Source organism: Punica granatum, chromosome 1 (genome assembly GCF_007655135.1).
Source record: "Punica granatum isolate Tunisia-2019 chromosome 1, ASM765513v2, whole genome shotgun sequence".
Classification (NCBI taxonomy): domain Eukaryota; kingdom Viridiplantae; phylum Streptophyta; class Magnoliopsida; order Myrtales; family Lythraceae; genus Punica; species Punica granatum.
Genome location: NC_045127.1, coordinates 34,456,254 through 34,527,768, shown reverse-complemented (window position 1 = coordinate 34,527,768; position 71,515 = coordinate 34,456,254). Strand labels below are relative to the sequence as shown.

The 71,515-nt window shown below is 42.2% G+C and overlaps 1 protein-coding gene across 1 annotated transcript; it reads right to left on the bottom strand.

Annotated features, from left to right (window-relative positions):
* Positions 1-42,806: 42,806 nt before the first annotated feature.
* LOC116211047 (low-temperature-induced cysteine proteinase-like) lies at positions 42,807-48,082 on the bottom strand. Its single transcript, XM_031545243.1, is given in 7 exon segments — positions 42,807-43,124; positions 43,337-43,533; positions 43,536-43,575; positions 43,578-43,835; positions 43,910-44,050; positions 44,727-44,968; positions 47,458-48,082. Coding segments are annotated over 7 exon segments (1,638 nt in total). The 5' UTR covers positions 48,077-48,082; the 3' UTR covers positions 42,807-42,983.
* Between the last annotated feature and the right edge of the window lie 23,433 nt (positions 48,083-71,515).

The window sequence follows — 71,515 nt, the reverse complement described above, 5'->3', positions numbered from 1 at the left end:
AAGAGGGAAGAAAGGAAGGAATAAGAGAAAAAAAATGGGGGGAGGAGAGGACAAAGATCAGGAGTTTACCGTGGCCTTTTTTTAAAAAAATAAAATGGGCAACGGTCGGTCAGACCGGCTCTGACCCCTTTGTCCTTTTTATTTTAGAAATTCCTAAATTCAAATTTAACGGGCGTAGAGATTACAATTCTCATCTTTGCAATTGGATGTCAAAAAAATGATCCGGGGACGATGTGGGAAAAAAAAAGAGAAAGAGCTGTGAGCTGTTGCTGATGTTTTTTTCGAGGGTATGTTGCGGTGATGAGGGAGGTGTGGGGAGCGTCGAGCTGAGGGATCAAGTGGAGTGGCAGCTAGGGTTTTTTCGTGAAGAGGAGAGGTCTGGCGGCCGAGAAGAAGGGGTCTAGGTGTTAGGGTTTTTCGTTTTTTCGATTTTAAGGAGTGCCACCGCCGAGAAGAGAGCTCTGGGTGTGTGTGTAGCTACCGGAAAAAAATGGATAATGTGTGATAGCAGAGTCAGAGTCAGCTAGGGTTAGAGTTTTTAAGAGGGCGCCATCAGATTCTTTTTTCAGTTGTGCGGAAGAAGAAAGGAGAAAATGAGAGCGGCTAAGGTTTCGGCAGCGAAGGGGAATGGAGATGCCGAGAGGTGAGGGAGCTGTGTGGTGTCCGTGAGCTTAGGGTCGAAAGGGAGAGGCAGCTAGGGTTTTTTTCGAGGAAATGTTGCGGTCATCAGGTGAAGGAGAGGAGGTGGGTGTCAGCTTAGGGTTTTCTTCTTCGGGTTTTTCTTTTTTTTTTCGGTTGTTTTCGGCTGTGCCGAGGAGAAAGGAAGAAGAAGAGAAGAGGGAAGAAAGGAAGGAATAAGAGAAAAAAATGGGGGGAGGAGAGGACAACGATCAGGAGTTTACCGTTGCCATTTTTAAAAAAAATAAAATGGGCAACGGTCGGTCAGACCGGCTCTGACCCCATTGTCCTTTTTATTTTAGAAATTCCTAAATTCAAATTTAACGGGCGTAGAGATTACAATTCTCATCTTTGCAATTGGATGTCAAAAAAATGATCCGGGGACGATGTGGGAAAAAAAAAAGAGAAAGAGCTGTGAGCTGTTGCTGATGTTTTTTTCGAGGGTATGTTGCGGTGATGAGGGAGGTGTGGGGAGCGTCGAGCTGAGGGATCAAGTGGAGTGGCAGCTAGGGTTTTTTCGTGAAGAGGAGAGGTCTGGCGGCCGAGAAGAAGGGGTCTAGGTGTTAGGGTTTTTCGTTTTTTCGATTTTAAGGAGTGCCACCGCCGAGAAGAGAGCTCTGGGTGTGTGTGTAGCTACCGGAAAAAAATGGATAATGTGTGAGCGAGAGAGAGACAGAGTCAGCTAGGGTTAGAGTTTTTAAGAGGGCGCCATCAGATTCTTTTTTCAGTTGTGCGGAAGAAGAAAGGAGAAAATGAGAGCGGCTAAGGTTTCGGCAGCGAAGGGGAATGGAGATGCCGAGAGGTGAGGGAGCTGTGTGGTGTCCGTGAGCTTAGGGTCGAAAGGGAGAGGCAGCTAGGGTTTTTTTCGAGGAAATGTTGCGGTCATCAGGTGAAGGAGAGGAGGTGGGTGTCAGCTTAGGGTTTTCTTCTTCGGGTTTTTCTTTTTTTTTTCGGTTGTTTTCGGCTGTGCCGAGGAGAAAGGAAGAAGAAGAGAAGAGGGAAGAGAGGAAGGAATAAGAGAAAAAAATGGGGGGAGGAGAGGACAACGATCAGGAGTTTACCGTGGCCTTTTTTTTAAAAAATAAAATGGGCAACGGTCGGTCAGACCGGCTCTGACCCCTTTGTCCTTTTTATTTTAGAAATTCCTAAATTCAAATTTAACGGGCGTAGAGATTACAATTCTCATCTTTGCAATTGGATGTCAAAAAAATGATCCGGGGACGATGTGGGAAAAAAAAGAGAAAGAGCTGTGAGCTGTTGCTGATGTTTTTTTCGAGGGTATGTTGCGGTGATGAGGGAGGTGTGGGGAGCGTCGAGCTGAGGGATCAAGTGGAGTGGCAGCTAGGGTTTTTTCGTGAAGAGGAGAGGTCTGGCGGCCGAGAAGAAGGGGTCTAGGTGTTAGGGTTTTTCGTTTTTTCGATTTTAAGGAGTGCCACCGCCGAGAAGAGAGCTCTGGGTGTGTGTGTAGCTACCGGAAAAAAATGGATAATGTGTGAGCGAGAGAGAGACAGAGTCAGCTAGGGTTAGAGTTTTTAAGAGGGCGCCATCAGATTCTTTTTTCAGTTGTGCGGAAGAAGAAAGGAGAAAATGAGAGCGGCTAAGGTTTCGGCAGCGAAGGGGAATGGAGATGCCGAGAGGTGAGGGAGCTGTGTGGTGTCCGTGAGCTTAGGGTCGAAAGGGAGAGGCAGCTAGGGTTTTTTTCGAGGAAATGTTGCGGTCATCAGGTGAAGGAGAGGAGGTGGGTGTCAGCTTAGGGTTTTCTTCTTCGGGTTTTTCTTTTTTTTTCGGTTGTTTTCGGCTGTGCCGAGGAGAAAGGAAGAAGAAGAGAAGAGGGAAGAAAGGAAGGAATAAGAGAAAAAAATGGGGGGAGGAGAGGACAACGATCAGGAGTTTACCGTGGCCTTTTTTTTAAAAAATAAAATGGGCAACGGTCGGTCAGACCGGTTCTGACCCCTTTGTCCTTTTTATTTTAGAAATCCCAAAATTCAAATTTAACGGGCGTAGAGATTACAATTCTCATCTTTGCAATTGGATGTCAAAAAAATGATCCGGGGACGATGTGGGAAAAAAAAGAGAAAGAGCTGTGAGCTGTTGCTGATGTTTTTTTCGAGGGTATGTTGCGGTGATGAGGGAGGTGTGGGGAGCGTCGAGCTGAGGGATCAAGTGGAGTGGCAGCTAGGGTTTTTTCGTGAAGAGGAGAGGTCTGGCGGCCGAGAAGAAGGGGTCTAGGTGTTAGGGTTTTTCGTTTTTTCGATTTTAAGGAGTGCCACCGCCGAGAAGAGAGCTCTGGGTGTGTGTGTAGCTACCGGAAAAAAATGGATAATGTGTGAGCGAGAGAGAGACAGAGTCAGCTAGGGTTAGAGTTTTTAAGAGGGCGCCATCAGATTCTTTTTTCAGTTGTGCGGAAGAAGAAAGGAGAAAATGAGAGCGGCTAAGGTTTCGGCAGCGAAGGGGAATGGAGATGCCGAGAGGTGAGGGAGCTGTGTGGTGTCCGTGAGCTTAGGGTCGAAAGGGAGAGGCAGCTAGGGTTTTTTTCGAGGAAATGTTGCGGTCATCAGGTGAAGGAGAGGAGGTGCGTGTCAGCTTAGGGTTTTCATCTTCGGGTTTTTCTTTTTTTTTTCGGTTGTTTTCGGCTGTGCCGAGGAGAAAGGAAGAAGAAGAGAAGAGGGAAGAGAGGAAGGAATAAGAGAAAAAAATGGGGGGAGAAGAGGACAACGATCAGGAGTTTACCGTGGCCTTTTTTTAAAAAAATAAAATGGGCAACGGTCGGTCAGACCGGCTCTTACCCCTTTGTCCTTTTTATTTTAGAAATTCCTAAATTCAAATTTAACGGGCGTAGAGATTACAATTCTCATCTTTGCAGTTGGATGTCAAAAAAATGATCCGGGGACGATGTGGGAAAAAAAAGAGAAAGAGCTGTGAGATGTTGCTGATGTTTTTTTCGAGGGTATGTTGCGGTGATGAGGGAGGTGTGGGGAGCGTCGAGCTGAGGGATCAAGTGGAGTGGCAGCTAGGGTTTTTTCGTGAAGAGGAGAGGTCTGGCGGCCGAGAAGAAGGGGTCTAGGTGTTAGGGTTTTTCGTTTTTTCGATTTTAAGGAGTGCCAACGCCGAGAAGAGAGCTCTGGGTGTGTGTGTAGCTACCGGAAAAAAATGGATAATGTGTGAGCGAGAGAGAGACAGAGTCAGCTAGGGTTAGAGTTTTTAAGAGGGCGCCATCAGATTCTTTTTTCAGTTGTGCGGAAGAAGAAAGGAGAAAATGAGAGCGGCTAAGGTTTCGGCAGCGAAGGGGAATGGAGATGCCGAGAGGTGAGGGAGCTGTGTGGTGTCCGTGAGCTTAGGGTCGAAAGGGAGAGGCAGCTAGGGTTTTTTTCGAGGAAATGTTGCGGTCATCAGGTGAAGGAGAGGAGGTGGGTGTCAGCTTAGGGTTTTCATCTTCGGGTTTTTCTTTTTTTTTTTCGGTTGTTTTCGGCTGTGCCGAGGAGAAAGGAAGAAGAAGAGAAGAGGGAAGAGAGGAAGGAATAAGAGAAAAAAATGGGGGGAGGAGAGGACAACGATCAGGAGTTTACCGTGGCCTTTTTTTTAAAAAATAAAATGGGCAACGGTAGGTCAGACCGGCTCTGACCCCTTTGTCCTTTTTATTTTAGAAATTCCTAAATTCAAATTTAACGGGCGTAGAGATTACAATTCTCATCTTTGCAATTGGATGTCAAAAAAATGATCCGGGGACGATGTGGGAAAAAAAAAGAGAAAGAGCTGTGAGCTGTTGCTGATGTTTTTTTCGAGGGTATGTTGCGGTGATGAGGGAGGTGTGGGGAGCGTCGAGCTGAGGGATCAAGTGGAGTGGCAGCTAGGGTTTTTTCGTGAAGAGGAGAGGTCTGGCGGCCGAGAAGAAGGGGTCTAGGTGTTAGGGTTTTTCGTTTTTTCGATTTTAAGGAGTGCCACCGCCGAGAAGAGAGCTCTGGGTGTGTGTGTAGCTACCGGAAAAAAATGGATAATGTGTGAGCGAGAGAGAGACAGAGTCAGCTAGGGTTAGAGTTTTTAAGAGGGCGCCATCAGATTCTTTTTTCAGTTGTGCGGAAGAAGAAAGGAGAAAATGAGAGCGGCTAAGGTTTCGGCAGCGAAGGGGAATGGAGATGCCGAGAGGTGAGGGAGCTGTGTGGTGTCCGTGAGCTTAGGGTCGAAAGGGAGAGGCAGCTAGGGTTTTTTTCGAGGAAATGTTGCGGTCATCAGGTGAAGGAGAGGAGGTGGGTGTCAGCTTAGGGTTTTCTTCTTCGGGTTTTTCTTTTTTTTTTCGGTTGTTTTCGGCTGTGCCGAGGAGAAAGGAAGAAGAAGAGAAGAGGGAAGAGAGGAAGGAATAAGAGAAAAAAATGGGGGGAGGAGAGGACAACGATCAGGAGTTTACCGTGGCCTTTTTTTAAAAAATAAAATGGGCAACGGTCGGTCAGACCGGCTCTGACCCCTTTGTCCTTTTTATTTTAGAAATTCCTAAATTCAAATTTAACGGGCGTAGAGATTACAATTCTCATCTTTGCAATTGGATGTCAAAAAAATGATCCGGGGACGATGTGGGAAAAAAAAAGAGAAAGAGCTGTGAGCTGTTGCTGATGTTTTTTTCGAGGGTATGTTGCGGTGATGAGGGAGGTGTGGGGAGCGTCGAGCTGAGGGATCAAGTGGAGTGGCAGCTAGGGTTTTTTCGTGAAGAGGAGAGGTCTGGCGGCCGAGAAGAAGGGGTCTAGGTGTTAGGGTTTTTCGTTTTTTCGATTTTAAGGAGTGCCACCGCCGAGAAGAGAGCTCTGGGTGTGTGTGTAGCTACCGGAAAAAAATGGATAATGTGTGAGCGAGAGAGAGACAGAGTCAGCTAGGGTTAGAGTTTTTAAGAGGGCGCCATCAGATTCTTTTTTCAGTTGTGCGGAAGAAGAAAGGAGAAAATGAGAGCGGCTAAGGTTTCGGCAGCGAAGGGGAATGGAGATGCCGAGAGGTGAGGGAGCTGTGTGGTGTCCGTGAGCTTAGGGTCGAAAGGGAGAGGCAGCTAGGGTTTTTTTCGAGGAAATGTTGCGGTCATCAGGTGAAGGAGAGGAGGTGGGTGTCAGCTTAGGGTTTTCTTCTTCGGGTTTTTCTTTTTTTTTTCGGTTGTTTTCGGCTGTGCCGAGGAGAAAGGAAGAAGAAGAGAAGAGGGAAGAGAGGAAGGAATAAGAGAAAAAAATGGGGGGAGGAGAGGACAACGATCAGGAGTTTACCGTGGCCTTTTTTTAAAAAAATAAAATGGGCAACGGTCGGTCAGACCGGCTCTGACCCCTTTGTCCTTTTTATTTTAGAAATTCCTAAATTCAAATTTAACGGGCGTAGAGATTACAATTCTCATCTTTGCAATTGGATGTCAAAAAAATGATCCGGGGACGATGTGGGAAAAAAAAAGAGAAAGAGCTGTGAGCTGTTGCTGATGTTTTTTTCGAGGGTATGTTGCGGTGATGAGGGAGGTGTGGGGAGCGTCGAGCTGAGGGATCAAGTGGAGTGGCAGCTAGGGTTTTTTCGTGAAGAGGAGAGGTCTGGCGGCCGAGAAGAAGGGGTCTAGGTGTTAGGGTTTTTCGTTTTTTCGATTTTAAGGAGTGCCACCGCCGAGAAGAGAGCTCTGGGTGTGTGTGTAGCTACCGGAAAAAAATGGATAATGTGTGAGCGAGAGAGAGACAGAGTCAGCTAGGGTTAGAGTTTTTAAGAGGGCGCCATCAGATTCTTTTTTCAGTTGTGCGGAAGAAGAAAGGAGAAAATGAGAGCGGCTAAGGTTTCGGCAGCGAAGGGGAATGGAGATGCCGAGAGGTGAGGGAGCTGTGTGGTGTCCGTGAGCTTAGGGTCGAAAGGGAGAGGCAGCTAGGGTTTTTTTCGAGGAAATGTTGCGGTCATCAGGTGAAGGAGAGGAGGTGGGTGTCAGCTTAGGGTTTTCTTCTTCGGGTTTTTCTTTTTTTTTTCGGTTGTTTTCGGCTGTGCCGAGGAGAAAGGAAGAAGAAGAGAAGAGGGAAGAGAGGAAGGAATAAGAGAAAAAAATGGGGGGAGGAGAGGACAACGATCAGGAGTTTACCGTGGCCTTTTTTTAAAAAATAAAATGGGCAACGGTCGGTCAGACCGGCTCTGACCCCTTTGTCCTTTTTATTTTAGAAATTCCTAAATTCAAATTTAACGGGCGTAGAGATTACAATTCTCATCTTTGCAATTGGATGTCAAAAAAATGATCCGGGGACGATGTGGGAAAAAAAAAGAGAAAGAGCTGTGAGCTGTTGCTGATGTTTTTTTCGAGGGTATGTTGCGGTGATGAGGGAGGTGTGGGGAGCGTCGAGCTGAGGGATCAAGTGGAGTGGCAGCTAGGGTTTTTTCGTGAAGAGGAGAGGTCTGGCGGCCGAGAAGAAGGGGTCTAGGTGTTAGGGTTTTTCGTTTTTTCGATTTTAAGGAGTGCCACCGCCGAGAAGAGAGCTCTGGGTGTGTGTGTAGCTACCGGAAAAAAATGGATAATGTGTGAGCGAGAGAGAGACAGAGTCAGCTAGGGTTAGAGTTTTTAAGAGGGCGCCATCAGATTCTTTTTTCAGTTGTGCGGAAGAAGAAAGGAGAAAATGAGAGCGGCTAAGGTTTCGGCAGCGAAGGGGAATGGAGATGCCGAGAGGTGAGGGAGCTGTGTGGTGTCCGTGAGCTTAGGGTCGAAAGGGAGAGGCAGCTAGGGTTTTTTTCGAGGAAATGTTGCGGTCATCAGGTGAAGGAGAGGAGGTGGGTGTCAGCTTAGGGTTTTCTTCTTCGGGTTTTTCTTTTTTTTTTCGGTTGTTTTCGGCTGTGCCGAGGAGAAAGGAAGAAGAAGAGAAGAGGGAAGAGAGGAAGGAATAAGAGAAAAAAATGGGGGGAGGAGAGGACAACGATCAGGAGTTTACCGTGGCCTTTTTTTTAAAAAATAAAATGGGCAACGGTCGGTCAGACCGGCTCTGACCCCTTTGTCCTTTTTATTTTAGAAATTCCTAAATTCAAATTTAACGGGCGTAGAGATTACAATTCTCATCTTTGCAATTGGATGTCAAAAAAATGATCCGGGGACGATGTGGGAAAAAAAAAAGAGAAAGAGCTGTGAGCTGTTGCTGATGTTTTTTTCGAGGGTATGTTGCGGTGATGAGGGAGGTGTGGGGAGCGTCGAGCTGAGGGATCAAGTGGAGTGGCAGCTAGGGTTTTTTCGTGAGGAGGAGAGGTCTGGCGGCCGAGAAGAAGGGGTCTAGGTGTTAGGGTTTTTCGTTTTTTCGATTTTAAGGAGTGCCACCGCCGAGAAGAGAGCTCTGGGTGTGTGTGTAGCTACCGGAAAAAATGGATAATGTGGTAGCGAGAGAAAGACAGAGTCAGCTAGGGTTAGGGTTTTTAAGAGGGCGCCATCAGATTCTTTTTTCAGTTGTGCGGAAGAAGAAAGGAGAAAATGAGAGCGGCTAAGGTTTCGGCAGCGAAGGGGAATGGAGATGCCGAGAGGTGAGGGAGCTGTGTGGTGTCCGTGAGCTTAGGGTCGAAAGGGAGAGGCAGCTAGGGTTTTTTTCGAGGAAATGTTGCGGTCATCAGGTGAAGGAGAGGAGGTGGGTGTCAGCTTAGGGTTTTCTTCTTCGGGTTTTTCTTTTTTTTTTCGGTTGTTTTCGGCTGTGCCGAGGAGAAAGGAAGAAGAAGAGAAGAGGGAAGAGAGGAAGGAATAAGAGAAAAAAATGGGGGGAGGAGAGGACAACGATCAGGAGTTTACCGTGGCCTTTTTTTAAAAAATAAAATGGGCAACGGTCGGTCAGACCGGCTCTGACCCCTTTGTCCTTTTTATTTTAGAAATTCCTAAATTCAAATTTAACGGGCGTAGAGATTACAATTCTCATCTTTGCAATTGGATGTCAAAAAAATGATCCGGGGACGATGTGGGAAAAAAAAAGAGAAAGAGCTGTGAGCTGTTGCTGATGTTTTTTTCGAGGGTATGTTGCGGTGATGAGGGAGGTGTGGGGAGCGTCGAGCTGAGGGATCAAGTGGAGTGGCAGCTAGGGTTTTTTCGTGAAGAGGAGAGGTCTGGCGGCCGAGAAGAAGGGGTCTAGGTGTTAGGGTTTTTCGTTTTTTCGATTTTAAGGAGTGCCACCGCCGAGAAGAGAGCTCTGGGTGTGTGTGTAGCTACCGGAAAAAAATGGATAATGTGTGAGCGAGAGAGAGACAGAGTCAGCTAGGGTTAGAGTTTTTAAGAGGGCGCCATCAGATTCTTTTTTCAGTTGTGCGGAAGAAGAAAGGAGAAAATGAGAGCGGCTAAGGTTTCGGCAGCGAAGGGGAATGGAGATGCCGAGAGGTGAGGGAGCTGTGTGGTGTCCGTGAGCTTAGGGTCGAAAGGGAGAGGCAGCTAGGGTTTTTTTCGAGGAAATGTTGCGGTCATCAGGTGAAGGAGAGGAGGTGGGTGTCAGCTTAGGGTTTTCTTCTTCGGGTTTTTCTTTTTTTTTTCGGTTGTTTTCGGCTGTGCCGAGGAGAAAGGAAGAAGAAGAGAAGAGGGAAGAGAGGAAGGAATAAGAGAAAAAAATGGGGGGAGGAGAGGACAACGATCAGGAGTTTACCGTGGCCTTTTTTTAAAAAAATAAAATGGGCAACGGTCGGTCAGACCGGCTCTGACCCCTTTGTCCTTTTTATTTTAGAAATTCCTAAATTCAAATTTAACGGGCGTAGAGATTACAATTCTCATCTTTGCAATTGGATGTCAAAAAAATGATCCGGGGACGATGTGGGAAAAAAAAAGAGAAAGAGCTGTGAGCTGTTGCTGATGTTTTTTTCGAGGGTATGTTGCGGTGATGAGGGAGGTGTGGGGAGCGTCGAGCTGAGGGATCAAGTGGAGTGGCAGCTAGGGTTTTTTCGTGAAGAGGAGAGGTCTGGCGGCCGAGAAGAAGGGGTCTAGGTGTTAGGGTTTTTCGTTTTTTCGATTTTAAGGAGTGCCACCGCCGAGAAGAGAGCTCTGGGTGTGTGTGTAGCTACCGGAAAAAAATGGATAATGTGTGAGCGAGAGAGAGACAGAGTCAGCTAGGGTTAGAGTTTTTAAGAGGGCGCCATCAGATTCTTTTTTCAGTTGTGCGGAAGAAGAAAGGAGAAAATGAGAGCGGCTAAGGTTTCGGCAGCGAAGGGGAATGGAGATGCCGAGAGGTGAGGGAGCTGTGTGGTGTCCGTGAGCTTAGGGTCGAAAGGGAGAGGCAGCTAGGGTTTTTTTCGAGGAAATGTTGCGGTCATCAGGTGAAGGAGAGGAGGTGGGTGTCAGCTTAGGGTTTTCTTCTTCGGGTTTTTCTTTTTTTTTTCGGTTGTTTTCGGCTGTGCCGAGGAGAAAGGAAGAAGAAGAGAAGAGGGAAGAGAGGAAGGAATAAGAGAAAAAAATGGGGGGAGGAGAGGACAACGATCAGGAGTTTACCGTGGCCTTTTTTTAAAAAATAAAATGGGCAACGGTCGGTCAGACCGGCTCTGACCCCTTTGTCCTTTTTATTTTAGAAATTCCTAAATTCAAATTTAACGGGCGTAGAGATTACAATTCTCATCTTTGCAATTGGATGTCAAAAAAATGATCCGGGGACGATGTGGGAAAAAAAAAGAGAAAGAGCTGTGAGCTGTTGCTGATGTTTTTTTCGAGGGTATGTTGCGGTGATGAGGGAGGTGTGGGGAGCGTCGAGCTGAGGGATCAAGTGGAGTGGCAGCTAGGGTTTTTTCGTGAAGAGGAGAGGTCTGGCGGCCGAGAAGAAGGGGTCTAGGTGTTAGGGTTTTTCGTTTTTTCGATTTTAAGGAGTGCCACCGCCGAGAAGAGAGCTCTGGGTGTGTGTGTAGCTACCGGAAAAAAATGGATAATGTGTGAGCGAGAGAGAGACAGAGTCAGCTAGGGTTAGAGTTTTTAAGAGGGCGCCATCAGATTCTTTTTTCAGTTGTGCGGAAGAAGAAAGGAGAAAATGAGAGCGGCTAAGGTTTCGGCAGCGAAGGGGAATGGAGATGCCGAGAGGTGAGGGAGCTGTGTGGTGTCCGTGAGCTTAGGGTCGAAAGGGAGAGGCAGCTAGGGTTTTTTTCGAGGAAATGTTGCGGTCATCAGGTGAAGGAGAGGAGGTGGGTGTCAGCTTAGGGTTTTCTCTTCGGGTTTTTCTTTTTTTTTTCGGTTGTTTTCGGCTGTGCCGAGGAGAAAGGAAGAAGAAGAGAAGAGGGAAGAGAGGAAGGAATAAGAGAAAAAAATGGGGGGAGGAGAGGACAACGATCAGGAGTTTACCGTGGCCTTTTTTTTAAAAAAATAAAATGGGCAACGGTCGGTCAGACCGGCTCTGACCCCTTTGTCCTTTTTATTTTAGAAATTCCTAAATTCAAATTTAACGGGCGTAGAGATTACAATTCTCATCTTTGCAATTGGATGTCAAAAAAATGATCCGGGGACGATGTGGGAAAAAAAAAGAGAAAGAGCTGTGAGCTGTTGCTGATGTTTTTTTCGAGGGTATGTTGCGGTGATGAGGGAGGTGTGGGGAGCGTCGAGCTGAGGGATCAAGTGGAGTGGCAGCTAGGGTTTTTTCGTGAAGAGGAGAGGTCTGGCGGCCGAGAAGAAGGGGTCTAGGTGTTAGGGTTTTTCGTTTTTTCGATTTTAAGGAGTGCCACCGCCGAGAAGAGAGCTCTGGGTGTGTGTGTAGCTACCGGAAAAAAATGGATAATGTGGTAGCGAGAGAGAGACAGAGTCAGCTAGGGTTAGAGTTTTTAAGAGGGCGCCATCAGATTCTTTTTTCAGTTGTGCGGAAGAAGAAAGGAGAAAATGAGAGCGGCTAAGGTTTCGGCAGCGAAGGGGAATGGAGATGCCGAGAGGTGAGGGAGCTGTGTGGTGTCCGTGAGCTTAGGGTCGAAAGGGAGAGGCAGCTAGGGTTTTTTTCGAGGAAATGTTGCGGTCATCAGGTGAAGGAGAGGAGGTGGGTGTCAGCTTAGGGTTTTCTTCTTCGGGTTTTTCTTTTTTTTTTCGGTTGTTTTCGGCTGTGCCGAGGAGAAAGGAAGAAGAAGAGAAGAGGGAAGAGAGGAAGGAATAAGAGAAAAAAATGGGGGGAGGAGAGGACAACGATCAGGAGTTTACCGTGGCCTTTTTTTAAAAAAATAAAATGGGCAACGGTCGGTCAGACCGGCTCTGACCCCTTTGTCCTTTTTATTTTAGAAATTCCTAAATTCAAATTTAACGGGCGTAGAGATTACAATTCTCATCTTTGCAATTGGATGTCAAAAAAATGATCCGGGGACGATGTGGGAAAAAAAAAGAGAAAGAGCTGTGAGCTGTTGCTGATGTTTTTTTCGAGGGTATGTTGCGGTGATGAGGGAGGTGTGGGGAGCGTCGAGCTGAGGGATCAAGTGGAGTGGCAGCTAGGGTTTTTTCGTGAAGAGGAGAGGTCTGGCGGCCGAGAAGAAGGGGTCTAGGTGTTAGGGTTTTTCGTTTTTTCGATTTTAAGGAGTGCCACCGCCGAGAAGAGAGCTCTGGGTGTGTGTGTAGCTACCGGAAAAAAATGGATAATGTGTGAGCGAGAGAGAGACAGAGTCAGCTAGGGTTAGAGTTTTTAAGAGGGCGCCATCAGATTCTTTTTTCAGTTGTGCGGAAGAAGAAAGGAGAAAATGAGAGCGGCTAAGGTTTCGGCAGCGAAGGGGAATGGAGATGCCGAGAGGTGAGGGAGCTGTGTGGTGTCCGTGAGCTTAGGGTCGAAAGGGAGAGGCAGCTAGGGTTTTTTTCGAGGAAATGTTGCGGTCATCAGGTGAAGGAGAGGAGGTGGGTGTCAGCTTAGGGTTTTCTCTTCGGGTTTTTCTTTTTTTTTTCGGTTGTTTTCGGCTGTGCCGAGGAGAAAGGAAGAAGAAGAGAAGAGGGAAGAGAGGAAGGAATAAGAGAAAAAAATGGGGGGAGGAGAGGACAACGATCAGGAGTTTACCGTGGCCTTTTTTTAAAAAATAAAATGGGCAACGGTCGGTCAGACCGGCTCTGACCCCTTTGTCCTTTTTATTTTAGAAATTCCTAAATTCAAATTTAACGGGCGTAGAGATTACAATTCTCATCTTTGCAATTGGATGTCAAAAAAATGATCCGGGGACGATGTGGGAAAAAAAAAGAGAAAGAGCTGTGAGCTGTTGCTGATGTTTTTTTCGAGGGTATGTTGCGGTGATGAGGGAGGTGTGGGGAGCGTCGAGCTGAGGGATCAAGTGGAGTGGCAGCTAGGGTTTTTTCGTGAAGAGGAGAGGTCTGGCGGCCGAGAAGAAGGGGTCTAGGTGTTAGGGTTTTTCGTTTTTTCGATTTTAAGGAGTGCCACCGCCGAGAAGAGAGCTCTCGGTGTGTGTGTAGCTACCGAAAAAAAATGGATAATGTGTGAGCGAGAGAGAGACAGAGTCAGCTAGGGTTAGGGTTTTTAAGAAGGCGCCATCAGATTCTTTTTTAAGTTGTGCGGAAGAAGAAAGGAGAAAATGAGAGCGGCTAAGGTTTCGGCAGCGAAGGGGAATGGAGATGCCGAGAGGTGAGGGAGCTGTGTGGTGTCCATGAGCTTAGGGTCGAAAGGGAGAGGCAGCTAGAGTTTTTTTCGAGGAAATGTTGCGGTCATCAGGTGAAGGAGAGGAGGTGGGTGTCAGCTTAAGGTTTTCATCTTCGGGTTTTTCTTTTTTTTTCGGTTGTTTTCGGCTGTGCCTAGGGGAAAGGAAGAAGAAGAGAAGAGGGAAGAGAGGAAGGAATAAGAGAAAAAAATGGGGGGAGGAGAGGACAACGATCAGGAGTTCACCGTGGCCTTTTTTTAAAAAAATAAAATGGGCAACGGTCGGTCAGACCGGCTCTGACCCCTTTGTCCTTTTTATTTTAGAAATTCCTAAATTCAAATTTAACGGGCGTAGAGATTACAATTCTCATCTTTGCAATTGGATGTCAAAAAAATGATCCGGGGACGATGTGGAAAAAAAAAAAGAGAAAGAGCTGTGAGCTGTTGCTGATGTTTTTTTCGAGGGTATGTTGCGGTGATGAGGGAGGTGTGGGGAGCGTCGAGCTGAGGGATCAAGTGGAGTGGCAGCTAGGGTTTTTTCGTGAAGAGGAGAGGTCTGGCGGCCGAGAAGAAGGGGTCTAGGTGTTAGGGTTTTTCGTTTTTTCGATTTTAAGGAGTGCCACCGCCGAGAAGAGAGCTCTGGGTGTGTGTGTAGCTACCGGAAAAAAATGGATAATGTGGTAGCGAGAGAGAGACAGAGTCAGCTAGGGTTAGAGTTTTTAAGAGGGCGCCATCAGATTCTTTTTTCAGTTGTGCGGAAGAAGAAAGGAGAAAATGAGAGCGGCTAAGGTTTCGGCAGCGAAGGGGAATGGAGATGCCGAGAGGTGAGGGAGCTGTGTGGTGTCCGTGAGCTTAGGGTCGAAAGGGAGAGGCAGCTAGGGTTTTTTTCGAGGAAATGTTGCGGTCATCAGGTGAAGGAGAGGAGGTGGGTGTCAGCTTAGGGTTTTCTTCTTCGGGTTTTTCTTTTTTTTTTCGGTTGTTTTCGGCTGTGCCGAGGAGAAAGGAAGAAGAAGAGAAGAGGGAAGAGAGGAAGGAATAAGAGAAAAAAATGGGGGGAGGAGAGGACAACGATCAGGAGTTTACCGTGGCCTTTTTTTAAAAAAATAAAATGGGCAACGGTCGGTCAGACCGGCTCTGACCCCTTTGTCCTTTTTATTTTAGAAATTCCTAAATTCAAATTTAACGGGCGTAGAGATTACAATTCTCATCTTTGCAATTGGATGTCAAAAAAATGATCCGGGGACGATGTGGGAAAAAAAAAGAGAAAGAGCTGTGAGCTGTTGCTGATGTTTTTTTCGAGGGTATGTTGCGGTGATGAGGGAGGTGTGGGGAGCGTCGAGCTGAGGGATCAAGTGGAGTGGCAGCTAGGGTTTTTTCGTGAAGAGGAGAGGTCTGGCGGCCGAGAAGAAGGGGTCTAGGTGTTAGGGTTTTTCGTTTTTTTCGATTTTAAGGAGTGCCACCGCCGAGAAGAGAGCTCTGGGTGTGTGTGTAGCTACCGGAAAAAAATGGATAATGTGTGAGCGAGAGAGAGACAGAGTCAGCTAGGGTTAGAGTTTTTAAGAGGGCGCCATCAGATTCTTTTTTCAGTTGTGCGGAAGAAGAAAGGAGAAAATGAGAGCGGCTAAGGTTTCGGCAGCGAAGGGGAATGGAGATGCCGAGAGGTGAGGGAGCTGTGTGGTGTCCGTGAGCTTAGGGTCGAAAGGGAGAGGCAGCTAGGGTTTTTTTCGAGGAAATGTTGCGGTCATCAGGTGAAGGAGAGGAGGTGGGTGTCAGCTTAAGGTTTTCATCTTCGGGTTTTTCTTTTTTTTCGGTTGTTTTCGGCTGTGCCGAGGAGAAAGGAAGAAGAAGAGAAGAGGGAAGAGAGGAAGGAATAAGAGAAAAAAATGGGGGGAGGAGAGGACAACGATCAGGAGTTTACCGTGGCCTTTTTTTTAAAAAATAAAATGGGCAACGGTCGGTCAGACCGGCTCTGACCCCTTTGTCCTTTTTATTTTAGAAATTCCTAAATTCAAATTTAACGGGCGTAGAGATTACAATTCTCATCTTTGCAATTGGATGTCAAAAAAATGATCCGGGGACGATGTGGGAAAAAAAAAGAGAAAGAGCTGTGAGCTGTTGCTGATGTTTTTTTCGAGGGTATGTTGCGGTGATGAGGGAGGTGTGGGGAGCGTCGAGCTGAGGGATCAAGTGGAGTGGCAGCTAGGGTTTTTTCGTGAAGAGGAGAGGTCTGGCGGCCGAGAAGAAGGGGTCTAGGTGTTAGGGTTTTTCGTTTTTTCGATTTTAAGGAGTGCCAACGCCGAGAAGAGAGCTCTGGGTGTGTGTGTAGCTACCGGAAAAAAATGGATAATGTGTGAGCGAGAGAGAGACAGAGTCAGCTAGGGTTAGAGTTTTTAAGAGGGCGCCATCAGATTCTTTTTTCAGTTGTGCGGAAGAAGAAAGGAGAAAATGAGAGCGGCTAAGGTTTCGGCAACGAAGGGGAATGGAGATGCCGAGAGGTGAGGGAGCTGTGTGGTGTCCGTGAGCTTAGGGTCGAAAGGGAGAGGCAGCTAGGGTTTTTTTCGAGGAAATGTTGCGGTCATCAGGTGAAGGAGAGGAGGTGCGTGTCAGCTTAGGGTTTTCATCTTCGGGTTTTTCTTTTTTTTTTCGGTTGTTTTCGGCTGTGCCGAGGAGAAAGGAAGAAGAAGAGAAGAGGGAAGAGAGGAAGGAATAAGAGAAAAAAATGGGGGAGGAGAGGACAACGATCAGGAGTTTACCGTGGCCTTTTTTTAAAAAATAAAATGGGCAACGGTCGGTCAGACCGGCTCTGACCCCTTTGTCCTTTTTATTTTAGAAATTCCTAAATTCAAATTTAACGGGCGTAGAGATTACAATTCTCATCTTTGCAATTGGATGTCAAAAAAATGATCCGGGGACGATGTGGGAAAAAAAAAGAGAAAGAGCTGTGAGCTGTTGCTGATGTTTTTTTCGAGGGTATGTTGCGGTGATGAGGGAGGTGTGGGGAGCGTCGAGCTGAGGGATCAAGTGGAGTGGCAGCTAGGGTTTTTTCGTGAAGAGGAGAGGTCTGGCGGCCGAGAAGAAGGGGTCTAGGTGTTAGGGTTTTTCGTTTTTTCGATTTTAAGGAGTGCCACCGCCGAGAAGAGAGCTCTGGGTGTGTGTGTAGCTACCGGAAAAAAATGGATAATGTGTGAGCGAGAGAGAGACAGAGTCAGCTAGGGTTAGAGTTTTTAAGAGGGCGCCATCAGATTCTTTTTTCAGTTGTGCGGAAGAAGAAAGGAGAAAATGAGAGCGGCTAAGGTTTCGGCAGCGAAGGGGAATGGAGATGCCGAGAGGTGAGGGAGCTGTGTGGTGTCCGTGAGCTTAGGGTCGAAAGGGAGAGGCAGCTAGGGTTTTTTTCGAGGAAATGTTGCGGTCATCAGGTGAAGGAGAGGAGGTGGGTGTCAGCTTAGGGTTTTCTTCTTCGGGTTTTTCTTTTTTTTTTCGGTTGTTTTCGGCTGTGCCGAGGAGAAAGGAAGAAGAAGAGAAGAGGGAAGAGAGGAAGGAATAAGAGAAAAAAATGGGGGGAGGAGAGGACAACGATCAGGAGTTTACCGTTGCCATTTTTAAAAAAAATAAAATGGGCAACGGTCGGTCAGACCGGCTCTGACCCCATTGTCCTTTTTATTTTAGAAATTCCTAAATTCAAATTTAACGGGCGTAGAGATTACAATTCTCATCTTTGCAATTGGATGTCAAAAAAATGATCCGGGGACGATGTGGGAAAAAAAAAAAGAGAAAGAGCTGTGAGCTGTTGCTGATGTTTTTTTCGAGGGTATGTTGCGGTGATGAGGGAGGTGTGGGGAGCGTCGAGCTGAGGGATCAAGTGGAGTGGCAGCTAGGGTTTTTTAGTGAAGAGGAGAGGTCTGGCGGCCGAGAAGAAGGGGTCTAGGTGTTAGGGTTTTTCGTTTTTTCGATTTTAAGGAGTGCCACCGCCGAGAAGAGAGCTCTGGGTGTGTGTGTAGCTACCGGAAAAAAATGGATAATGTGGTAGCGAGAGAGAGACAGAGTCAGCTAGGGTTAGGGTTTTTAAGAGGGCGCCATCAGATTCTTTTTTCAGTTGTGCGGAAGAAGAAAGGAGAAAATGAGAGCGGCTAAGGTTTCGGCAGCGAAGGGGAATGGAGATGCCGAGAGGTGAGGGAGCTGTGTGGTGTCCGTGAGCTTAGGGTCGAAAGGGAGAGGCAGCTAGGGTTTTTTTCGAGGAAATGTTGCGGTCATCAGGTGAAGGAGAGGAGGTGGGTGTCAGCTTAGGGTTTTTTTCATCTTCGGGTTTTTCTTTTTTTTTCGGTTGTTTTCGGCTGTGCCGAGGAGAAAGGAAGAAGAAGAGAAGAGGGAAGAGAGGAAGGAATAAGAGAAAAAATGGGGGGAGGAGAGGACAACGATCAGGAGTTTACCGTGGCCTTTTTTTAAAAAATAAAATGGGCAACGGTCGGTCAGACCGGCTCTGACCCCTTTTTCCTTTTTATTTTAGAAATTCCTAAATTCAATTTAACTAACGGGCGTAGAGATTACAATTCTCATCTTTGCAATTGGATGTCAAAAAAATGATCCGGGGACGATGTGGGAAAAAAAAAGAGAAGAGCTGTGAGCTGTTGCTGATGTTTTTTTCGAGGGTATGTTGCGGTGATGAGGGAGGTGTGGGGAGCGTCGAGCTGAGGGATCAAGTGGAGTGGCAGCTAGGGTTTTTTCGTGAAGAGGAGAGGTCTGGCGGCCGAGAAGAAGGGGTCTAGGTTTAGGTTTGTCGTTTTTTTTTTTTCGATTTTAAGGAGTGCCACCGCCGAGAAGAGAGCTCTGGGTGTGTGTGTAGCTACCGGAAAAAAATGGATAATGTGGTAGCGAGAGAGAGACAGAGTCAGCTAGGGTTAGAGTTTTTAAGAGGGCGCCATCAGATTCTTTTTTCAGTTGTGCGGAAGAAGAAAGGAGAAAATGAGAGCGGCTAAGGTTTCGGCAGCGAAGGGGAATGGAGATGCGGAGAGGTGAGGGAGCTGTGTGGTGTCCGTGAGCTTAGGGTCGAAAGGGAGAGGCAGCTAGGGTTTTTTTCGAGGAAATGTTGCGGTCATCAGGTGAAGGAGAGGAGGTGGGTGTCAGCTTAGGGTTTTCTTCTTCGGGTTTTTTCTTTTTTCGGTTGTTTTCGGCTGTGCCGAGGAGAAAGGAAGAAGAAGAGAAGAGGGAAGAGAGGAAGGAATAAGAGAAAAAAATGGGGGGAGGAGAGGACAACGATCAGGAGTTTACCGTGGCCTTTTTTTTAAAAAATAAAATGGGCAACGGTCGGTCAGACCGGCTCTGACCCCTTTGTCCTTTTTATTTTAGAAATTCCTAAATTCAAATTTAACGGGCGTAGAGATTACAATTCTCATCTTTGCAATTGGATGTCAAAAAAATGATCCGGGACGATGTGGAAAAAAAAAGAGAAAGAGCTGTGAGCTGTTGCTGATGTTTTTTCGAGGGTATGTTGCGGTGATGAGGGAGGTGTGGGGAGCGTCGAGCTGAGGGATCAAGTGGAGTGGCAGCTAGGGTTTTTCGTGAAGAGGAGAGGTCTGGCGGCCGAGAAGAAGGGTCTAGGTGTTAGGGTTTTTCGTTTTTTCGATTTTAAGGAGTGCCACGCCGAGAAGAGAGCTCTGGGTGTGTGTGTAGCTACCGGAAAAAAATGGATAATGTGGGAGCGAGAGAGAGACAGAGTCAGCTAGGGTTAGGTTTTTAAGAGGGCGCCATCAGATTCTTTTTTCAGTTGTGCGGAAGAAGAAAGGGAAAATGAGAGCGGCTAAGGTTTCGGCAGCGAAGGGGAATGGAGATGCCGAGAGGTGAGGGAGCTGTGTGGTGTCCTGAGCTTAGGGTCGAAAGGGAGAGGCAGCTAGGGTTTTTTTCGAGAAATGTTGCGGTCATCAGGTGAAGGAGAGGAGGTGGTGTCAGCTTAGGTTTTCATCTTCGGGTTTTTCTTTTTTTTTCGGTTGTTTTCGGCTGTGCCGAGGAGAAAGGAAGAAGAAGAGAAGAGGGAAGAGAGGAAGGAATAAGAGAAAAAAATGGGGGGAGGAGAGGACAACGATCAGGAGTTTACCGTGGCCTTTTTTTAAAAAATAAATGGGCAACGGTCGGTCAGACCGGCTCTGACCCTTTGTCCTTTTTATTTTAGAAATTCCTAAATTCAAATTTAACGGGCGTAGAGATTACAATTCTCATCTTTGCAATGGATGTCAAAAAAATGATCGGGGACGATGTGGGAAAAAAAAGAGAAAGAGCTGTGAGCTGTTGCTGATGTTTTTTTCGAGGGTATGTTGCGGTGATGAGGGAGGTGTGGGGAGCGTCGAGCTGAGGGATCAAGTGGAGTGGCAGCTAGGTTTTTTCGTGAAGAGGAGAGGTCTGGCGGCCGAGAAGAAGGGGTCTAGGTGTTAGGGTTTTCGTTTTTTCGATTTTAAGGAGTGCCAACGCCGAGAAGAGAGCTCTGGGTGTGTGTGTAGCTACCGAAAAAAATGGATAATGTGTGAGCGAGAGAGAGACAGAGTCAGCTAGGGTTAGGTTTTTAAGAGGGCGCCATCAGATTCTTTTTCAGTTGTGCGGAAGAAGAAAGGAAAAATGAGAGCGGCTAAGGTTTCGGCAGCGAAGGGAATGGAGATGCCGAGAGGTGAGGGAGCTGTGTGGTGTCCGTGAGCTTAGGGTCGAAAGGGAGAGGCAGCTAGGGTTTTTTTCGAGGAAATGTTGCGGTCATCAGGTGAAGGAGAGGAGGTGGTGTCAGCTTAGGGTTTTCATCTTCGGGTTTTTCTTTTTTTTTCGGTTGTTTTCGGCTGTGCGAGGAGAAAGGAAGAAGAAGAGAAGAGGAAGAGAGGAAGGAATAGAGAAAAAAATGGGGGGAGGAGAGGACAACGATCAGGAGTTTACGTGGCCTTTTTTTAAAAAATAAAATGGGCAACGGTCGGTCAGACCGGCTCTGACCCTTTGTCCTTTTTATTTTAGAAATTCCTAAATTCAAATTTAACGGGCGTAGAGATTACAATTCTCATCTTTGCAATTGGATGTCAAAAAAATGATCCGGGGACGATGTGGGAAAAAAAAGAGAAAGAGCTGTGAGCTGTTGCTGATGTTTTTTCGAGGGTATGTTGCGGTGATGAGGGAGGTGTGGGGAGCGTCGAGCTGAGGATCAAGTGGAGTGGCAGCTAGGGTTTTTTCGTGAAGAGGAGAGGTCTGGCGGCCGAGAAGAAGGGATCTAGGTGTTAGGTTTTTCGTTTTTTCGATTTTAAGGAGTGCCACCGCCGAGAAGAGAGCTCTGGTGTGTGTGTAGCTACCGAAAAAAATGGATAATGTGTGAGCGAGAGAGAGACAGAGTCAGCTAGGGTTAGGTTTTTAAGAGGCGCCATCAGATTCTTTTTTCAGTTGTGCGGAAGAAGAAAGGAGAAAATGAGAGCGGCTAAGGTTTCGGCAGCGAAGGGGAATGGAGATGCCGAGAGGTGAGGGAGCTGTGTGGGTGTCTGAGCTAGGGTCGAAAGGGAGAGGCAGCTAGGGTTTTTTTCGAGGAAATGTTGCGGTCATCAGGTGAAGGAGAGGAGGTGGTGTCAGCTTAGGTTTCATCTTCGGGTTTTTCTTTTTTTTTTCGGTTGTTTTCGCTGTGCCGAGGAGAAGGAGAAGAAGGAGAGGGAAGAGAGGAAGGAATAAGAGAAAAAATGGGGGAGGAGAGGACAAGATCAGGAGTTTACCGTGGCCTTTTTTTAAAAAATAAAATGGGCAACGGTCGGTCAGACCGCTCTGACCCCTTTGTCCTTTTTATTTAGAAATTCCTAAATTCAAATTTAACGGGCGTAGAGATTACAATTCTCATCTTTGCAATTGGATGTCAAAAAAATGATCCGGGGACGATGTGGGAAAAAAAAGAGAAAGACTGTGAGCTGTTGCTGATTTTTTTTGAGGGTATGTTGCGGTGATGAGGGAGGTGTGGGGAGCGTCGAGCTGAGGGATCAAGTGGAGTGGCAGCTAGGGTTTTTCGTGAAGAGGAGAGGTCTGGCGGCCGAGAAGAAGGGATCTAGGTGTTAGGGTTTTTCGTTTTTTCGATTTTAAGGAGTGCCACCGCCGAGAAGAGAGCTCTGGTGTGTGTGTAGCTACCGAAAAAAATGGATAATGTGTGAGCGAGAGAGAGACAGAGTCAGCTAGGTTAGGTTTTTAAGAGGCGCCATCAGATTCTTTTTTCAGTTGTGCGGAAGAGAAAGAGAAAATGAGAGCGGCTAAGGTTTCGGCAGCGAAGGGGAATGGAGATGCCGAGAGGTGAGGGAGCTGTGTGGTGTCCGTGAGCTTAGGGTCGAAAGGGAGAGGCAGCTAGGTTTTTTTCGAGGAAATGTTGCGGTCATCAGGTGAAGGAGAGGAGGTGGGTGTCAGCTTAGGTTTTCATCTTCGGGTTTTTTTTTTTTTTTGAGGACAACGATCAGGAGTTTACCGTGGCCTTTTTAAAAAAAATAAAATGGGCAACGGTCGGTCAACCGGCTCTGACCCCTTTGTCCTTTTTATTTTAGAAATTCCTAAATTCAAATTTAACGGGCGTAGAGATTACAATTCTCATCTTTGCAATTGGATGTCAAAAAAATGATCCGGGGACGATGTGGAAAAAAAAAGAGAAAGAGCTGTGAGCTGTTGCTGATGTTTTTTTCGAGGGTATGTTGCGGTGATGAGGGAGGTGTGGGGAGCGTCGAGCTGAGGGATCAAGTGGAGTGGCAGCTAGGGTTTTTCGTGAAGAGAGAGGTCTGGCGGCCGAGAAGAAGGGGTCTAGGTGTTAGGGTTTTTCGTTTTTTCGATTTTAAGGAGTGCCACGCCGAGAAGAGAGATCTGGGTGTGTGTAGCTACCGGAAAAAAATGGATAATGTGTAGCGAGAGAGAGACAGAGTCAGCTAGGGTTAGGTTTTTAAGAGGGGCCATCAGATTCTTTTTTCAGTTGTGCGGAAGAAAAAGGAGAAAATGAGAGCGGCTAAGGTTTCGGCAGCGAAGGGGAATGGAGATGCCGAGAGGTGAGGGAGCTGTGTGGTGTCCGTGAGCTTAGGGTCGAAAGGAGAGGCAGCTAGGGTTTTTTTCGAGGAAATGTTGCGGTCATCAGGTGAAGGAGAGGAGGTGTTGCTGATGTTTTTTTCGGGTTGTTGCGGTGATGAGGGAGTGTGGGGAGCGTCGAGCTGAGGGATCAAGTGGAGTGGCAGCTAGGGTTTTTTGTGGGGGCGTCGAGCTGAGGGATCAAGTGGAGTGGCAGCTAGGGTTTTTTCGTGAAGAGGAGAGGTCTGGCGGCCGAGAAGAAGGGATCTAGGTGTTAGGGTTTTTCGTTTTTTCGATTTTAAGGAGTGCCACCGCCGAGAAGAGAGCTCTGGGTGTGTGTGTAGCTACCGAAAAAAAAATGGATAATGTGTGAGCGAGAGAGAGACAGAGTCAGCTAGGGTTAGGGTTTTTAAGAGGGCGCCATCAGATTCTTTTTTCAGTTGTGCGGAAGAAGAAAGGAGAAAATGAGAGTGGCTAAGGTTTCGGCAGCGAAGGGGAATGGAGATGCCGAGAGGTGAGGGAGCTGTGTGGTGTCCGCGAGCTTAGGGTCGAAAGGGAGAGGCAGCTAGGGTTTTTTTCGATGAAATGTTGCGGTCATCAAGTGAAGGAGAGGAGGTGGGTGTCAGCTTTGGGTTTTCTTCTTCGGGTTCTTCTTTTCTTTTTTCGGTTCTTTTCCGCTTTGCCGGGGAGACGGGAAGAAGAAGAGAAGAGGGAAGAGAGGAAGGAATAAGTGAAAAAAATGGGGGGAGGTGAGGACAACGATCGGGAGTTTACCGTGGCCTTTTTTTCAAAAAATAAAATGGGCAACGGTCGGTCAGACCAGCTCTGACCCCTTTGTCCTTTTTGTTTTAGAAATTCCAAAATTCAAATTTAACGAGCGTAGAGATTACGAGTGCGTTTGGATTTAATGTTGAGTTAAGTTGAGTTTTGATTTTAATTTATTAGTAATAATTGTATTGTTGAATTATGAGAAAAAGTGTGAAAAAATAATAAATAATTGAGAGAAACTAATGTTTAAGTAATGATTGTGTTGTTGAATTGTGAAAAAGTAATGAATAGTTGAGAGAATTTAATTTTAAAAATTGAATTGAATTGTTAAAAAATTTTAAAAAATGAAAAAAAAAATAATGATTGTGATGTTAAATTGAAGATAAGTGGAGTTGAGTTGAGATGAGTTAAAAAATTTTCAAAAAACAAACACAAACTTCAATTCTCATCTTTGCAATTGGATGTCAAAAAAATGATCCGGGGGCGAGTCTGGCTCGTGACAGACCCGACTAGTGGGAGAACACCCAGAGAGGGGAGCTAGGCTGGACTGGGATGCTGGGAATGGGGCATCGGCTGGGCGCAGAGATTCTGGACAGTCCCGGACTCCTTGGAAGAGGCTGCAGGTGGCTCAGGGGTGGCTTCAACGAGTCGAGGGAGCTCGAATTTGCCCGTTTGTGTCGTTGAGCTCTCGGCTAAGGGAGTCAACCGTGGTGCCTCTTGAGCGGACAGAGACCAGCTGAGGAAGAATGGCGAGCTGCGGGTTTCTGTGAAGGGGCGAGAGGGACCAGGCGTGTCAAGGAGAATGCTGAGGGAGTTGAGGGTTCGTTCCCAAAGCTGAGGGCTTTTCGTGAAGAGGAGAGGTCAGTTGCAGGGGTCCTGAGCTGTGGGTGTGAAAAAATAAAGAAACAGCTGTGAGCTGTTGCTGATGTTTTTTTCGAGGGTATGTTGCGGCGATGAGGGAGCTGTGGGGAGCGTCGAGCTGAGGTACCAAGGGGAGTGGCAGCTAGAATTTTTTCGTGAAGAGGAGTGGTCTGGCGGCCGAGAAGAAAGGGTCCAGGTGTTAGGGTTTTTTGTTTTTTTGATTTTAGGGAGTGCCACCGTCGAGAAGATAGCTCTGGGTGTGTGTGTAGCTACCGAAAAAAAACGGAAAATGTGTGAGCAAGAGAGAGAAAGAGGGTCAGCTAGGCCTAGGGTTTTTCCGAGGGCGCCATCAAATTCTTTTTTCAGCTGTGGGGAAGAAGAAAGTAGAAAAGGAGAGCGCCTAAGGTTTCGGCAGCGAAGGGGAATGGAGTTGCCGAGAAGTGAGGGAGCTGTGTGGTGTCCGCGAGCTTAGGGTCGAAAGGGAGAGGCAGCTAGGGTTTTTTTCGAGGAAATGCTGCGGTCATCAGGTGAAGGAGAGGAGGTGGGTGTCTGCTTAGGGTTTTCTTCTTCGGGTTTTTCTTTTTTTTTCTGTTCTTTTCAGATGTACCGGGGAGAAAGGAAGAAGAAGTGAAGAGGGAAGAGAGGAAGGAATAAGAAAAAAAAATGGGGGGAGGAGAGGACAACGATCTGGAGTTTACCGTTGCCTTTTTTTAAAAAAATAAATGGGCAACGGTCGGTCAGACCGGCTCTGACACCATTGTCCTTTTTGTTTAGAAATACCAAAATTCAAATTTAACGGGCGTAGAGATTACAATTCTCATCTTTGCAATTGGATGTCAAAAAAATGATCCGGGGCGAGTGGGTCGTGACAGACCGACTAGTGGGAGAACCCCTAGAGAGGGGAGCTGGGCTGGACCGGGATGCAGGGAATGGGGCACCGGACGGGAGCAAAGATTCTGGACAGTCCCGAACTCCATGGAAGTGGCGGCAGGTGGCTCTGGGGTGGTTTTCAACGAGTCGAGGGAGCTCGATTTTGGCTATTTGTGCCGTTGAGCTCTAGGCTAGGAGTCAACCGTGGTCCTCCTGAGCGGACAGAGAGACCAATGAGGAACTGAGAAGAATGGCGAGCTGCGAGTTTCTGTGAAGGGGGAGAGGGACCAGGCGTGTCAAGGAGATGCTGAGGGAGTTGAGGGTTCGTTCCCAAAGCTGAGGGCTTTTCGTGAAGAGGAGAGGTCAGTTGCGGGGGTCCTGAGCTGTGGGTGTGAAAAATAAAAGAAACAGCTGTGAGCTGTTGCTGATGTTTTTCGAGGGTATGTTGCGACGATGAGGGAGCTGTGGGGAGCGTCGAGCTGAGGGTACCAAGGGGAGTGGCAGCTAGAATTTTTTCGTGAAGAGGAGTGGTCTGGCGGCCGAGAAGAAGGGTCCAGGTGTTAGGGTTTTTTGTTTTTTTGATTTTAGGGAGTGCCACCGTCGAGAAGATAGCTCTGGGGTGTGTGTGTAGCTACCGGAAAAAAACGGAAAATGTGTGAGCAAGAGAGAGAAAGAGGGTAAGCTAGGCCTAGGGTTTTTCCGAGGGCGCCATCAAATTTCTTTTTTAGTTGTGGGGAAGAAGAAAGTAGAAAAGGAGGCGCCTAAGGTTTCGGCAGCGAAGGGAATGGAGTTGCGAGAAGTGAGGGAGCTGTGTGGTGTCCGCGAGCTTAGGGTCGAAAGGGAGAGGCAGCTAGGGTTTTTTTCGAGGAAATGCTGCGGTCATCAGGTGAAGGGAGGAGGTGGGTGTCAGCTTAGGTTTCATCTTCGGGTTTTTCTTTATTTTTCGTTGTTTTCGGCTGTGCCGAGGAGAAAGGAAGAAGAAGAGAAAGAGGGAAGAGAGGAAGGAATAAGAGAAAAAAATGGGGGGAGGGAGGGACAACGATCAGGAGTTTACCGTGGCCTTTTTTTAAAAAAATAAAATGGGCAACTGTCGGTCAGATCGGCTCTGACACCATTGTCCTTTTTGTTTTAGAAATACCAAAATTCAAATTTAACGGGCGTAGAGATTACAATTCTCATCTTTGCAATTGGATGTCAAAAAAATGATCCGGGCGAGTGGGTCGTGACAGACCCGACTAGTGGGAGAACCCCTAGAGAGGGGAGCTGGGCTGGACCGGGATGCAGGAATGGGGCATCGGACGGGAGCAAAGATTCTGGACAGTCCCGAACTCCATGGAAGTGGCGGCAGGTGGCTCTGGGGTGGTTTCAACGAGTCGAGGGAGCTCGATTTTGGCTATTTGTGCCGTTGAGCTCTAGGCTAAGGGAGTCAACCGTGGTGCCTCCTGAGCGGACAGAGACCAACTGAGGAAGAATGGCGAGCTGCGAGTTTCTGTGAAGGGGCGAGAGGGACCAGGCGTGTCAAGGAGAATGCTGAGGGAGTTGAGGGTTCGTTCCCAAAGCTGAGGGCTTTTCGTGAAGAGGAGAGGTCAGTTGCGGGGGTCCTGAGCTGTGGGTGTGAAAAAATAAAGAAACAGCTGTGAGCTGTTGCTGATGTTTTTTTCGAGGGTATGTTGCGACGATGAGGGAGCTGTGGGGAGCGTCGAGCTGAGGTACCAAGGGGAGTGGCAGCTAGAATTTTTTCGTGAAGAGGAGTGGTCTGGCGGCCGAGAAGAAGGGGTCCAGGTGTTAGGGTTTTTTGTTTTTTTGATTTTAGGGAGTGCCACCGTCGAGAAGATAGCTCTGGGTGTGTGTGTAGCTACCGGAAAAAAACGGAAAATGTGTGAGCAAGAGAGAGAAAGAGGGTAAGCTAGGCCTAGGGTTTTTCCGAGGGCGCCATCAAATTCTTTTTTTAGTTGTGGGGAAGAAGAAAGTAGAAAAGGAGAGCGCCTAAGGTTTCGGCAGCGAAGGGGAATGGAGTTGCCGAGAAGTGAGGGAGCTGTGTGGTGTCCGCGAGCTTAGGGTCGAAAGGGAGAGGCAGCTAGGGTTTTTTTCGAGGAAATGCTGCGGTCATCAGGTGAAGGAGAGGAGGTGGGTGTCTGCTTAGGGTTTTCTTCTTCGGGTTTTTCTTTTTTTTTCTGTTCTTTTCAGATGTACCGGGGAGAAAGGAAGAAGAAGTGAAGAGGGAAGAGAGGAAGGAATAAGAAAAAAAAATGGGGGGAGGAGAGGACAACGATCTGGAGTTTACCGTTGCCTTTTTTTAAAAAAATAAAATGGGCAACGGTCGGTCAGACCGGCTCTGACACCATTGTCCTTTTTGTTTTAGAAATACCAAAATTCAAATTTAACGGGCGTAGAGATTACAATTCTCATCTTTGCAATTGGATGTCAAAAAAATGATCCGGGGCGAGTCGGGTCGTGACAGACCCGACTAGTGGGAGAACCCCTAAAGAGGGGAGCTGGGCTGGACCGGGATGCAGGGAATGGGGCACCGGACGGGAGCAAAGATTCTGGACAGTCCCGAACTCCATGGAAGTGGCGGCAGGTGGCTCTGGGGTGGTTTCAACGAGTCGAGGGAGCTCGATTTTTGCTATTTGTGCCGTTGAGCTCTAGGCTAAGGGAGTCAACCGTGGTGCCTCCTGAGCGGACAGAGACCAACTGAGGAAGAATGGCGAGCTGCGAGTTTCTGTGAAGGGGCGAGAGGGACCAGGCGTGTCAAGGAGAATGCTGAGGGAGTTGAGGGTTCGTTCCCAAAGCTGAGGGCTTTTCGTGAAGAGGAGAGGTCAGTTGCGGGGGTCCTGAGCTGTGGGTGTGAAAATAAAGAAACAGCTGTGAGCTGTTGCTGATGTTTTTTTCGAGGGTATGTTGCGACGATGAGGGAGCTGTGGGGAGCGTCGAGCTGAGGTACCAAGGGGAGTGGCAGCTAGAATTTTTTCGTGATGAGGAGAGATCTGGCTGCCGAGAAGAAGGGGTCCAGGTGTTAGGGTTTCTTGTTTTTTTGATTTTAGGGAGTGCCACCGTCGAGAAGATAGCTCTGGGTGTGTGTGTAGCTACCGGAAAAAAATGGAAAATGTGTGAGCAAGAGAGAGAAAGAGGGTCAGCTAGGCCTAGGGTTTTTCCGAGGGCGCCATCAAATTCTTTTTTCAGTTGTGGGGAAGAAGAAAGGAGAAAAGGAGAGCGCCTAAGGTTTCGGCAGCGAAGGGGAATGGAGTTGCCGAGAGGTGAGGGAGCTGTGTGGTGTCCGCGTGCTTAGGGTCGAAAGGGAGAGGCAGCTAGGGTTTTTTTCGACGAAATGCTGCGGTCATCAGGTGAAGGAGAGGAGGTGGGTGTCAGCTTCGGGTTTTCTTCTTCGGGTTTTTCTTTTTTTTTCTGTTCTTTTCAGATGTGCCGGGGAGAAAGGAAGAAGAAGTGAAGAGGGAAGAGAGGAAGGAATAAGAAAAAAAAATGGGGGGAGGAGAGGACAACGATCTGGAGTTTACCGTTGCCTTTTTTTTTAAAAATAAAATGGGCAACGGTCGGTCAGACCGGCTCTGACCCCATTGTCCTTTTTGTTTTAGAAATACCAAAATTCAAATTTAACGGGCGTAGAGATGACAATTCTCATCTTTGCAATTGGATGTCAAAAAAATGATCCGGGGGCGAGTCGGGTCGTGACAGACCCGACTAGTGGGAGAACACCCAGAGAGGGAAACTGGCCTGGACCGGGATGCTGGGAATGGGGCACCGGACGGGCGCAGAGATTCTGGACAGTCCCGAACTCCATGGAAGAGGCGGCAGGTGGCTCTGGGGTGGTTTCAACGAGTTGAGGGAGCTCGATTTTGCCTGTTTGTACCTTTGAGCTCTAGGCTAAGGGAGTCAACCGTGGTGCCTCCTGAGCGGACAGAGACCAACTGAGGAAGAATGGCGAGCTGCGAGTTTCTGTGAAGGGGCGAGAGGGACCAGGCGTGTCAAGGAGAATGCTGAGGGAGTTGAGGGTTCGTTCCCAAAGTTGAGGGCTTTTCGTGAAGAGCAGAGGTCAGTTGCGGGGGTCCTGAGCTGTGGGTGTGAAAAAATAAAGAAACAGCTGTGAGCTGTTGCTGATGTTTTTTTCGAGGGTATGTTGCGACGATGAGGGAGCTGTGGGGAGCGTCGAGCTGAGGTACCAAGGGGAGTGGCAGCTAGAATTTTTTCGTGATGAGGAGAGATCTGGCTGCCGAGAAGAAGGGGTCCAGGTGTTAGGGTTTCTTGTTTTTTTGATTTTAGGGAGTGCCACCGTCGAGAAGATAGCTCTGGGTGTGTGTGTAGCTACCGGAAAAAAATGGAAAATGTGTGAGCAAGAGAGAGAGAAGAGAGGGTCAGCTAGGCCTAGGGTTTTTCCGAGGGCGCCATCAAATTCTTTTTTCAGTTGTGGGGAAGAAGAAAGGAGAAAAGGAGAGCGCCTAAGGTTTCGGCAGCGAAGGGGAATGGAGTTGCCGAGAGGTGAGGGAGCTGTGTGGTGTCCGCGTGCTTAGGGTCGAAAGGGAGAGGCAGCTAGGGTTTTTTTCGACGAAATGCTGCGGTCATCAGGTGAAGGAGAGGAGGTGGGTGTCAGCTTCGGGTTTTCTTCTTCGGGTTTTTCTTTTTTTTTCTGTTCTTTTCAGATGTGCCGGGGAGAAAGGAAGAAGAAGTGAAGAGGGAAGAGAGGAAGGAATAAGAAAAAAAAATGGGGGGAGGAGAGGACAACGATCTGGAGTTTACCGTTGCCTTTTTTTTAAAAAATAAAATGGGCAACGGTCGGTCAGACCGGCTCTGACCCCATTGTCCTTTTTGTTTTAGAAATACCAAAATTCAAATTTAACGGGCGTAGAGATTACAATTCTCATCTTTGCAATTGGATGTCAAAAAAATGATCCGGGGGCGAGTCGGGTCGTGACAGACCCGACTAGTGGGAGAACACCCAGAGAGGGGAACTGGCCTGGACGGGGATGCTGGGAATGGGGCACCGGACGGGCGCGGAGATTCTGGACAGTCCCGAACTCCATGGAAGAGGCGGCCGGTGGCTCTGGGGTGGTTTCAACGCGTCGAGGGAGCTCGATTTTGGCTATTTGTGCCGTTGAGCTCTAGGCTAAGGGAGTCACCCGCTGTGCCTCCTGAGCGGACAGAGACCAACTGAGGAAGAATGGCGGGCTGCGAGTTTCTGTGAAGGGGCGAGAGGGACCAGGCGTGTCAAGGAGAATGCTGAGGGAGTTGAGGGTTCGTTCCCAAAGCTGAGGGCTTTTCGTGAAGAGGAGAGGTCAGTTGCGGGGGTCTTGAGCTGTGGGTGTGAAAAAATAATGAAACAGCTGTGAGCTGTTGCTGATGTTTTTTTCGAGGGTATGTTGCGGCGATGAGGGAGCTGTGAGGAGCGTCGACCTGAGGTACCAAGGGGAGTGGCAGCTAGAATTTTTTCGTGAAGATGAGAGGTCTTGCGGCCGAGAAGAAGGGGTCCAGGTGTTAGGGTTTTTTGTTTTTTTGATTTTAGGGAGTGCCACCGTCGAGAAGATAGCTCTGGGTGTGTGTGTAGCTACCGGAAAAAAATGGAAAATGTGTGAGCAAGAGAGAGAAAGAGGGTCAGCTAGGCCTAGGGTTTTTACGAGGGCGCCATTAGATTCTTTTTTCAGTTGTGGGTAAGAAGAAAGGAGAAAAGGAGAGCGGCTAAGGTTTCGACATCGAAGGGGAACGGAGATGCCGAGAGGTGAGGGAGCTGTGTGGTGTCCGCGAGCCTAGGGTCGAAAGGGAGTGGCAGCTAGGGTTTTTTTCGAGGAAATGTTGCGGTCATCAGGTGAAGGAGAGGAGGTGAGTGTCCGCTTAGGGTTTTCTTCTTCGGGTTTTTCTTTTTTTTCGGTTCTTTTCAGCTGTGCCGGGGAGAAAGGAAGAAGAAGAGAAGAGGGAAGAGAGGAAGGAATAAGAGAAAAAAAATGGGGGGAGGAGAGGACAACGATCAGGTGTTTACCGTTGCCTTTTTTTAAAAAAATAAAACGGGCAACGGTCGGTCAGACAGGCTCTGGCCCCTTTGTCCTTTTTGTTTTAGAAATCCCAAAATTCAAATTTAACGGGCGTAGATATTACAATTCTCATCTTTGCAATTGGATGTCAAAAAAATGATCCGGGACCGGCATTGTGTTCAGAAAAATTTATGGATTAACTTTATACATTAAAATATTTTTCGGCCTTAATTTTGACCCGGATTATGAAAATTGATTGTGACGCGCGCGAAATCCTAACATGTCCCAAATAAAGTTATTTTTTTGAAAAATCATAAAATTTGTGTTGAATTATGAAAATTCCTCATTTTTTGAAGTCGTGCATGCTTAAGCGATTAGCAGAAAATATTTCCCTCCGATGGATGACAAAAATGACAATTTTGCCCCTCTGGAACCGGTGGACCGAAATGGGGTGCTGACAACTTGCCCCTCTTTTGTTGCATGGTCGGATAGAGGATGCAGGCGAAGAGTATGAGAAACTCCCCGTCTGGTCTCGATGATTGCTTCGACTTCCATTGTAAACGCCTAATTTTCTTGTTTTGGATGTATAGGAGTAAGCTGTGTACGCGCAGACCTGTTGTGGGAGAGAAAAATAAAGGAATCATTGTATGGAAACAAGGAAGTATAAATTTGTAACTCAGAACAGTAAATGCGAGGGCAAAGCCCATAAAACGGTGAATGTGGACGCAGGTCCGGAAGGCAGTAAACGTGGACACGAAGTCTGGAAAGCAGTAAATATGGACGCGAATTCCGAAAAATAGTAAATATGGACGCGAAATCCGAAAAGCAGTAAATGTGGACGCGAAGTTCGAAAAGCAGTAGATGCAGACGCGAAGTCGGAAAAGTAGTAAATGTGGATGCGAAATCGGAAAAGCAGTAAATGTGGACACGAAGTCCAAAATGTAGTAGATGCGGACGCGAAGTCCGGAAAGCAGTAACTAGGGACGCGAAATCTGAAAAGCAATAAATGTGAACACGAAGTCCGATATGCAGTAAATGTGGACGCGAAGTCCGAAAAGCAGTAGATGCGGACGCGAAGTCCGGAAAGCAATAAATGCGGACTCGAAGTTCGGAATGCAGTAAATGCGGACGCGAAGTCCGGAATGCAGTAGATGGGGATGCCAAGTCCAAAAAACAGTAGATAGGGACGCGAATTCCAGAATGCAGTATATGTGGACATGAAGTCCGAAAAACAGTAAATGGGGATGCAAAGTCCGGAAAACGGTAAACGCGAACGCAATGTCTAAAAAGCAGTAAATGTTGACGCAATGTCCGGAAAGCAGTAGATCTGGACGGGAAGTCCGAAAAGCAGTAGGCGTAGACGCGAAGTCCAGAAAGCAGTAAATGAGGATGCGAAGTCCGAAAAACAGTAAAAAGTGGATGTCCAAACCCAACGCAGTAAATGGTGGGTGTCCAAACTGAAAGCAGTAAAGGTGGGTGTCCAAACTCAAAGCAGTAAATAGTGGGTGTCCAAATCCAAAGCAGTAAATGTGGGTGTCTAAACCGAAAGCGGTAAATTGTGGGTGTACAAACCAAAGCGGTAAATGGTGGGTATCCAAACCCAAAGCAGTAAATGTGGGATCCAAACCCAAAACAATAAATGCAAGTTGAAAATGGGCGCTTGGCATTGGGTCGGGACTTTGTTGGGATGGTGCAGTGGTAGGCGTGGCTTGTAATTTGTCGCATGAATGGGCGCATGCTGGATCACTTGCGTCGCGTGCTTGGCGGGGATGGTCCAATCGCTGTGCTCATCGGGGATGCTGTTGCTTGTGAATGTTGCCGTAGGGAGGCGGTGCTGTGGGTTGGACTGACTCTCGGAACCAAGACGCATCTTGTCTCGGAGGAGAGTGGGAACCATACGTGGCTCACCCGCAGAGATGGGCAGAACTTTTCATTAGTCATGTGGACAGTAGTGTGCGCTGAATGTGCAGGGTTGATGTTATCCCAAAGGTGCTGATCTGCCGAAGGCCGGCGTTGCTGCCGGGATGAAGTTGTTGCTTAGGTGCCTTGCCCCTAGGGCGGCGGTGTGTTTGATCTGCCGGAAGCCGACCTCGCTGTTGGGCCGATGGTGCATTGATTTGTCAGAGGTCGAACTTGTTACTAGAGTTGTTGCCTGTCGGACTGTGGGAAACCGGCCTCACCGCTGGGGCAGTCGTGCTTTTGCCGAGGTCGGCCTTGCTGTTGGGGCAGTTGTGCTTGATGGAGGCTTGTATTGCCCCTGGAGCGGTGGTGTATTTGAACTGCCGGAAGCCGACCTCGCCGCTGGGGTGGTTGCTCGTTGCTTTGTCGGATGCCGGCTCTGCCGCAGGGGCAATTGTGGTTCGCTGGGGATGCCCCGGTCTTGCGACGAGGGACTCGAGCTCTAGTTGGAGCTTATGAATCCCAAGGGATCGAGAATCAGAGTCTGTCGTAGTTCTTATTGCTTGCAGTACCTGTGGTCCTAATAACTTCAGTAAATCAGTGGTGAGTTACTAACAATGTATAAGCACAGGTAAAAATGAGTAATTGCGACGCATGTTCTTCAATTTCGGGTCGCTTGAGCGACCCATGAAGATTTTTGTTTTGGCAATACGAACGGGTTCCCGTTTTATCGAGGCCTCCAAGGCTTCTGTTGGCCATACATGGGCATATCAAGACATTCTCAATGATGCCCCAACGGCTCTATCGATTGTTCGACGAACTCGTCAACTTGGGACCCTTCTCGTCAAGGTGCCATAGGGCGGTTGCGTTTGTAACCCGCATGGAGGATTTCTGTGCAAATTTGGTCCGACATTGGTCTAATCATTTCTAGAGTGTTATGGCTAGACTCATGAAAACAATTGTCTAGGACTTTAGCTCTGTGGTAGCCGATTGTAGGGTGGCTGTGACCCGTTTGGAGTTATGAATGGACCTAGAGAAAAGAGAAAGCATGGGGAGCACGTTGCCCCAGACTAAAAAAGGATACACGAGTTCATGCCTGCAGCGAGATGTACCTTTTTATCGTCCTTCTATTATGCGAGCTGTGCCAAACCGCTCAGACAGCATACTCGGTTGCCCACTGTACTTAAGGAAGAATCCGCCTTGGATGGTTGAGTTGTGTTGGAGAGCTGATCGAGGATCATATTGGAGTAGACAACCTGGCCACTTTCCCTAGGGATCCCTAGTCCACGCGGTGTGCGAGGGCTTTAGGGTGACAATTCGATTTATTTATCTCATTTTGCTCTCCTTTTGCTATGGTCGCCCGCCTCGGGATTCGGCCGCACTTCTCAGCCTATAAGGGATGAGCTCTTCTTTTGCCACGATTGCCCACCTCGGGGTATTCAATTGTGCCTCTCTTTTGCCCTAACTTTTGCCTAGGCCGCCCCATAGGGGTTTTCAACCTAGCGGGTTCAATTCTTTTGTCTCTCAAGTTTGCAGGGAAGAAGAGTCCGGAGAATTCAGCTGCCGAGTTTTGTATTGTTTTGCATTCTGTCTCCATCGAGGAGTTGTGTTTGCTGCTTTCCCTTTTTTTTTGTCGGGGTTTCTCAATTTCTTTGGATTGGCGCCGCCGACGCATTTGGTGAGCCTCGGCGTCACCTCGTTTTCTTTTGAAAGGTTTTTCCGCTTCTTTTCGCCTTTTTTTTTGCAGCTGGGGATTGTTTTGTACCCCATGTACTTGTTTGAAACTCCTCGACTTTGCATCGCCGAGGCTGCTTTGGTGCGCTTTGCCCCGTGGAGACTTGTTGCATTTTGCTGTCCTGACCCTATTTCATGAGGGCCAGTTTTTAATTAAGATTTGGCTCTTGGATATTCGAAAGCCGAACTTCATGTTGCTCGTCTTTGCAAATTTTACAAATGATTTCCCCTATCATCTCAAAAGAAAAACAAAATTTGCCCCAGAAGTGTAGGTAACCGAGGTTACCTCGGCGTGAATGTTGGACGGGGATTCCCCGGTCTCCATTGTTGACGTGGTCCGTGGCGGACGCCTTGTGCAATCGCCGTTCCCGACCGTATCTTGTCGCTCACGTGGAGAGTGCCCCTTGGAGAATAAGCGCTCTTGAAGCCGAATGTGTCTAGCTCCAGAGCTCATCGTTACAAGTTGTCGGTGGTGGGCCTTTGCGGTGGTGAATGCCCGATTTGCCCCGAGGTGTTACTCGATATCAATGGAGACGCTCACATCGATGTTGAATGGTTTGCTCAATCGTCTCCGTCTTCTGCTTCGTGGGGGGTACCTTCCCGTCGGACTCTTCCCTGTCGAAGTATAGGGAGAAAGGCCCAATAAGAGTCTCGGGGAGGTGTGAACCCGTGCATCGTTCTTTGCCTATGACCAGCGTGTCCCCATGAAAGACGGCAAAGAAGATGATGCATTAGGTGATTGTGTGGTGGAGTATGCGGTAAGAAATGTAAGGTGGGCCCATGGGAAGTCCCTTCGTTCAGCGTGCGACCCATGGGATGCCGCGTGTGGGGGACACTCAATTTCGGAAGTCTAGTTATCACCACCCTAGAGTGATCAGACTGTGGCTGGGGGCCGCATGAGTATACTTTCCTGAGGGCGGGTGACAAACGCAGTCGCCCTAGGGAAGGCTCGAGAAGTCGGGTCCCATGGGGACAGGTAGGTCGAACAGATTCGACAGAACTGATAGGGCATCTTCGGGACTGTCTTAGTGCCATTTGAAGGGTTCGTCATAGTCAGGAGCCCGTTTGGGTACTGCATTTAAATGAAGGTAAAAGTGAGTTTGAGGAAGATTATGCACATTGTCTCGGTGGCCGATTGGTGGACACAGCAGAGGGTGGGCTGGGACCATCCTTCGGTAGGAGGTGCGATCATGCAAATGACTTTTGCGACGGTTGGGCTCGGCCATGCATTGTCCGTTGGGGCAGTTAGTTGCGATCTTTGTGGAGGGAGAGTTGGGACTCGGTGTCGAAATTCCAAGAAGCTAGACATGAGGTGTTCATTGTCCTGATTGTGGTCATTTGAGGTTCAAGTTGTCTTCTTGTCAGTTATTTCCTGCAATGGGAAGAGAAAAAGCAATGAAAGAGCTAGAACTGTTCGTAATTTGAATGCAAGGACGTAGAAGATCGAATTAGCCTGGTAGGCGTCGTCGTGCGAGCACCCCGAGGGACATGCACAAGGTGCGTTGAGGGTGTGTGCATGGGTAAGGTGGATGCATGCTCGCACGACGCGAAAGGACGTGCTCAGTTGGACGTGTTTGGTTGCACATAAAGGCGTGTGCTCAGTCAGACGGTGACGCGCTCGGTTGTGTCAGGTGAGTGGGGAGTTAGCTTCGCCTGAGAAGGTGGGTCGGCCCACGGACCACGACTCGCCTTACCATGGTGGAAGGATGAAGACCGCAAGTAGCCTATCTGCGAAAGTTGTCTCGACTCACCTGTTAGTGTAGGGCGTTAGCTGTCGTGCGAAACAATAAATAGATAGGATGCATGTGATGCATGAATTCCCAAAAGTTAATGTTGTCATTCACATTGACCCGAGAAGTTCAAAGTACAATGCAAATTTTGCGAAATGAAGTCCTAAGTTGATCTTCCATCAGACTCAGAGCTTGAGCGAGTGCGGCCTTGAAAAGCACTGATTCTAAGCGAGGGTCTTGCGGAGACATTTATCCGAGAGTGCATATGTGGGCCTCCACGAGCCCTCTTCCCAGACCTCTCTAAGGTGGCGTTCGCTTAAGCGAGCTCCTGATCGCGTCTCTGTAGTTTGGCTCGGGTCTGAGCAAGCTCCCTCTAAGGTTGTGGTTGGCCAACGAATTCCTCATCTCTCAGCAACCTCTCGGTAATTGATCCTAGTGTTGGTGAAGTCGATCATGGTGGCTGTGCTCGAAGGGAAGGGTGTCCTGGAAGACGCGCAGCTTGCATCCTGCGGTGGGTCGGCGAGGTCCTTGTGGGTTGGCGGACTTTATCGAGGTGCAAGCAAGAAGCCAAGTGAGGCGTCTCTTACCAAGACGAAAGGAAGACCGACTTAGGACTCGTCAATATGAATGCACCCTAATTTTGTAAAACATATGATGCATGTGTGCGAAGAAAGTAAATGCCCACGGCTTAGTATAAATTACAAGGTACATCGCTCTTGAACCAAAAAAGACTCAAGTGGCACGCAAGTCGACTCGATGGACTGTTTGTCGAAGCTGGGTTAGAGGATGGCATGGAGGCTCAGCACAATGCATGGTTTCGGTACTATAAGGATCATGCTATCTAGAGATGGGGGCTCTCGACTCAACAGCATGAATTTCTTGAAATCGAGCGGGGCTCTTTGGAGGCCTAATCAACGGTCCAACTGTGCGACATACCCTTACTCGGAACCCTATCTAACCTATTTGCCTATCATCAGTCATGGGATGCGACCCATAGGTACCTAGAGCTATCGTGATATGCAATGCGAGTGCTTAAATAAAGGTGCGTAAAGTAGATAAGCGGAAAATCGCAGAAAGCTATAAATAAATAAGCAAGGAAAGCAAGCAGGGATGATCCCAAACCCTCTAAGTGTCCCCAGTGGAATCAAAAAGCTGTGCGCACCCGAATTTCGTCTCGTCGGGGCACGCATACGCGCACCTAATTCAACGCGGTTTGGGAGTATCCACCTTCCCGGGGACGCGCGACGGACTTACGTGAGAAGGAGTCGCCACTATCTGTTTACGACCCGAAAGTCGAGGGCCGGTGAGTTGCCCAGGTCTAGAGGTACGAGGTACACCTAAAATGCTAAGGCAATGGTCTATACGGAACTGAAAATTCCGAATTCAGGGGTTACTATTACGTGTGGGCCTATATCCTACACGCCCTTTCGGTACTTTTACTTGCTAGGCTTGTCATTTTATTTATTTACTGCATGATTTAGTGTTGCACTTGACTCGCCCCGTTTTGACACCGTAAATTCGAAGAAACACTCTAACCATTCACTATCCGACCGGGATTCTTACATGAATAAATGTACATAATAAATCCTTACATTGTTCTCTCAAATAAGAATACAAGTTACAACAACTGAATCCAAATCGGTTCGTGTTCGGTCATTATTCCACTCATGTTCACCGTGTGGTTTTGAAAAAGACTGAAAATTAAATTAAAATGCACACTCGGTGTATGGGGGCATTGGTCCCCGTGATCGATGGTTAGGGGGGGTTGGACCCCGTGTGAATCGTATCCTAAAGGATCGGGCTCGACTCGCGTAACAAACAAGTGCAAAAATGTAACAAGCACAAATAAGCAAACAATGGGGTTTTGTTACTACCGAATTTACGTGAATTAACCGATTATTAATCGGGGTATCTTGGCATTCAAATCCTACCCTAAAACAAATAAAAGCAGTGATGGAGATGACAAGTACCATTCGGTGTTATTTTGTGGGCCCGACAAACACAATGTTTGTAATCGAGTCTCAAATGCATGGGTTATTTTTAAATTGTTCTGTATCGTGACAATGTGGCTTTCACAGAATAAGGATTATTTCACCTAAAACCCGACACCTAACCCTCTACTTGACTATTTGCCCATGCTTTGGTTAAGCCGAGTTTGAGGTTAATCTATTTTTCGTATTTTAACCCGTTCTAAACACAAACTTAGGGAAATGGAAGCACGAGACACCGCTAGGGTGTCGGCGGGTCAAGAATCGGTAGTGATGCCCTTGAACCGAAAAATATATGTGTGCATGAAAAATCAAGATTACGTGACACAGACTATCGAAAGTCGGTAGCCGGTGTCAACCAATCCCTTAGATCCATCGGAGTTGTGATAACCCCGAAAGAGCCAAGAAACCGGTTGCTCCGCCCGGAAGTGGTCCAAAGAGGACTCGTATACCCAGACTTGAGCCTCCTCAAATTGGGCCTAGACTTAAGTCAAAATATATGAGTACTCCCTAGATGTCCATGCTACGCATGACACGTATCTCATTGTTTTTGAAATTGTGAATTTTAAAAATGGTATGACCAACAGTTCTTGAACTGTCGACGCCATTTTAGATTATTGACCGATTCATGCAACTCATTTTAAAGAGTCAAATGATTTAATTTAACCAAATTTAATATCTTGATTATCCCGTGTGTGGAATTTTAGGTTAATTAGAAATTTGCCGAATGCTTTAGTTTATGGGTTTCAAGCCGCCGAAACGGTCATTGGTGGACCGCCCCTAGAAAGCTCTAATTCCCGACTGTCTTGAGGTTATATCCAATTTTTTAATCAACTTTACGTGATTAAGCCGATTCATGTGAGGTTTTAATTCAAAATACATTCAAACATTCCAAGCACACGAATATGGGCAAAATGATCACAGTAAAATTAATTCGTCGGTTTTAAATCCAAGTGATTAATTAAACCATTTTGATATATCATTTGCCTTAGAAACTATGGATTTACAAAGCAATTTATTTAACTCTAACGCACTTAACTTACGATTTATCATCCAATCAAAACTGAACATGGAATACAGTTGCATGCAATCATATATCAATCACGATCATAATACACATCTCATAAATTGCTCAAGGATCGGATTAAAATAATTTTGAAAGAAAAGGGACTGATTTGGAAATTCGGCTGAAAATCCCGGAGACTAATTTTAGATAAATTGGAAAGTTTCCTGGACTAATTTGGAATGCCGAAAAAGTTTTGTGGCTGAACAGTAATTAAAAATGGCCTAGGACCTGATTGAAACGCATCTGGAAGTTTGGGGCTGATTCAAAAAAGTGAGAAATGTTACAAGGACTAAACTGAAACAAATTAAAAAGTTCCCTGGACTGATTTAAATAATCTGAAAATTCTTTGATTGAGCAGAAAATGTTAAAAATGACCCAGGACTTGATTGAAACGAATTTTTAAGTTAAGGCTCGAACTGAAAAGAGGAAAAATATCTCAGGGACTGAACTGAAATAAATTTAAAAGTTTTCTGGACTGGTTTAAATCATCTGAAAATTCTGTGGCTGAATTGAAAGTGTTAAAAATGGCCCAGGACTTTATTGAAACGAATTTTTAAGTTTGGGACTGATCTGAAAAGAGGGAAAATGTCGCAAGGACTGAACTGAAATAAATTTAAAAGTTTCCCGGGCTGGTTTAAATCATCCGAAAATTCAGGATTACATGGAAAATACTGGGAAAGTCCGAGACTCGACTGAAACTCATCATAAAGTTCAGGACTGATTTGGAAAAAAAAAGTGAAAAGTGTTGCGAGGACTGAACTGAGACAGGATGAAAAGTTTCCCGGACTGGTTTAAATCGTTAGGAAAATTCTGGACTGCGTGGAAAATACTAAAAAAGGCCGGGATTTGAGTAAAACGTATCGGAAAGTTCAGAACATATTTGGAAAAATAAAAAACGTCCCCAGGACTAAAATGAAACAGGTCAAAAAGTATATAAAACCGGGTTCAAAATAAACCCGATCATCTCTACGGTCCACAAACACTCATTTCACGTTATCACGATATATGAATATGAGGTCCTATACATGCCACTAAGTCGGGATATTTACCTAGTTTGGGGAGGAAAATGAAGATTATGGAAGTCTGGCCTGTGGGGGGGGGGGGGGGGGGGGAGGGGACAAGTCGGGTCGTGATAGACCCGACTAGTGGGTCAACACCCGGAGAGGGGAGCTGGGCTGGACTGGGATGCTGGGCTGGACTGGGATGCTGGGCACGGGGCACCGGCTGGGCGCAACGATTCCAGACGGTCCCAGACTTCCTAAATGAGGCGACAGGTGACTCGGGGGTGGCTTCAACGAGTCGAGGGAGCTCGGGTTTGCCCGTTTGTGCCGTTGAGCTTTCGGCTAAGGGAGTCAACCGTGGTGCCTCCTGAGCGGACAGAGACAAGCTGAGGGAGACTGGTGAGCTGCGGGTTTCTGTGAAGGGGCGAGAAGGACCAAGCGTGTCAGGGAGAATGCTGAGGGAGTTGAGGGTTCGTTCTCGGAGCTAAGGGCTTTTCGTGAAGAGGAGAGGTCAGTTGTGGAGGTCCTGAGCTGTGGGTGTGAAAAAAAAGAAAGAGCTGTGAGCTGTTGTTGAGGTTTTTTTTCGAGGGGATGTTGCAGCGATGAGGGAGTTATGGGGAGCGTCGAGCTGAGGGATCAAGGGGAGAGACAGCTAGGGTTTTTTCGTGAAGAGGAAAGGTTTGGCGGCCGAGAAGAAAGGGTCCGGGCGTTAGGGTTTTTTGTGTTTTGGATTTTAGGGAGTGCCTCTGCCGAGAAGATAGCTCCGGGTGTGTGTAGCTACCAGAAAAAAAATGGAAAATGTGTGAGCGAGAGAGAGAGAGAGAGTTAGCTAGGGTTAGGATTTTTTCGGGGACGCCATCAGATTTTTTTTTCAGCTGTGGGGTAGAAGAATGGAGAAGAGGAGAGCGGCTAGGGTTTCGGCAACTAAGGGGAATAGAGATGCCGAGAGGTGAGGGAGCTGTGTGGTGTCCGCGAGCTTAGGGTTGAAAGGGAGAGACAGCAAGGGTTTTTTTCGAGGAAATGTTGCAGCCAACAGGTGAGGGAGAGGAGAGGTGTCAGCTTAGGGTTTTCTTCTTCGGGTTTTTCTTTTTTTCGGTTCTTTTCAGCTGTGCCGGGGAGAAAGGAAAGAAGAAGAGAAGAGGGAAGAGAGGAAGGAATAAGACAAAAAAAAAGGGGGGGGGGGGGTGGGGGGCAACGGTCAGGAGTTGACCGTTGCCTTTTTTTTTTTTAAATGGGCAACGGTCAGTCAGACCGGCTCTGACCGGCCCTGACCCCTTTGTCCTTTTTTAAAAAGAAATTCGAAAATTCAAATTTAACGCGCTTAGAGATTACAATTCTCGTCTTTGCAATTGGATGTCGAAAAAATGATCCGAGACCGACATTGTGTTCAGAAAAATTTATGGATCAACGTTATGCAATAAAATATTTTCCGGCCTTAATTTAGTCTCGGATTATGAAAATTGATGCTGACGCGCGCGAAATCTAAATAAGTCCCAAATAGCATTATTTTTTTGAAAAATGATAAAATTGGTGTTGAATTATGAAAATTCCCCCTTTTTAGAAGTCATGCGTGCTTGAGTGATTAGCTGATTTCCCTCCGATAGATGACAAAATGACGATTTTGCCCCTCTAGAGCCGGTGGACTGAAATGGGGTGCTGACATACACCACCCCTTTTGACTTGACTTTCAGAGGTGCTATTACCTCTGTACCCTTCGCGCACCCCATTTCTCGATGCACCTCCTCTCTAACAACCTCGGATACAGCTTTTTTCATCATTATCTTCATAGAACTCAACCAATAGACAACAAAATGATCCGGGACCGGCATTGTGTTTAGAAAAATTTATGGATCAACGTTATGTAATAAAATATTTTTCGGCCTTAATTTAGTCTCGGATTATGAAAATTGATGCTGACGCGCGCGAAATCCAAATAAGTCCCAAATAACATTAGTTTTTTGAAAAATCATAAAATTGGTGTTGAATTTATGAAAATTCCCCATTTTTAGAAGTCGTGCGTGCTTGAGCGATTAGCTGAAAATATTTCCCTTCGATAGATGACAAAAATGACGATTTTGCCCTTTTGGAGCCGGTGGACCGAAATGGCGTACTGACATACACCACCCCTTTTGACTTGTCTTTTAGAGGTGCTACTACCTCTGTACCCTTCGCGCACCCCATTTCTCGACGCACCTCCTCTCTAACAACCTCGAATACAGCTTCTTTCATCATTATCTTCATAGAACTCAACCAATAGACAACAAAATGATCCGGGACCGGCATTGTGTTCAGAAAAATAAGCAGAATTCATCGACTCGTCGGAGCTGTAGTGGTTTCGACAACTCAACGAGAGCACCAAAGATGATAGTGATCAGAGATGAGATATCGGAATGTGGCTGGAATCCGACGTCCCCAGTCGAAGAGTAGCTTTTATACTCCATCTCGGGTGGATTGACTTCGAGACAAGATGCCGGTTGGGCCTCTGTCCCCTACTCCTTGGGTTGGGTTTCTATTTGTTTATTATTGGGCCTGAAAAAATTTGGGCTGATCTTCTCTTATTTCCGGGCCCAACTCCTATTCTTGATTTGTATCCTGGGAGATTCTAGGATTTTATGTACCATATTATATTTTCATTGTCTTTTTTCTAACGGAAATAAAATTATGGGCCAATGATCACCTGATCGAGTATTGATATGAACGAAAATACTTGTAAGTATTCAAATGCACGGTGTTTTTCTCTTGATACCATCCTTTTTTCATTGTGACAACTTTGAAACACATGAAACATGCCTTGCCCCATCGAGGAAAGATCAAATACAGCGATGCAAAATTAAATTAAACAAACCCCCTTAAAGTTTTGAATTTTAAACATTACGCCCCAAGTCGATTTCTCTTCCACCGCAGAGGCTGGTATGAGTATGTCCTGTCGGTCGGCTCAATCTTTGTCCACGGGAACTTGTGCTTTGCTATCTTCCTCTTCTTTGCAACTATTCCCAGGTAATCCCCGGCATTCTTTAGGGACCAAAAATTAATGAAAACACAGTATTAGAATCCGACAATTAAGAAAATTTAATTTTTGCTTACCCAAAAAAAAATTCTAATTTTCTGGTTATAAAGGAAGATAAAAATGAAAAATAAAGGGACATGGGTATGTGACATGGAAAGTGAATGCAATTTGAGAACTTGGAAGTCTAGAACGGCTTTAGAAGCAGAGAGGTACGTACCTTGAGGCAGAGACCCTCTTCGACATCGCAAATCGGGTAATCGCTGGGGCAGCAATAGTCGGTGCCGGTGCAACAGACAGCATTCTCATACTCACAGCACCCGTAGATGAGGCAGAAGTCAATGAACTCGAACAGACAGCAGCACGTCTCATCGCTTGGGCAGTAAGAAAAGTCCCCACACTCACTTGGGGATGGCGAGATGGTGGCGGCGGCGGCGGGGGAGGTGGAGGTGGAGGCGGGGTGGGGGGACCGGGGATGGGTAGGGGGATGGGGCTGAGGATTCCTTGGTCGGGTATGAGGCCATTGCATTGACCGCGCATTGCCCGAATGGGAGGGAGGTGTTCCTTAGCAGGTAGAAGTAGCCATCCATTCCCCAGTCAGTTCCCCACGAGTTCTTCACAATCCAGTAGTTCTCATCACCCTCAGAAGCATACCCGACAATGAGAACAGCATGGTCGATGTCATCGGGGTCATCTGAGCAGCTCCCCGCGTATATTCCCTGAGATTCGATGTCTTTATTTAAGCTTTCGCCCATTCATAATGAAGAAATTAGTAAATGGCCGAAGTCCTTACCCCAGTGTACAGCTGGAAGTCCATGGCCGAGCCATCCATGCCGACACTCACCGGCTGCTGAACCACGGCACAGAAGAGTGCACTGTCTGTTTCCTCCACATCTACATATCCATCAATTGACACAACCTTGTCGTTCTCCTCCTAATCACCAAATTGCAAGTAATTGATTAAAGAGATTCACCTCGGCGGTTAAACTGGACACATCACTCGACACGCGTTCAAAAAAAATCCCCCGATCTACATGTAAACTTGAAAGGAGGATTCACCTTGGTCACATTGCAGGTCCCGTCGACACCATCAGTGCTGGTGTAAGGATAATCGGCTCCGGAATCGATGCCGCCATTGTTGATGACCCACTCAAAAGCGTAGTCCATGTAACCTCCATCGCACCCATCATTGGTGGTGTCACAGTCAACGAGTTCTTGCTCCGATAGGCTGATTAGCTCCCCAGTTTTAAGGGCATTGATCCCTTCCATTGCTCCGTCGATGAGAATGCCCAGCAACTTCCTGTTTTTAACATGATTAGAAGACAGAGTTAACAAGAGAAAATTTTAGTAGTCTTTTTATTTATACCTAAACGAACCCACCATGTCTCCACTTTATTATTATATAGATAAAGGAACTCACCGGCTGCTGACCACGCACAAATCACTGTCGTTTCCCACATCTACATATCCCATACACAACCTTGCGTTCTCCTCTATCAAATCAATAGAAAAGAGATTCACCTCGGCGGTTAAACTGGATCACTCACACGCTTCGACACGCGTCCCCCGAAAAAAAATCATCTACATGTAAACTTGAAAGGAGGATTCACCTTGGTCACATTGCAGGTCCCGTCGACACCATCAGTGCTGGTGTAAGGATAATCGGCTCCGGAATCGATGCCGCCATTGTTGATGACCCACTCAAAAGCGTAGTCCATGTAACCTCCATCGCACCCATCATTGGTGGTGTCACAGTCAACGAGTTCTTGCTCCGATAGGCTGATTAGCTCCCCAGTTTTAAGGGCATTGATCCCTTCCATTGCTCCCGTCGATGAGAATGCCCAGCAACTTCCTGTTTTTAACATGATTAGAAGACAGAGTTAACAAGAAAATTTTAGTAGTCTTTTTATTTATACCTAAACGAACCCACCATGTCTCCACTTTATTATATATATAGATAAAGGAAAATTTTACCAATTCTCACTCACGCATAAATCAAATTTCCTATGGTCGATTTCCCAAAAGCTAGTGTAATTACTGAATATCCCATACTATAACAGTTGCATTTCATTTTGCCAGCTCTCATCAAATCCAATGAGCAAAACAGGCAAAACCAAGGGGTAAGGATTCAGCACGCCTTCTTCAATGAGGCAGAGGTCCAAAAGCAAAACAAAAGGGTACGGGAAGACTGAGGATAGGAGGACCATATGGTGCCGGATTCGGTATTGCTATTGTTGTACAATCAAATAAGACTATAATAGATGCGATAATGTTAAACGAGATGCACTAAGATGTGGTATGTGTAAGTTCTAATCAAAATGTAAAGTAAAATGCTAATCTAGACTATTGAAAGGCTTTTCATGCACATAAATATGCTAGCCTAATGCTTCGACGTTTGAAATAACATTACCGAATCTATCAACATATAAGAGTAAAATTGTAAAGTTCAACCAATTGAAGTTATTTAACCTCATATCCTAGTTATTCCCTGTTTTCTGTTTCTTAGTTCATGGGTCTCTCTTCTAAAAGGGGAAAAATCGATTGTGTTAATGCCTTTTATTTGTTTTCTTTCTGATTTCGTTGAGAGTTAGTTATATAATAAGCTGATATTACCTAAAACTAAAAACTACAGTTATCTCTTCAGTTTGATTTGCTATAATTACTTAGTCACAGTTATTGCAAGAAAATGTCAAAATGAAATTATTCTATGTTAAATAGTTTGTCTGTACAGTCCATAAAAATTCCAAAGGTTTGCAATAAAATCTAACAATGGCTAAGATCAGTTACGTCTTACAGTATAGTATAAAATTCTTACAGTATAGTATAAACTCCCCTCTTAGAAGTTCATGCTTTTGGGATCAATTCGATTATACTTATCTAATAGATGAAAAAAAGAAAGCAAAAGTATCATTCGATTAATTAAAGCTTAGGGTAGTTGGTATTACTTGTGATGTCACTAACTTTATTGTGGTGGACAAAGAGTGATTGTTCTGACTCTTAGGCGTTGCCAAAGAAGAAAATAGAGTAAATATAGGAAATAAAATAGTTTTATTTATTATATGCATATAAAAAAATAGTTATATTTATATAGATATATATAAATAGATGTTCCACTGCCATAAGGTATGCTCATCAAACAAAAAGCCCAACTAAGATACGCAATTCAACGTCCATAAAAAAAAAATTGCTGAATAGGGTCCAAAAAAAATTTTACTTTATTAGTGGGCTTGCCAAAAGTCCTATTAAATAAAGGGCCAATTCCTGTCACCACATCATTAAATTATTATGTGTTGTCAGAGTGATTGTTCTGCCACTAACTCGAAAGCCAAATTCTCCTCAAATATGAATCCTAGCCAGGACCACGGTATCTAATGATTAAAAATCAAGCGCTCCACTTCAACATTATGAATTCGAATTTCACTGAAAATATAAAACTCGTCACTATATGGGTGTATTATGAAGTGACGATGGTCGGCCCATAATACTTGATTCAGTGGACATTTGACTTAATTTACTAGTGTATTGATGGGACTGCGGTAATCAAGTTGGGCTAAAGTCTCAGCGAGTTATGACGAAAGAAACATTTCGTGTCGGCTAGATTCCCTTAGTTGGGACAGTTATAGCGGACTAATAGCCCGATCTAACCTTTTATTCATCCAAAAAAAAATTAATCCTAGCAATGGCATTGATTTAGTTTGTTTTAACCAGTAAGATAATACTAAAAGATAAAAATGAACCAGTATTAAGGCCGGGTGACCTAATTGATTAACGATTGGGTAATTGCTTTAACTCTTTAGATTCTAATTATCTTCCCCATTACCATAACTTTTTAGATTCTAATCGTCTTCCTCCCCGTTATCATAGTTCTCCTAAAATAAGAGTTCTATGTTTCGTTCCATTTCTCCGATAAGTAAGGTCAAATATAATATATATATATATATATATATAGAGGAAATGCTTTAGGCCAATATTAAAGTCAAACATAATTCCGTTTAGTTTGTGAATTATATTTTTAAATTTTTTTAAAAATTAACTCATTATACAATAAAAATTAATAATATAATAATAATAATAATAATATTATTATTATTATTATTATTTATTAATTTAATTTTTAATATTAAACTCTCTCAATTATTTATCCCTTTATTTCATAATTCAACAACACAATCATTATTTTTTCTTAACTATTCAAATTTTTCATACTTTTTTCTCATAATTTAACGACACAATCATTACAAATCAATTAAAATAAAATTTTAATTTTACTTAATTTTAAAATCAAATGTATCTTTCTGCCAAACAAAACAGTCAAACGTATTTGAGGGGTGGAAAACATACCACAGCTTCCTTGGTCCTTCATGGCCGTTACGATTCCATAGTTCCTCCAGTCCAATGTCGCCGGGGCACTGTCGCACGACCCCAATCTCTGCAGCTGCCTCCGCCGCTGCCGCTTGAGGCTGCTGCTCTGCCGCCCCCACCGTTTGCTTGCCGGCTTCTTCACCTTGGACAAGTACATCTCCCTAAACTCCTCGTTGCTGAGATCCGCAAACTTGTTCAGCCCCACTCTGCTCTCCTTCCCTGCCGCGGGCCCGCCTGCTTTCATCCTTGCATTCTTCTCGAGCACGTACTTCAAGTTCCTCTTGAAGCTCTCGAGCCGCTTCTCGGCATCGCCGGCGCTCCGGTACACCTTCCCGTGCTTCTCCTTCCATCTCCGGAAGAGCTCGACGACTCTCTCCTCGGAGACTATCCCCTCGAGCTCATTCTCGCGTATGATGGAGTATTCTTCCGGTAGGTTCGATGCGGCCGATGAAGCGAGGCACAAGATCGAACAGAGGATCAAGAGGGCAACAACTTGTTGAGTTCCATGGGAAGAACCCATGATTGATATTTTGGTTTGGCCTACGACTCTGGGATAATCCCCAGATGTCAGTAGTGGGAGTGTGCCTTTATGAGCCATGGGCTGCCATCGGATATAAGTTTTTTAATTAATTATACGGTGGAGAAATGTGGTTGGCTGCCTACCAGTCAAAATTGGAGATAATATATCCCCATTTTAACTATAAAAAAAACATTATCCCCATTTTATTTACTATCCAATAGGAAAAGAAAAGTCCCATGGAGTTTGGTTTATTCATTTATTTTCTTTAGGTATGTTTTGTTCTGGGGGTTTTAGGAGACAGAACTACATGGTCTGGCTTTTGGATGGACTTGGATGGATGAATATAACATTCGAAGCGATGAGATGTGATCTTTTGGACCAATCGAGGGCAGTTTGGGTATGAAAGGTTATGTCACATTGAAATGTAGAAATGTTTCAATACATTAAAAAATATGGGCTGCCAAATCGATTTGGTAGCAGGAATTCTTCTCTACTATTCACACGCTCAAGACTTGCCAGTTGAGCAGGGAAGAAGCTAACCAGCTAGCTAGATAAAATCTACCAGTCAACTACACTAAAATTACTATTGACGTACGGCCCAACAAAAAAGAAGCGTTATTATTAAGAAGAAAATGTTGGCCAGTTTATCTAATAATATAAGAGAATTTAAAAGAAGAGATAGCTCACCTAATAATAAAAAAAAACTTTAGATTCAATATTTGGTGAAAATTCGTGCTTTTTTTTATTTAGATGATTATTTGTACCTTTTTATTATTTATTAATATTTTTATTTTATTATATTTAGTCTCATGGGCTTTCATTGTATTGAAAAGAAATAAAAAAGAGAAAATTGTGCAGGGTGACCCAAACTTAAACGCTTCTTGAAGGCGGTATTTATTGCTGGCCAAACTTTCGTATGAGAAATTCTTCAATGATTGTATTTTGTCCTGTGTAGTATAAATTAGTACTAATAGAATTGCAATAAATGGATGATTTTATGAGTTTATAAGTAAACTGCGAGTCATGAATTTGTAAAATAATATATATTATTTTTATCCCTTTTCTTTTATTTTTTATTTTTTTTTACTCAAGCAGATAAGTGAACCCTTTATTAATTGCAAAAACGGACATAAGGCAAGATGCCCGATCATAAATTACAAGAGCGGAAATAAACGATTTATTCGTCGGTCAAACTATAAAGGAAAAATAAGAGAAACATAAAAAAAAACCGTATACAATTGTAGTTTTTTATCTTGAAATCGTCAGCTCCAATCACTGTCTTTTAATAATATTTCATCGTGGACTCCAATAGTGATCGGGAATGAGGACATCTTAAGTCCATGATGAAATTTTACTCCATAATGAAGTAGGTAGTCAAGGTATCTCGGATCAATATTCGAGCGCAAGATCCCATCAACAATCACAGCCAACAAACACAATCAATCTACCTAATTCTTAACAGCTCAAGCCCTAAGTAATCAAACCAAGGAGCATTATCGGTTCATATCAGCGATTACCACGAGGTCCTGAGTAATCAAATCAAGGAAGCCCAAAGCCTCCTTAATCGGTTCAGACCAGCGATTACACAAGGAGACAAGACTTGCGAAAATCAACAACAAAAAAGCAGAAGCCACAAAAGATCGGTTTTCACATGCGGAAGGTAGAACAATAAGACTATTACCGCGATCGTGTGCCGTGGCGGGGGATGATATATTCGCGAGGAGGAGACGGGAGGCTTAGAAACGAATCCGTCATCGGAGGGAAGGAGAAGAAGCCAATCAGTTTGGGTTGGTTGGGTAGGAGGAGGCCGCGGCTACTACGTCATTGCAGCCGCCTCTAGTGCAGGTGAAAACAATGCAGGTTGAGACCCCTGAGCTATTTTATGGATTATCAATATGTCATTATTAAGTAGAATCATTTCATATACAAACTAGTATTGTTGTCTTCGAATAGATTAGACAAAATCATCTCCCAAAAATTCTAGAATTAGACATTAAATAATATCCTATGGTAGGATGCTTATTTTTTTTTTATTACATATAAGTCTTTCGAGCATTAAAAATACATCGTAACCTACAAATGTTTCAATTACGTCACAAATTAGTTGGGTTGCATTTGAAACTCATGTAATTTTTCAGATTGATGACGTGTCTTCAGAAAAGTACCCATGTGTCCTAAAAGCTAATCTAGTCGGCTGGTAGCTCTCGGCGCCGGCCGCCGCCCCTTAAAACGAGGTTAGCAGCGACAGTAGAAGTCACTGGTGACCTCGTTTTGGTGGTGGTGGCCGACGGCAGCACCACCATTGCCTGGATCTCCCCCACTTGAGCGAGAGTAGGGGAGATTCGAGTGATGGTGGTGCGGCTGCCAGCCACCACCACCTAGACGAGATCGCCGGCAAACTCTAGTGCTGCCACCGGCCTCGTTTGAGGAGGTAGTGTCGGAGCCGGGGAGCCACCCCACCCACACACACGCACGCACGCATGCACACACATACTCTTCTTCTTCGCGACAGTTCTGCTGCATTTTCTCCTTCTTCTTTTACTTTTTTAAGTTTCAAGTTTATTTTATAAAATAATTATTTTGTAATAAGTATCTATTCAAAAATATTTATATTAGAAGAATTTAATTAAAATATTTAATTTATAGCAAAATTTTATTGTTAGATATATATTTTTACAATATCTTACAATTATTTTAAAATATTTATTTTACATAAATTAGTAACTAGTTTTACTATTACTTTATTTTCATGAATGTATATTTGCAATTATTTTTGAAATTATTTTTTTGTATTTGTAAAGTTATTTTATTTGAAAACATTTTATAATTCGTCAATTATTTTTAACTTTTAAAATTTATAGTTTTTATTTCTATAATTATTTTATTTACAATTACTTTATTAATTACAATTACAATTAATTTTCTTCTTACAATTATTGTATTTATGAAATGATAACTTGTAATAATTCGATTTTATAAATTTTCAAAGTTTAAATAGACATATTAAGGTTATATGATCCAAAATCAATGCAAGCGTCCGATGAGGGTTGACGAAGGCAGTTGCAACACTAACTTATGAATTTGAGGAAAAATGGCTAGCAAAGTTGATTGGCCAGCATCAACACTATTGTTGGCTAGGGAAAATAATAACACTATCGTAAAGTAATTTATGAGAAATACTGCTCACCTCTAACTTACTCACAATGGTCTGGAACACACATTGGCCTAATTTTTAATCAAATAATGCACATTTTTAACTATACTACATAAAAAGCAGGGGAAATAGCTTGAAAAATCAATTACTTTCATGAAATTCCTCAATTTACCAATTTTAAAAATTTTGGCATGAAATATCACAACGTTTACCTCCGTTTTCTTGATCTACCAATCCGTTGATTGGGCTGTTAAAACTGCTAATGTGGCCATTACCGAAGCTGATGTGGCAAATGGTTACTCACGTGGATGGCATGCCACAAAATTTTTAACCTACAAAATCACATAATTTGCTTCGTTTCCTCTTATCTACCAAAATATCAATAACTTTTCCTACATATACCAAAATATCAATAACTTTGAGATCACATAGTTTGCTTATGTTCCCTCATCTACCAAAATATGGTTTGTTTCAAAAATCACATCTACCAAAATATGATTTTTTTGAATGATTATAAGTTCGAATTAGGGACCTATATATATATATATGTGTGTGTGTGTTGATTTGAATGTTAAAGAATATTCATATATGTTATCACAATAAGTAGTGTAGGAATTTAGACATATTATACTACAAAGACAAAAACCATTCCAATAGAACTTATGCACACCAACATCTATAAAATTTTAGCATGATCGAATTTATTGGACACGGGGACCGATTACTTTATCATGGTTCACCTTATTTTGGCATGGTTCATGTAGATATAAATTTCTAGGACCGATTGTTATTAAGTTTTAATAATGTCGATATGATGAAAATGCTGAAGTAGAAATTTATCATATCTATATTATGAAAATTTAACATCTAAACTACAAACACAAAATTGAAAAATCCTAAAATTCTAAAAAATTTATGTGCGGGAAAAAAAATAGTTGAAGAACTCACCTCCAAAAATCTAATTGTGGATGTACTTAAAATTAAACTACGTAGATGTGAGAAAATAACAATCGGTATAAGATATCTATATCTATATACTTTAAAAATAAAACTAAAATTCATTTTTCTAAAAAATAAAAAAAAATCGGAGAAAATAACAACCGGTTCCACAAATCTATATTTATTTATTTTTAAAATTAAAAATTAAAAATAAAAATTAAAGAAAACTCAGAAAATCGATAAAATAATGAATAGTTTCACAAATCTATATCTATATAATTCTAAAATTCAAAATTTTATTATTTAGAAAAAGTTCAAAAAATCAAGAAAATTCTACTTAGAAACGAAGTGTTATGGGACCGTTTGGCACGACCTACTTTTATCCTACTTCGTATAGAATTTGGACATATTATACCGTAAAGACAATAACCATGATAAAATAACCATTCCAGCAGAACTTGCGTCCAACAAGTTAAACCATGCTAAAAGTTTATAGATGTTGGTGTGCACAAGTTTTGTTGGAATTGTTATTTTGGCAACGTTATTGTTTTTATTGTATAATATGTCCAAGTTCTTATATTATTTAATGTGATAACAGATATGAATACTTTTTTTTATTTGCAAATGATAAACTTGTAATTGTTATAACACTTCTTTTCTATTAAAAATTCTTTTAACATTCAAATCAATGTACATATATATAAGTCCCTAATTCAAACTTATAATCATTCAAAGAAATCATATTTTGGGGGGTTTTTACCCCAAATGGTCCATGGTTTACCCGTTTTGTCAAATCTATCCTATGCTTTTTTTTGTCAGATATATCCCATGGTTTACTTTTTGCATCAAATCTATCCCGACGTTATCTTTTCCGTCAACATCTAACGGGCGTGCTGACGTGGCACGTGGAGGGATAGTGGGCCACACTTGCCACGTGGGCGTCACGTCAGCACGGCCGTTAGATGTCAACAGAAAAGATAACGCTGGAATAGATTTGATGCAAAAAGTAAACCATGTGATAGATTTGACAAAAAAAAACATATGATAGATTTGACAAAATGGGTAAACCATAGACCATTTTAGGTAAATTCTCCTATTTTGGGAGATGTGATTTTTGAAAGAAACCATAGTTTGGTAGATGAGGGAACATAAATAGATTATGTGATTTTTTTAAAGTTATTGATATTTTGATAGATAAGAGAAAATTTATTGATTTTTGGTAGATGAAGGAAAAAAAGCAAACTATGTGATTTTTTAGGTCAAAATGTTTGTGGTGTGCCATCCACGTGAACAACCGTCTGCCACATCAGTATTGTTAACAACCACATCAGCAGTTTTGATGGCCTAATTAACGAATTGGTAGATTAGGAAAATGAAGGTAAACGTTGTGATTTTTCAGGCCAAAATTTTAAAATATTGGTATATGGAAGAATTTCGTGAAAGTAATTAATTTTTTGGGTTATTTTCCCTAAAAAATATAATAGTGCAATATGGATTAAATAGTTGTGGCTGTATGTAGTATATACATGTAAGCTCGAGCCAATTATTATAAACACAGGGACCAATTAATAGAATATTATGAGTTTTATTTTTCCTACCGTAATAAATCAAAACTTTTCATTTCTAACAGTTTGATTAAAAAAATATCTTAATATTAGTAGTAAAAATCGTAGTTTCATTTTATGTTCTTACTCGTTGTTTGAACAATAGGAACTACAAAACAAGAAGACGCCATGTCCATTAAGAAGTCTTTGAGCTTTGAAAGTAGCACGTCCCCTGCATCATTGTTTTTCTCATATGGATCGAGGAGCGAATTTAACATCAGAATGGAGAAAGGTGTGGGAATATCTCAGTGTGCGCATAACTGCACTGCGGACAGTGATTCTTGGACGAGGGAGGGAATGGCTTGGGCGAGCATGAAAAGAAGAGGAAATACAAGAGTGGTCTTATTGTTGTTGTTTCACGAAATTGAGGATTGTATCTCTTCGGGGTTTTATGAGTTGCCATGATTAAATGACGTGATTATCCTTGATAACTGATTGATATCTCTAACTTGGAGCGAAATAAATAACTAGGTCATGCAATTTAGGAAAAAATTCCAGCATAGCTAATTCATTTGGGCCGAAGTAAATTTTTTTTTTTTTACTGAATAATGCATTGAACTACTTGTTGACATCAATTTCTTGTTAGGAAACTAATCCTACCCACTTTATTTATTATTTTACTTTATTTTTGTAAGAGCAATATGACATGATAATATTATTTTCTTGGACAACTATGCCGATATATATACGTCATAATTTTTCAAATAGAACAAATAATAATCAATGTACTGTGATTATGCATTTATTTGATGTTACAATTCACATTGTTATGATTATTACCAAATAAACTCTTACACTTTAAAATGGTTACACCCAAAACTATTATTTGCTCAAACTAACATATTAGAAAAGTAATATATCGTAACATATTCTATATAAATTAATACGATTGTATTAACATCATTTCTTTCTTTATGTAATTTACTTTTATTAAATACTCGTAATTAGAAATAACTATAAAAAATGAAGTAATTATTAATAAAGTTGAAAATAAAAAATAAAAAATTGTAAATTATAAAATAAAAATAAAGTTGAATATAAATTTGGTTTTTTAAAATAAAATAATTATATAAAGTAAAATATATCTAAAATAAATTATTTTTTGTATAATAAAATATAAAATGAAATTATAAAGTTGATTATTTTATAATTGCAAAGTAAATATAAAAATTTAGATTATTGTAAAATAAATCAAATAAAGGAATATTGTAAGATAATATTTCTTGTGTAAAATAAATGTTTTCAAAATAAATATTTAGTTTATAATTATAATTCTTGTAAAAAACTGTAAAGTTTAAATTAAGTAAAATAAAATAGAAAAAAAACAAACAAACCCAACATTAGCGAAGAAGAAGGGAAGAGGAGGAAGAGGTGTTTGTTCGGGGGTGGTGGCCGGCGCCAACAGCCGCCCTCTCCTGTTCTCCCCTTCTTCTTTGTACAGACCCCCCTCTCTCTTTTTTATTTTAATTCACAAACTGAACTGGTCTAATTTGATTTATAGACCGATTTATTAAACTAGTTAATTGATGATGACGTGGCGCATTATCGCTACAAGAAATTTCATTTATTATGACAAAATCTCTCGCCACAAATAAATGTTTGTCAAAAGAAACAATTATATAGTGATAAAAGATAATTTTGTCACAATAATTGTCCAATCACGAGGAAAAATAATTTGTCATTTTAAATTGTCAAAAATAATATATTTAGAGTGACAGAAAGTGAATTTGTCACAATAGTTTGTCACGATTGTTTTGACTGACAATTCGTTATGATTCATAGCTGTAATGTTATAACAAAATTATTTTATTGTGAAAACTTTATCACAAAAAATCATACCAGAATATACAGTGACAAAAATATGTGTCACTAATGACATGCTATATCATAACAACTGCATTCTGTCTCGATAATCTCATTTTTCAACTAATAGCAACAAATTATTTTTCACAATATATAGTATAATTTTTCGTGACAAATGATTTTATCAAAAGAATTATTATTTACCTACGAAACATCGTTGATTTTTTTATTTTTAAATAATTTATAGTATTCACAAATTCATAATTTTTATTATCGATAAGTACTTTATGGGAAAATGTGATTATCTATAGAATAATTTCATAATTTCTTTTAATTTTCCATATTTGTTATCTGCCAAATATAAAGTTAAGTTTTTAATTTTTTTTTCTAATAATACGATCTAAATGCATTAATTTTTCAAATATATATTTTCTAGTCAATTGTGGTATCTAAATAATATAATCTCTATTTTTTTATTTTTTATGATATCATTCAAAAATGTCAAATTTTTTAATTTTAAAATCCTTTTAGTAATATTATTTAGTAATCACAAATCTTAAAATTTTAAATTTAATTGATTTTTTTACTATGTGATTACTTAGAGAATATTTTAAAGCATTTTAAATTTTTCATGATGTATTAATCTTGAATGTTTAAGTTTTCAAATATTAAGTTCTCATTTAATAAATAATGAACTTTTATGTTGTTAATTAGTTTTTATTAGATATATCTGTAAATGTGGTTGTATATATAACTTTAAAAATAAATTGCGTTTTCCATACTTATCTTCATATTTATATGAGATCCTGTACATAGCTTTAACAAATAAAATAATCCTTTATTCAATGAAAAAAAAGAAAATAAGCCTTTATGTCACGACTTGTAATTTCTTTTAATTGGATGTTTTCTTTTAATTTCTAAGTTCAAGTAGAAGAAGTTCTCTTCTTAGACTTGTAATTTGGAATTTCTTTGACATTTTAATATTATAACTTTGGATTAATAGGTTAATATCTATTTGGTGCTCTTGATTCTATTTGAAAATGTTTGTATTGCTTTCATTTTTCACTAATTTTGTACCTCCAATTTGGCCTATGATTACAGTATTGGATAAAATGTAACATTCGCCAAATTAACCGTATGAATTATAGATAAAATAATTATGATGAAAGAATTCGTCAATTATGACGAAAGAATTCATGAAAAGAAGAATTTAATTTTATAAATTTTTAGAAAATTAATATTTTCAAAAAATTATTAATTATTTCTAATTACGAATTTTTAATTTTATTAATTTTGTTATTTTGACGAATATTTCGTCATGTATTTTATCACGAGATCTTTCATTCGAAAATTAAAGAGTGATTTTTCATGACAAAAGATATTTATCGCAACGAAATCATCTTAATATTGTGACATTTCATTTTATCACAATAAAATGATTTATAACTACAAAATATAACTTTGTCACAATATGTGATATGATATTGTGATAAAGTAATATTTTGTCACCATAAACTTATTAAGACGAGCTTATTCTAACGAAAGTTGTGACAAAAAAATTTGTCACGAGAAACATTTAGTGACAAATACCAACCACTTGGACAAAATATTTTGTAGCAATAGTCTAATATTCTTGTAGTATGATTGGTCCACGTGGCAAGACGAATCGGTCTACTCGATAATATTGTAGGCAAAATTTGAAAAAAAAAAGATAGAAAGTACTATATTACAGAGAAAATAGCCCCATATAGTACAATTTTTACCTTATTTTCACTTCCTAGCACGTTTTTAAAAGTTGTCACGATCTAGCACGAATCACCATTTTATTCCCAGATCTAGCACACCGTTAAACTCCGTCTAAAAACCGTTAAACACTGTTAGACGGAGTTTAACGGTGTGCTAGATCCGAGAATAAAATGGTGATTCGTGCTAGATCGTGACAATTTTTAAAAACGTGCTAGGAAGTGAAAATAAGATAAAAACTGTGCTACATGAGGCTATTTTCCCTTAAAAAATATTTATCACTCTTTTCGGTATTCTGATTTTGATAATTTTTGTGAACCGTACGATCTCAAAACAAGGTGAAACTTTTACCCCATGTTCCTGATGTTATTATAAAACTCCACACAAATTTTCAAATTTTTCTGAATGGTGAATCTTCAGATAAAAAATATTTACCTCTTTTTTTGGTGTTGTGATTTAAATAGCTTTTGTGAATCGTCTGATCTTAAAATGAGATAAAACTTTTACCCGACATTCTTAATATTATTATAAAGGTCCACAAAAAATTTTAAATTTTTATGGGAGGTGAATCTTCAGATAAAAAATAATTACAATTCTTTTCGGAGCTCTGATTTTGATAGTTTTTGTGAATCGCCCGATCTTAAAACAAGATGAAAAATATTCCCCATGTTCCTAACATTATTATAAAGCTCCTCACATATTTTCAGAATTTTCCGGGTAGTGAATCTTCAGATAAAATATATTTACCCATCTTTTCGATGTTCCGATTTTGATAGTTTTTGTGAATAGGCCGACCTCAAAACGAGATGAAACTTTTTCCCCATGTTCCTAACATTATTATAAAGCTCCTCACATATTTTCAGAATTTTCCGGGCAGTGAATCTTCAGATAAAATATATTTACCCATCTTTTCGATGTTCCGATTTTGATAGTTTTTGTGAATAGGCCGACCTCAAAACGAGATGAAACTTTTACCCCATGTTCCTGATATTATTATAAAGCTCCACACAAATTTTTAGATTTTTCTAGGTGGTGAATTTTCAGATAAAAACTATTTACCTCTTTTTTCGGTGTTGTGATTTAGATAGCTTTTATGAATTGTCCGATCTCAAAAAGAGGTGAAACTTTTACCCCACGTTCCTGATATTATTATAAAGCTCTGTACAAAATTTCAAAATATTTTGGATGGTGAATCTTCAAATAAAAAATAATTACCATTATTTTCGGTACTCTGATTTTGATAGTTTTTGTGAACCGTCCGATTTCAAAACAAGATAAACATTTTTTCCATGTTCCCGACATTATTATAAAGCTCCTCACAGATTTTCATATTTTTCTGGACAGTGAATCTTCAGATGAAATATATTTACCTATCTTTTCGGTGTTCCGATTTTGATAGTTTTTGTGAATCGTCCGATCTCAAAATGAGATGAAACTTTTACCCCATGTTCCTGATATTATTATAAAGCTCCACACAGATTTTTAGATTTTTCTAGGTGGTGAATCTTCAGATAAAAAATATTTACCCATTTTTTTGGTATTCTGATTTTGATAGATTTTGTAAACCGTCCGATCTCAAAAATAGCTTAAACTTTTAACCCATGTTCCTGATATTATTATAAAGCTCCACACTAATTTTCAGATTTTTTTGGGCTGTGAATCTTCAAATAGAAAAAAGGAAAAATAGCCTCATATAGCATAGTTTTTACCTTATTTTCACTTTCTAGCGCCTTTTTAAAAGTTGTCACGATCTAGCACGAATCACCATTTTATTCCCGGATCTAGCACATCGTTAAACTCCGTCTAACGGTGTTTAATGGTTTTTAGACGGAGTTTAACGGTGTGCTAGATTCGGAAATAAAATGGTGATTCGTGCTAGATCATGACAACTTTTAAAAACGTGCTAGGGAGTAAAAATAAAGTAAAAACTGTGCTATATGGGGTTATTTTCCCATAAACTTATTAAGACAAGCTTATTCTAATGAAAGTTGTGACAAAAAAATTTGTCACGAGAAACATTTAATGACAAATACCAACCACATTTTGACAAAAATATTTTGTAGTAATAGTCTAATATTCTTGTAGTGTATGATTGGTCCACGCGGCAAGACGAATCGGTCTACTCGATAATATTGTAGGCAAATTTTGAAAAAATAAGATAGAAAGTACTATATTATAAGGAATAAAATATGTAAATTATAAATGGTCAAGATTAAACGTTGAAATATTTAATGAATGAGATTAATGTCTCATTACGGGACATTATTTAGTGTCACGTGCTAGAAGCAATCATCATCTCTTCTAATAAAAATTTAAACATGAGAAAGACATAAAAGTTTATTTATTTTAATTAGGGTTTATTGCACCATATAGCCTAACGTTGACAGATATTCTTAGATCTATCACAACATCGTTTTTTTACCTAAGATATCCCAACGTTGCTATTTTTGTTTCACCAATTATCCCTTGGGGCTAGATAGTGACATCAGATTAGGAACGTTGGGATAACTCAAGCAAAAAATCGACGTTGTGATAAATCTAAGAATATCTGTCAACGTTAGGCTATATGGTGCAATATACCCTTTTAATTATTATAAATTTTATAAAAAAAATGAAAGAATGGATTAACAAATGGAAAAACCCAAAATGAATATGACATCTCTTACTTTTAAATTTAATGACGGAAATTTGAATAAGATATTAATTCATAATAACATTTTTAGTACTTTCAGTTTAAATATATAGTATTTTAGTTCTTGCATTTAGTACTTTTATTATTCCTAATGAAGGGTTCAAAATATTAAGAATGTGTTTGGTATCAGAGTTGAGTTGAGTTGAATTTTGGTTTTAATTGGTTTGTAATGATTGTATCGTTAAATTATGAGAAAATGTGCAAATGATTGTATTGTTGAATTGTGGAAAAAGTAATGAATAGTTAAGAAAATTTAATATTAAAAATTGAATTGAATGGTTAAAAAAAATTTTAAAAAGAAAAAATGTAATAATTGTGTTATTGAATTGAAAATAAGTGAAGTTGAGTTGAATTGAGTTAAAAAAATTTCTAAATCCAAACACACCCTAAATACTTGAAGTAAAAGTACCCAATATGTTACTGTAATTAAAAGTCACCATTAACGAATTGCTAAAAGCAAACATACTCCGCTTTTGTCGTTCACCTCAATCAAAACAAAAAGCAATACATTAATATGAATTTGTTCAAGCGATTTGGCATTTATTTTCTCTAAATGATGTCTCGAGTTGAAATTTTTCCAATAAAAACAATTCACATTGTAAAAATTTTATCTTTTTAGAAAGTCATTTTGAAAAAAAAAAAAATTAATCGAGATTTATTGAATTTTTTATATCAGATTATACACGAAAAAGAAAAGACCACAAAAAGGTATAAGAAAAGTCTATTCGGTGGGGCCCATTTCGTCGTCTTCTAGCTGGTAAGTACATATCTTCGCGGGCCCCGCCCAACGACAAATCAAATACAGAGGCGTACGACATTGCAAACGTGTTTTCATCATTTAACCCATCCCAAAATTGTTTGTCAGCTCAATGGTCCATCCCCACAAACTCATGGGTATTTGGGTCCTGCTGATAATCTGGGTATTTTTTTTTATCCAGCGAAAAAAAATCTGGGTATTTCGGTTTATCTACTACGTATCTCATAGATATTTATGAAACGGTAATCGACAGACTGAAATGAAATCAACCATTTTGATAAGGTCGTGGCCCAATATTTCTCGGACGAAGAGTCTATCTAAGATGTATTGCCTGTTTTGGTCTAGGGTGATTGAGCTTGCATTTCGTTTTCAAGTTAGATAAGTGATTCAACTCAACTTGATTTTGTACAATAATGGTAAGTGTCAACAAATATATTGATGTATGAGAATATATATAGATATATATATATATATATATGTAAAAGTAGATGATAAATTTATTATTAAAAATTTAATTTTAAAAATGGTTATGAAAAAATATGAGTGAGAAAATATTATTAAATGTTAATTTAAAAAGGTTAGCAAAAAATATGAGTGAAAAAAATAAAACAATAATTACTATATTATTAAATTTGAGAAATAATATAGTTACGTTGGATAGAGTTAGATTATAATTCAAAAAAAAACAAAATCTGAATTTTTCCATAAAAGGCACCTCTGAGGTGGCTTACCCTTTTAATTCAAATGCAAAAAATAAAAAAGTGTTTATGGGACGTCCCACCATCTTTCCGATCGAACTTTAACTCACATGGATAATTGTTAGGAGGAGTGAGATAGGCTTCGGCGGGTCCGAGGTTGAGTGGGCCCATTACATGGGCCTGGTTACGGGCCTTGATCAAATTAATACCTTGATTTTGGTAATCAGATTGCAATTTTAGGTTCGAATTGCACATTCGTTCGTGATTGCGGAAACTTACACTCGGTTAGCAAATTCTATACACCACTAAAAAGAAAATATTAACAAATCATTATAAATTTCTTAAAAAAACTTTTATCTCTTATTATTGTGGTGAAACTTCTTTTAGTATATTTCTCGGTTACTATCACTTGGATCATGTACATATCATGTTATTATAATGGTAAAATGGTGTAAAATTAACAAAATAGAATTCCTATTTCAATATATAGAAATTGAGGATCGAGTAGAAAATTATAATAAATTAAAAATAGAGAAAATTTATGCAAGTGCGACCATTACATATATATAAGATTATAATAAATTACTTAGAAAAACTTTTACATAGAGTTCTTTCCCATATATATATATAATAATAATAATAATAATAATTAAATTAAGTTCTTTGACGTGTTCAATCTCAAAATGATGATCATTTTTTATTTTTTTGAAGTAAAGCATTACCAAGTGGCTCTAATAGAGTGTTTGCTCCTCCTAATTCATTGCCTGTAAACGAGTAAAGTACTAAGTTCCTGAAAATCGGGAGAGGATATCATTGCAAACAAGTAATTTCAAGAACAAGAATGAAGTAGAGGGCGCTTTGAGAGGAGGAATGAGCAATCATAATTGCTCAATAGCCCTTGTGACGGTTCAGAATACGTTGTGCTATCTAAGATTTCTAGTCCATTATATAGTAGTCTACGACCAATGAAAAGAGGCCACTTGTTGATAATAGAGCTCTTGACATTAATGTGCTAGTTGGATTTGTACTTTGAGCTCACTAAGAAGGTCAAGAAAGCCCATAACATGCTTCTTGACGAACCCAATCCCGAGCCCACCTAGACAAAACTCTCTATTACATCCCGAATATGGGATTAACTCAGGACCCCGCTACCAATTTTGTAATTAGGCCCACGTGTCATATTTGCCTCTATGGTCTTTGAGTCATAGTACTGTTACACCTCAACGATCTTCGAATCATGGGCTTAATAATCTATTGTATTGAGTTTTCGTGATGTTTGAGTCACGAGTTTTAACATGTCAATCTCTACTGTATTTGAGCCAGTCAAGTATAAAATATTAAAATAATTCACATATTAATCTCTGCAGTCTTTGAGTCATGATGAGGTGACTTATTTCTTACGAATATTTATGAGCATCTACATTGCCCATAATATATTTTCTAGTACTTAGTTAGGAAAATATTTGAATATGGAAAATAAATCTAAGCATGTATTGTTACAATTTGAACGAAGTAAAATTAAAATTACCTATCAAATTGTGAAAGAAAAGATAAATAAAGAAAAAGAAAAGAGCCGCGGCAAGAGAATAACTGTTGGAACTTTCTACTATCGATTATAAAGGCGGTCGATCGGCCTAATAGAATGAAATATAAATTCTAATAACTAATATAATGGCACAAATAGTCATACAATGAGTATCGAATTTGAAACTTCTTGGTTATCAAATAAAAGTGTGCATCATTGAACTACATTTTATTTGATAGAAAGAGGGTGGGCACTACTTAATTACACTTAGAACTCTCTATTAGCTTCAAGATATATAGTTGTTGCTATCATACTACCAACATTGCCCTCTGTTTTTTTTCTCTAATGTCTAAATATTAACTGTTCAACGTAAAAACATATATATGGATTAAATATTTCAAGAGATCATCCTTTTTTAATTTGGTTAAATGCCAGTGAAAAAAAAAACACTCTTTTATAAAATTCGCGTAATACCCCCCATTATTCGGAGGATTGGGCACATTAGTTGCTAAACTTCATAAAGTAAGATCGGATCCATTCACTATCAATATCTTAATAATAGAAATTGATCATATCAAATCGATTCCGAAGGAAATACTTTCCAATCATTCATTTTTTTTAAATGATTTGGTTGGCTTCTGCATCATCAGCAGTAGATAATAATCTACGACAAAAATGAGAAAGTTCTAACAAATCTCATTGGATAAGCACTAACCAATGTCAACAGGATCTACGACCGATCAGTCAATTGTGCACATTGAAACCATTCGATTGGAGCAATTACTTCGGAAAAATATGTCAATCCCGCACCGTCCAAGTCTCTCCCAAGATTTAAATATATTGAAAACGAAAGTCATATACTATAAGGAGAACCAAGTGATCTTGCTATGAGTTTGTAATTCTATCTCCCGTTTTTTTTTAACTAATTCACATCTCAATGCTTAACACGATAACGGAGTAGAGCTGTACCTCGCCAAAGTTCCTTCAGCTAGCCGCTGGAGTGCGTCATTGATATGATCAGTAGGTTCCCATTTTCTATATCAAGAAATCTGTATTTTTGTTGGAAAAGTAAATAATAATGTAATGAAGATTTTTAGACCCATTTATATATCAATGGCTAAAAGCCATTACATTCTTTATGACGGCCCTTTTGTCCACGTCTTCTAAATCCATTAGGCCCATGACTTAAAAAAAAAAAAATTTCCGTAAGCCTCAAGACCCTAAATAATTTCCCTATGACTAATCTATTCCACCGCCTCACCGCTTCTGAGGCTTTAAGGGGGATTGAGAAGAGAAAGGAGAGGGGGGAGAAGCGGTAGAGAGAGAACAGAGGGAAGAGTCAGAAAGGTCGAAGACGAAAAGCTCGACCGAGAAAGAGATCCAGATTCGGAGACCGAACTGAAGCCTCCCGAGAACATTGCGACTTATATTTCTGCGGCCTTCCTTCCTATCACCATTGCTTGAAGGAGATACTAAAGGAGAAACAATACCTCTTTGTGGTCCCCTTCTCTGTGTGTATTCCTATCTCTATCCGAGAACAGGAAACGACATGGGTTACCATGAAACCCGAGCCACCGTAAGTGCAATTCCTAGCTCTTAGTTATAACATCAATATCTAAATTGAAGCATAAGAGTTGTGAAATTGTTATAGGAGTTGGTTTATATCTGTTTAAGAGCCTTGCTGATCTATTATGTTTTGAAATTACAAACAAGGTGATATCGATGATCATAAGGTAGCCTATGTGGGAGCTCTGCTTTTGACGGTCAATTACGCACAATTTTGCATCATATATTCCAAACTTTACATATTGTTTCAGTTTTATCCGAACGTCGATTTTTATTTTTATTTTTTATTTTTTTTTTCTGAAGTATGCTAAAGTCAATGGTTTGGTTTCAAATCTATCCCATCGTAAACATTCTGTCCATTTTTAACGAAAATGCTAATGTGACGCATTAATTGCTTGACGGCACTGACGCGAGGAGTGTGAGTCCCAATACAAGAGAAAAATAACACTATGTAATCCAATCTTTTAATATTTTCCCAATTTTTTTCAACCTTTTTATTTTTTCTCAACTTTATCCCAATCTTTTCATGATTTTTCAAATTTATCACAACCTGTTGGGATAATATTGAGAAAATAGTAAAAGATTGGAATAAAATTGAGAAACTATCGAAATGTTGAGATAAAATTGAACAAAAATTAAAAAGTTAGGATAAAATTGAGAAATAACAAAAAGATTGGGATATATGGTGTAATTTTTTTCCCTTATATCGGGACTCACACACTCTGTCAGCATCCCATTTTGGCTCACCGATTCAAATTACATTATCAGCAATGATCCAAGCTATGACTTGAGTAGAGTACAGAAAAACGGCTCAACAGAGCGGAAAATCACTATTCATCCTCAAGTCGGCAAAATTGAGCAAATGACCCATGGATGTGACAGAAGGACTCCAGGGGTCACCAAAAGGCAACAGAGCGACCATAGAGCTCAACAATGTCCAAAACCGACATTTTCAGTATATCACATGGACGGTACTATTTTCCGATAGTTCGCTCGATCGTCGGAAGATAGCCAATATTGGACTCCAAAAATCCACTTCAATGCCAAACAGATGAAAAGTGTCCCCAAAGGCATTTTACAAATCATCTGCTCTATACAGAACAACTTTCTGTATACAGACAACTTTTCAGTGGAAGTCCAAAAATGCTGATTTCTTGGAGAGAAGTTAATTCCAAATATCAGACGCGGCCATGCTCCACCAGCACACAGAGCATGAACAATGCTTCAGATTGTCTCTTGGAAGTCATACAGACACTTCAAATGACTTCCGAGAGGCAAAACAAGTATACCCCTCTTCGGAAGAGCATAGCCGGAGACTGGTCTGATGGAATTACGGCAAACGAAGTTCATACCGCATTGCCCTGAAAACTCTAGCAGACATTCACAATTGGGTAAAACAGATAGCAAAACCCTTTTCAGTTTCCCGAGTAACCTTCGAGGAGCGGAAATGGCCATTTTTAGTGGAAATGCATATCCGGAGGCCGTTTTTACGGAAACTTGATGCCGAGTGTCTATCCTACACCATGCTAGCCTTCTCAAGGCTCAACGTGGAATCGTCGAAATAAATCACACGACTCATCTAGACCTCCCGAGCAATGCGTTAGAGGTCTCAGATACACTTTTCAAGTCTTTGGAGGTCTGATCTCGACAAACAGAGATTACAGTAATCTCCGGAGTGCCCAAGTAACTCAGAAATCATTCTGAGAAATCTAGTTTCGGCCTCCTAGGACGTCTCAAGCCCCACGTTAGCATTACCAGCTTAAGGGACAATTGTTCACGTTGTCTGACAATTTATATCAAAATGACCAACGTGAGATGCAAACACAAGATATGCTGTCAGAAGCGGACAACTTCGCTCTGGTCACTTGCAATGAGCAAAAATGTCAATCTTGGGCTCATTAACTCCGTTTTCTCGCGTATATCGACAATTCGACGTTCAATTCGAACCACGAACTTCGAATGCGCGACCAATCGAGACCCGAGCTTTCTCCCGGTTTTTCCTCACGAGCCGTGGGGTCCACGGGCTGCCCAAGAGCAATCACTCCTTTGCCCCAAACAATTCGGCCTTATCCTCTTCCTCTCTTGCACTCACATTGCCCAAAATATCTTGGAGAAGTCCAAGATCACACTCCAACTTCACTTCCATGCCATTAATGCTTCTTGGCTCATCTTCATGAAGAATGCATGGAGGAGATTCATCCTTATCTTGCTTAGCAAATTCGGATCTCCATAAGCAAGCCCTTAATCAAGCTTTTTTCACACTTAATTGCACTTAAGCATAGCCTATATATTGTCCAAATGTCATTAACTTAATATACACCTTCAAGCACTCTCTCTCTAGCATTTCTCACTCAAACAAAAGCTCTCAAACTCTCAAGGAGTTCAGCAAAATCACAGCTCAACAAGAACAAGCAAAACCAAGCAAAACCGTGCAAAGTCTTAAGTCGGAATCCATCCCGGCTTAAATCCAAACTTTACCAAACTTCATATCCCACATGTTTTTGACCCCCTCTATCCATTTCTGAACTTAGATTTTAATTTTGAAGCCTATAAGCCATAGAACCAGCCTTGAACAAAATCTGGACAGATTTGGTCCTTCTCGGGTCAAAAATGTCAAACCGGGTTTCAAGCCTTTCCAAGTCGGTTTGAGCTACCAAAACCCATCAAATACCTCCCCACACAACCCTAGGGTGTCAATGAGTCAAGAAATCCAAGAAAAAACCCGTCGGTTTAACCCCAGGAAGAAGAAATAGCCCGACTACCCAGTCGGGTTGAAATTTCTGACTGTTTGTACGGTTTTCTTGCAGATCGGGTCGATCCGTGACCCTTTTCGACGAACGACCACTTCTATAACCTCCAAGGGTCAGTTAGGAGTCAGGAGCCATTGGCCTTGCTAAACAATTCCATTGGAATCCATCGTTATGAATTCCGACCCGAAAACTGCCCAGTCGGGCCAGTTTCCAGACATGCTCTGTTTTCGGTGATTTTTGCAGGACTGTGCGGGTCGACCCGACAACTCTGGGAGCAAACGACCACCACGGTCACCTAGAGGGGTCCCTTGGCTACCTAAGGCCGCCGACCTTGCCTCAAAATTCCATCAGGAGTCTCTGTGGCGACGTCCGACCCGACTTGTGCCAGTCGGGTCTTTCCAGTATTCCAGCCGGGTCTGTTTGGTGCCATTCGGGTCTGTTCAACGGAAAACAGCCCAGAACCCGACCCATCAACGGTCCAACCTGACTCTTGAAGGTCCCATCCCGCATCTCGGGACTAGGTATGACCATTCCCGACTTAGAGGAGCTAGGACTTTTACATTCTCGTGCGTTTATGGAGTTATAAGGGGTTTTATGTATGTTTTATTTTCAAGTTTCAATCTTTATGCATTTTCCATATTATATCATGCATATTTATCCTTGATTTATATGCTAGCATGTCGGGAAACACTTGGATCATAGTCGAGAAGAACATCCCGACCCGGGAAAGGCAAAGAGCTCACGGGTTTCCCTCCAAGGGAGGTGACCGAATGCTCTCTTGCTCCTTTCGGGCAAGGAACGGTCTTCTTGACCCAATCCAAGTTCGATTCCCGAGTTTCATCGTATTTTCTCACGTGCATGAAGTCGGTATTGTTTTATCGATTCCTTAAATAACTTGTTTGTGCATGTTTCCATATTCGAATGCGTTATTCAAATCATGGCAATACCGACTTTCGTTTAATCGTGTCATTTATAATGTTTGTTGTTTAAGCATGAGAGAAATGATTCAAAACGATACGAGGAAATCTCGTGGAACTCCATTCGGGCCATGGGACCTCTCGGCTATCTCCAAGGAGAAGTAACCGAGAGTCTCTTAGACTCGTACGGGTTGCATGAGGCTTCCTCTTTCCGTTTTGAGTCTGTTCTCGGCTTTCGTGTAATTTGCAATTTACATTATCGTTGCAATATCGCATGAAAATGTCTTTTCAAAAGAAAGCATGCATGGATTCGGGTATCGATGACTCATTCGGGTCCATTCGGTTACGAGGGTAGTTTCGGTCATTGGACCAAATTATCCTCGATCCTTATGGAATCGTCTTGGTCGTCGAGTTGTGAATCGTTTTCACAATTAATGCATTCGGCACAACCCTTAAGCATTAATTCCACAAACGGGTTAATCGGGACGCTCACATGATTAAACCCACTTCACACTGATAAAGTTTACACGAATTGGCCATTAACTGATAACTCGCGTCGATGAGTTGTCAAATGACGTTGGTGACCTTTTCAAATTTATCAATTTCAAAACCCGAAACGCGCGGTTCGATGTAGCATGGACGTCTGAAAAGGGCTTCTGTGTCTCAACTTGAGTTTTTACCTGATTCCAAGTAACTCAGGTCAGGATACAGAAGATCTTTCTAGATCACTTCCGGGCAGATCGACCGGTTCTTTGGCTTTTTCGGGGTTCTTGCACAACCCTGGACGATCCAGGGAATTGGTCGACACCGGCTACAGGCCGAGGTGGCCCGCACTGCGATGTTTCCCCTTTTCTGAAAATAATTTTCAAATAAAGGGCAAAATCATCTTTTCACAATTCAGCGACACCCTTAGGGTTAGCATGACAGAAACACTACAGTACGGGATAAGAACGGACTACCTGTTCAGGGGCAGGTTCATCTGCATAGCCTTTTCTTATCTAACTGATGAATTTCTGTCATCCTAACATAGACTCGGGTAACCAGAACGGTTATCTCTGTCAGAAAACATGCAAAATGCTGATTAACCTTTCACTCGACCTAACCAAACACTAGATAATGGTTAGGAGGAATTCTAGATTCCAAATCTAGAGTCAAAATAAGAGTTTGGCTAATTCAGTGGAAATTCAGTGTCACAACACCGAATCACTGTAAAAGCAATCCACACACATGAGATTTGACTCTCTTTGTCAAGTTCTTAAAACAAAGCCGAATGCTAAAACATTGGCACGCATTTGTTTGTCTAGGTTAGGATTTGCATGCCAAAATACCCCGAATTAATAAACTTGCTAATCCATGTATATTCGGTGAATACAAACACATTGTCTGTTATTTATCTGATGCTTGTTATCTTTCCGCTCCTGTTTGCCATGCGGGTCGAGCCTGATCCCTAGGCAGAATAATATTAGGGTTCAACGCCCTAATCATCGAGCACAGGGTCCAACGCCGTAATCAACACTCACAGGGTCCAACGTCCTATTCAGTGAGAGCGTGCATTGAATTTCAGTTCTTCGGTCTTTTCCCTAAACTCACGGTGAGTTAGAGCAGAATAATAACCGAACGCGAGTCGACTGGAATTCGGCCATTTGTAATTTGTATTTATTGTTTTCGAGAGCATTGTAAGGACTTTTATTTTGTACATTTGTTCTGTAAGAATTCCAGTCGGTGAGCGAATGGTCCGAGAGTCGAATTAATCGAATCGGTCTAATGCTTGCCCAAAGGAAAGTAAATCCAAGAATTCGCGGTTCTGGTTCACGCAGGGATTCAACCTCCATGGTTCGATTAACTGTAATGACCATAGTTATTTTTGGTTGTTAATGTTGGAAGATTTTTAGCGACTAAAATCATTTAGTTCCAAATTGCTTAACATTAGGAGGCAGGAGATCACGCCACAATATTTGGCGACCAAGTATTCTTTTTGGTGGCAACACCTTTACCTTTAGCAACTAATTACTGGTTTTGTCGTGAAAAGCTTGAGATGTTGCAACCAACGATAATTTTATTACTAATACATATCAATCGCAACTAATATACCATTGGTCGCTAAATCCATATTTTATTGTAGTTACTAATTTGGCTGGATCCTAGGTTAATTGTGGGATTTCGGGTTGGGATTTTGGCAACAATTCATCTAATGAAGCAGCCAGAGAGATCCTCAACCTGAAAAATGACCCTCTACTTACAAAGGAAAGGGGCTCGAGTTTCGATCAGCAATTTGTAAAACTGTAGGGTCAAAATGAGAATATTTTTTAGAGAATCAAAGGTCTTATGCGTATTAACCGTCTGTTGGCGCATATACTATTTGTGCTCGCCACCACGGGCGTTGTTGCTGCCCCTGCCTCCGTGCATTGGCACTGGCTGCTTTCACGCTTGCCTTCCTTATTTTTGAAGACGGAACTGAGTTCAACTAGTTCAATTTAGACTAGTCTGATTGGATCTAATTACGTTTCAGCCCCTCAACTTCTTAAAAAACTTCATTATCACCATTTTTGAAGATTTTAAGCACATTTTAGCTGAGAAATAATTATCTTCAAGCTCGAGAAATAATTATCTGAATGAAAACACCCTGAAATGAATATTTTTCGCTACATGAGATTATCGATTTCTCCATCATGAACCCTTCTTCTATTGAATAAAATGCGGGAATAAAAAGGATTTTGAAGTTTTATCGATTAGAGAATATTAAGGTTCCATTTTTACTAAAAAATACATGTGATAGGGTTTTAAAACAAGGCCACAGGAGATCTCATGTTGTTTTCAAAAGTTGCTTTGACGATGAGGATTTTTAGCCCAAATCCGTATTAACAGGCCCAAGCCCAAAGAAGCATATCTTGGATATATCAATTAATATTCTCATGATATGGAAATGGAAGATGAGATGTTTCGATCCATAAATTAAGAATATTATAATTTTAATCAGGTAATATATTTTATTTAGGTAGAAAGATATTTATAATTAGATATTACTTTCTATTTTAGTTTGTGTCCAAAGTTTTAAGTTTCCTATTTTGGAACAATTAAATGTTTTGTTTCATGAAGTTACATAGTAAGAGACTAGATTCTAATTTCCCATTTTAGTGTCTTCTTAGTTGTCTTAGGACTATATATATATATAGTCCATCTCGTTGTAACAGAAGGCAAGAGCTTTATATCTCAAGAATAATAATTCTTCTTTGATAAAGTTGAGAGATTTCTCTTTTTATCATGACCCTTTTGGTTGTTATTCGTCGGGTTTAGACTTGATCTATTCCCTTCGAGTCTAAAATCAGATTTAAGCACGAGAAATCATGATCCTCTCTATGTCAATTTGTA